At 36.7% G+C, this 72,089-nt stretch overlaps 1 protein-coding gene across 1 annotated transcript; it reads right to left on the bottom strand.

The window, feature by feature from the left end:
• Positions 1–17,128: 17,128 nt before the first annotated feature.
• LOC105061369 (probable arabinosyltransferase ARAD1) lies at positions 17,129–39,300 on the bottom strand. Its single transcript, XM_010945391.4, has 2 exons — positions 37,999–39,300; positions 17,129–17,913 (listed from the first exon to the last, which is right to left on the bottom strand). The coding sequence occupies exons 1-2, from the start codon at positions 38,950–38,952 to the stop codon at positions 17,395–17,397; spliced, it is 1,473 nt and encodes a 490-aa protein (XP_010943693.3). The 5' UTR covers positions 38,953–39,300; the 3' UTR covers positions 17,129–17,394.
• Between the last annotated feature and the right edge of the window lie 32,789 nt (positions 39,301–72,089).

Below are 72,089 nucleotides of genomic sequence, written 5' to 3'. Positions count from 1 at the left end.
CTTTAAAATATACTTTACATAATAAGAACGAAGCTCTTCTAATTTTTCTCAAGTTGGTTGAAGACTTGAATGAGCTCTTGAGAGGTTGGTGAACTTGAAATAAAAGCTTCTTGAACTTTTAAGAGGGCTCTTGCTTAGGGTTAAAATGAATGCTTGAAGAACCTTTTCAAAATCTTTTTTATTCCCTTTTTTAAGTATCTTTTATAACTTTAAATGATGGTGGAGAGTAATCTGGTTGAAATAGAGCCGTTGGAGCACATTAAATGAGCATTAAATACAGCCAAAACGAGCTGAAAACTAGTTGTTGCGGAGTTTTTTCATCGCAGGGGTCGACTCATAAGGTTGACTCATGCTCATGAGTCGACTCATGGGGTCGACTTCTATGGCACAGAACAGAAAATGATTATTCTATAATTTTGGCCTACACAGCAGTATAGGTCGACTCACGCTCAGGGGTCGACTCATGGGGTCGACTCACAGAGTGTGCCAGCCAAAGAATTCAGTGTGCCGTCCAGCTTTTTTTATCATGAGTCGACTCATGGGGTCGACTCAAATATATAAACATAATTTTTTTTAAAATATATATTCAAAAATATTAAAGTTACCTCCAATAGATTACAAATCTTCTGTTCTTGCTCTTGAGGCTTCCGAAGCAGAATTTGATAAAATTATGATTTTGCCCTTAAAATATAATAAATCTTTTTTTAAGCCAAAATTATTAGTAACCCCCTCAAATACTTTGTAATCATCAAAATCAATTCAAGGAGCAACACTTGAGGACCTTGAGGGATGTATTCTGAAACTGACAGGCAGAGTTCTAGATTTGCAGAAGCAAGTATTAGCCTTAGCCCATCTCCAGCCGCATGAGGATATCACAGAGGTCTCCAAACTGTCTGCAGAGGTGGCTAGACTTCGAGGAGTTTTAGAGAATGGATTTGATTTTTTGAGGAGAGAGATCAAGGGCTCCAGTGAGACTATCTCTACTCAGATTGGTGCTTTGATGCAGTCCATGACGAGAGCTTTGAAACAATTGGACACTATCAGACTTTCTCTCTTAGCACAGTCCATAGCTTCCCAAGCTCCAGGATCTTCTCGCCCTTCTGCTCGTGTCGGTACTTCTACCCGTGGCTGAGGCAGACATGATCGAGGATGTGCCCGTGGCCTTGATCTTGAGACTCCATATCGTATCTCTGACTCTTCAGATTCTGATCCCTCTAGCCATGATATCTATTAGATCTAGCATAGTTAGTCTTTTATATCTAGGTTTTAGCTTATGGCCTTTGTAATTGTTGACAGATTGACTCATGGATAGTTGTATTTTTATCCATGATTTTTGTACGGCCTATGTACTTTGACTTGACTCGTATGTATTGTGACACTTATGTCATATTTTGGATATATACATATATATGCTTTTAACTTCTATGAATATCTTTGGATTGATTTTTACGAATGGCATTAATTAAAATATCTTAATATGATATAAAAAATACCTTATATATGTGTTATGAAATATTATGAATGGCAATATCTTCTATATGAGCAAATTAAAATATCCTTTATGATTGCTACAGTGAGAGGGAGTCTCTTTCATTTTTTTTTTTAAAAAGTGAGAGTATTAATCTTAATTGATGTTATCAAAAAGGGAGAGTAGATGAACAAAATTGAGCAATAAGCAAACTTGTCTAAAATCGAGCAATAAGTAAAAGCAATAAGCAAACTTGTCTAAAATTGAGCAATAAGTAAAATTGTCAAAGCAAATTTGTCAAAAAATATATAATCTTATAAGCTATCTTAACACTAATCTTCAAACTACTCATGATGTATTTTATTCAAATAATTGGCTATGATGTTTAAGTGATACATCTTCATAAATTTAAAATTTTTGATTAATATTTTATATATATTATATTTTATTTTTGCTCAAGTATTTTGTCATCATCAAAAAGAGAGAGATTGTTACTCCATGAATTGATTTTGATGATTACAACACATTTGAAGGGGTTACTAATGATTTTGGCTTGAAAAAAGATTTATTGTATTTCAGGGGCAAAATCATAATTTTATTAAGTTCTGATTCGAAAGTCTTAAGAGCAAAAATAGAAGATTTATAATTTATTGAAGGTAATTTCATACTTTTTGGATGGATATGTTGAGAGAAATTCGAGTTTAAAGAATTGGATCGACCCTATGAGTCGACTCCTGTCAAAAAGGGCTGAACGGCTTGCTATTTTTGACTGGCACACCCAAAGGAGTCGACCCCATGAGTCGAACTCTATTACTGTGCAGGCCAAAGATACAGAATAGTGATTTTCTATTCTGTGCCACAGAGGTCGATCCCTGTGCAGAGGTCGACCCCATGAGTCGACCCCCTGTGATGAAAACTTTCGTAATGATTAGTTTTCAGCTCTTTTTGACAGTATTTAATGCTCTTTTAATGATCTTCAATGGCTCTATTTCAGTCCAGATTTCTCTCTACCATCTATTGAAGCTATAAAGGCACTTAAAAGAGGAAAAAAGAAGCAAGATTGAAAAGATTCAAATATTCATTTCAGCCCTAAGCAAAAAGATCTCTTCAAGAAAAAGAAGCCTTCAATTCAAGTTCACCAACCCCTCTAGAGCTCATTCAAGTCTTCAACCACCTTGAGAAAAATCAGAAAAGCTTTCTTCTAATTGTGTAAAGTGCATTTAAAGTTTTATTTGCTCATTAAATGAGCTAAATTTATATTTTCGTGTGATTAACTCACATACTCTATTTTGTCTTGATCTTTAGTTTTGGAATGGTTTCAAAACTTGAAAAAGTTGGTCCGAACCTTGAATCGGATTGTATTGGGTTGGTTTGTACCTGAAAAATAAGTGTTCTAGCTTGGGATAGCTAGAGTCGGAGGTACCGATGTTGTATTCTTGTTGAATACGGTTTAGTAAATTTGAATTCCCAAATAGGAGCTTGGGGAGTGGATGTAGGTGCAAGGTTGGCACCGAACCATTATAAATCTTGTTTATTTGTGTTGTGCTTACTTGCTCTCTTTCTAAATTTTTTTATCTACTTGCATTCTTGCATCTAATTTCTACACTTTACTTAATCACTCTTTACATATATCCTGCTCATTGTTATTTAATCCTCATAGTTCTAAATTAAAGTTAAAATTTTAAAAACTTAATTCACCCCCCCCTCTCTTGGGTTGCATAGCTGGGCAACAAGTATTGTAATGAAGTCCTTAGGACTATATTTAATCGCCAAAAGAGGATTTATCACTTAGTCCTTAAAATGCATTCACGATCGAATGATATGTTGTTAATAGGATGATAGTAATATCAAGTATAGGTCATTGTGTGTCATATAAGTTGGTTATCCTCTTAATCAAAGAATGTCGAGATATTGATATGGCATGCAGGTAAAATGTAGGTATACATTCGCATCGAACGTGATCATTTATCGAGTACTCTACTATCAAGAGTAGCTCGTGAAGGGTATGGGTATAAGTGTCCCTCAGATCTGAGATCACCACGATGACTTGTAAGTAACTCACTGTACTTTAGTACTAGACCATCTGAATTTCTAATTCAATGATGGAAAGTTATTGGGTACAGTCAAGTACTTATCAAGTCAGTACGTAAGTCAAGATAAAATTGATCCCTCTGAATTAGTAGGAGATATACATCAGTGTATTTCAATTTAGTAAAACTTTGGCCAAAGTAATCCATGTGATGGATTTGAAAGGTTGAAATATAATGTGGTCGACTATATTAGGATTGACAGTCAAACCCTAGGTCATCTTGAGCATTAGGGTCAAAAGGATGAATTATACGATAACCATACGTCAGTAGGTTCTAGAATGTTGCTTTGCAATCTTTCGACCTATCCGAACATCGGATCCTATTACTAAATAGTTACATCAATTGGTATAGAAAGTTGTTCCTATACTACCGACTTAAGGTTGAACCTATGAGGTCATACACATTAGAAGATTAGGTTAGATCTGATGGCTGAAGAGTCCAATTGAATTGTGACTCTAGTGAAGAGTCTCACTGAAACTGGAACTCTGGAGGAGAGTCCCACTAGATTGGGACTCTACTATTAATAAAAAATTAATTAGTAATTAAATTATAAATTACTCAATTTGATTAAGAAAAGAGCTTTGGATCAAGTCTAATTGAATTAGATTCAGTTTGACTTAGATTGGGTTTGATTTGATCAAGCCTGATTGTAAAGAAAATTTGATCCTAATTTGATTAGGACTTGGGCTCAACTAATTTCTAATTGGGTCAGAAATTTATTAAAATGATTGGGCTCTTAATTATATTAGGTTTATTTCTATTATTGAGTTTGAACCAGATTTGATTTGATTTAAAATTAATTTAAAAATGAAGAGTCCCAGTCGGCAGGGACTGTATCCTTATCTCTTACGCCACCCTAAACCCATGCACCTGTTCTCAATGCCAAATTGGATTTGGCTTGAGATTTTTGGTATGATAAGAGTGGGCCCAGGTGGGTGGCAAAGCATGATGAGTCATGATCTTATCTCTTGCCTAATTCAAATATGATCTGAATTAGAGATAAGGAGATAAGAAGGAAAGGAGTTTTTCAAACATGGAAACAAGGGTGGCACCTATTGATTTTTTTCTTAATTTTTATGAAGAGTTTTTGGGTGTGAGAGACTCCTAATTTCCTCCACATGCCAAACACTCACTTCTGAAAATTTTGGGATGCCAAAAGTGGTTTTGGCATGGAGATATGGGCGCCCCTCCTCTTAACCCAAACCCTAATCCCTTGTTTATATAAAGGGGGCTTTAATAGTGGATGCCCCATCTTGAATCCTTTGCTGGTCTTATTTTTCTCCAGAACTCTCCCTTTTCCTCTCTTCCTCCTCTAAGTCTTCTTCTCTTTTGGAGCATCCAAGAGCTTTGAAGAAGAAGCGAGAAATCAGCCTTGAAGATCCTTGCAGGCTAGCACTTCGAAGGAGCCTAATCTGCGTCGGTCTTCGTATGGATATTTTGTAGAGGCCAGATGACTTCGTGCATCTACGAGCAACCAGAAGAGACTCTCGTATGTGAGTTATTTGTGGAGATCAGCAACCCACAATCTGTTAACAAGTTTTGAACTTGTTAGAGTAGTTTTGGTAGATCTAAGAGTTAGATCTAGATTGCAACATCGATTAGATTGATGTAGTTTTTAATTTCAGCTCTTAAAGTTCATATTAAATCATATTATAAATCTGATATGATAGTCTAGATTAGATCTTATATATGTAAAATAAATTAAATTATTTAATCTAATAGTTTCGCTCACACTGATCAATGTGATTAAATTATAAATCTGATATGATAGTCTAGATTAGTGTGATTGATCTAGGTGCCAGTTCGATCAGCATGATCCTAATTCGATTCCATAACTTGGTGAAGTTAGTGAGAGGAATGCAGTTTGCTGATTGTTCTCTTTTCTTTTTTTTAATTCATAAATTAAATCTTCTAAATTATTAGATCCTTAAAATAAGATAGTTATGGTGATAACTAAATCATAGTCTCCCATTAAGTTGGGTGATATGGATCCATTAGTATGATGATCATTGGAGGCCCAAAGACCTGGTGCTCATCTGCTATTGAAATTATCATTCATAATATGATGACTTAGTTGAGTCTCTCTAGCTAGTAGTCAAGTTAGTTGGTCAAAGTCAGGCCTGATCATTTGATAGTTAGATTTATAAGTATGATTATGTTAATGGTTGGACCTAACTAAGGCTTGTAGAGAAGATCAAAGTCAACTAAAAAGTTATCTGGGGCTGAATCAATTACTAAAAATTATTTGGTAAAATAATTGATTAATAAACCTGCTCATGGATGCACATGGGTGAGTCGGCTAAAGTCGGGCTTATGTGCAGTCCGTGTGGATTCTAGTATCCACTAAGAAATTAAAGTAATTTTTTGAGTTGGAGATAAAGGCTACCAATTCATATAAGATAATGGAAGAACTTTTAGACTAAAGTCCATATCTTTAGGATTAATTAATTCATATACTGATTAGATTTTAATTTTTTCTTTATATAGATATGGCCTCAAACTTGTCGCTCTGATTATTATTAGACAATGAGAAGTTGACGGGATTCAATTTTGACAACTGATATCGAAAACTTAAAATTATCCTGGAGCATAAGTGGATTTTGTATATGATTACAGATCTGGTATCTAAGGAGCCTGCTCCCAACACCCGTGGCACAGTTCGAGATACTTATTTGAAGTGGCTCAATGACCACACCACAGTTCATTATATAATGTGGCTTCAATGAATGACAAATTCAGTTGAAAGTTCGAAGAGGCTCAGTCAAAGGACATGCTTAAGGTGTTAAAAGAGTCCTTTGATACTCTCGATGATGTTGAGTGACACAAGACTAGTTGCATCATTTTCAATGCTCGAATGAGAGAGGAAGTGTCAGTCATCGATCATGAATTGAACATGATCAAGCAGATCAAACGATTGAGCAAGCTCAGCTTCCCCTTGCACGAACAACTGGGGAAGAATGCAATCTTGAATTTTCTATCCAAATCTTACCCATCGTTTCTCAGTCATTTTAGAAGGATGAAGCCTATAGTCAACTATAACGGTCTATTGAGATTGCTACAGACTTTTGAGAAGAATCACCAGCTCCATAAAAAAATGATGAATATAGTAGGAGGATCTTCTTTGAGTGGGCATCATCCCTTTAAGGAAAGAAAGAAGAAGAAAAATAAGAAGGTGCAAAGTACTGAGAGTCAGACCCAGAAGTTCAAGTTCAAGGCCGATCAGAGTCTGACAGAGTGCTTCTATTGCAAAAAGCAGGATCATTGGAAGAGGAACAGTCCTCAATATTTAGCTTCTCTTGATCTGAACAAGTCAAAGAAGAAGAAGCAATCGATTGCTGGATAAGGTACTTATATGATAACACCTTGTAGCTTCTCAATTTTTGATACAATGACCTAGGTATTGGATACTGATAGTCCTATTAATATTTGTAATTCGTTGTAGGATTTTTAGGTCAGTAGGAGATTTGGAGATGGCGAGAGATTTTTGAATGTTGGAGATGGAAGATCAGTTTTAGTTTTAGCTTTAGGAATTATCAAGCTGGTATTCGAGTCTCATTTTAGTATTCTAAATGAATGTCATTACTGTCCCAATTTTTTTTTGAATGTTATTTTTGTAGGCCTTTTGGTCAAATCAAATTATGAAATATCAATAAAGAAAAGTTTTTATGATATCATTTTGAATGGTGTTACGATATTGCGTGGATAGTTGAACAATGAGATTTATATTGTATCACAGCCTAATGTAATGTACACCTCTAATAAACATCCTAGGATAGTCGATGTCATGGATGCCTACCTTTGGCATTGTAAGCTAGGTCATATCAATAAGAACAAGATGAACAGATTAGCTCAAGAAAGAATTCTTGATAACAATGATTATGAATCATTGCCTACCTGTGAGTTTTGCTTATTTGAAAAGATGTTCAAGTCACCTTTTACTAGAAAAGATGAACGAGCCAGTGATATTCTGGGTCTGATACATAATGATGTATGTGGATCCATAAGAACTAGTACCAGAGGAGGATGTCACTATTTCATTATATTCATAAATGACCTATCTAGGTATGGGTACGTCTACTTGATAAAACATAAGTCTGAATCGTTTGAAATATTCAAACGATTCCGTAATGAGGTAAAGAAATAAACTGAAAAGAATATTAAAACTCTTCGATCAGATCGATGAGATGAATATCTTTCTCATAAACTTTTGATATATCTTGAGAAAAATGAGATTCTCTCTTAATGGACACCTCCTGGAATGCCACAATATAATGGTATGTCGGAAAGAAAAAATCAAATCCTATTGGACATGGTTCAATCCATGATGGGCTTTTCTAGTCTGTTGATATCCTTTTGGGGATATGCACTCCAGTCGGCTTATTATGTACTTAATAGGATTTCTAGTAAATTTGTAAGTAAAACACCATATAAGATATGGACAGGATGTAAGTCAAGACTTTCTCACCTTAGGATTTGGGGGTATCCGACTTATATCAAATGTTTGAAAATAGACAAACTTGGAGCCAGATCTGATAAATATAATTTTATAGGGTATCTCAAAGAAGCTATGGGATATTATTTCTACCTTGCTGATGAACAAAAGGTGTTTGTCAGCCTTAAGGTAGTCTTTTTAGAAAAAAAAATTTTTGGAGAAGGAATTAATGCCTCTAAGGTTGAACTTGAAGAAGTTCAATAGATAGAATTGACACAGTTTAGTGAACCCACAGAATTGGATTTGATAATGTCAAACTCAGAACCTGTTGTAGAGACATCATTAAGGAGATCTAATAGAGTATCGCGTCAACTGAATAGATACTATGATTTTTTAGTCCGAGACAGAGATCTTGTTGAACTCGATGAGAACAATAAGAATTTGATCATCTATATGGATGCAATGCAGAGGTCCGACTCTAATAAATGGCTTGAAGTTTTGAAATTCGAAATAGAATCCATGAAGTTCAATGATGTATGGATATTAGTTGATCCACTTGAAACCTAGGGTGTAAGTGGATCTTTAAAAGGAAGAGGGACGCAGACAGAAAGGTGGAGACCTATAGAGTCCATTTGGTTGCCAAGGGTTATTGTCAGCATTATGGTATTGACTATGATGAGATATTTTTTCTTATGAAAATGCTCAAATCTATTCGGATTATGCTTGTGATAGCGGCACATATAGACTATAAAATCTAACAAATGGATGTGAAAACAGTTTTTCTAAATGGAGAGCTGAAAGAAGAGATATATATGATATAGCCTGAAAGTTTCACGTCCACAGATGAGTCCAAAGTATGCAAGCTTCAGAGATCCATTTATGAGTTGAAGCAGGCATCAAGGAGTTGGAATATGTATTTTGATAAGGTTATCAGAACGTATAGCTTTGTTAGGAACGAGAAGAATCCTGCATTTACAAATGGATAAATGACTCTGTGGTTGTATTCCTCATTCTGTATATGGATGATATTCTTTTAATCAGGAATGACATCCCTACATTACAAGGAATAAAAGTCTGATTATCATCTCAATTCTCTATGAAAGATTTGGGAGAAGTATCCTACATCCTTGGGATGAAGATCTATAGAGATAGATCAAAAAGATTGCTTAGATTATTTTAGTCCACATATATAAACACAGCGCTGAAGCGGTTCAGCATGAAAAATTTCAAGAAAGGCTATCTCCCGGTAGGCCATGAAATTTTTCTTTTGAAGAAGGATTGTTCGACAACTTCTCAAGAGAGAGAGCGTATGAGTAGAGTTCTATATGCTTCAACAGTGAGATCTATAATGTACACCATGACATATACAAGATTAGATATGGCATACTCACTAAGGGTAGTGAGTACCCTTAGTGAGTAGACACCAGTCTGATCCAAAAGAGACATACTGAAAGGTTGTAAAGATCATCCTTATGTATTTGAGAAATACTAAAGATCAGTAACTTATTTATGGTGAGACTGATCTGAAACTAATGAGATTCACCGACTCTAGCTTTTAGTCAAACCATGATGATAGCAAGAGTATGTCGGATTATATTTTTATCCTGAACGGTAGAGCAATCTGCTGAAAAAATTTCAAGCAGCACACCGTGGTTGACTCTGTTTGTGAGGTGGAATATATCACGACATTCGATGCTGTGAAGAAAGGTGTATGGTTGCGAAAGTTCATCGGCCAGTTCGGAGTGGCACCTTCCATCGATGGCCCTATCCTATGATACTACGATAGCACTGGAGCCATTGCTCAAGCCAAGGAGCCAAAGTCCCATCAGCGTACCAAATATATTTTGCACCACTACCACCTTATTCGGAAGATCATGGATCGAGGTGACATTGACCTTTAGAAGATCAACGAAAAGAAAAATCTGACCGACCCATTTACTAAAGCTCTCAAAATCAAAAAGTTCGATAATCACAAGTCGAATATGGATATACGATACTATACCGATTAACTTTAGTCCAAGTGGAAGTTGTTGAAAAATATATCTCAAAGTCAATCGTCAGTCTGTTGATGATTGTGCTCATAAATTATAAATTATATATAAATTTTTATTAATAAAAATTATTTGATATTTTTATCATAATTTATCCATCTTATTTTGAACTCCTGTATTGTGATGAAATCTTTAGGACTATATTTAATTAACAAAGGAAGATTGATCGCTTAGTCCTTAAAATGTGTTCACGATTGAATGATATGCTATTAATAGAATGATAGCAATATCAAGTATAGATCATTGTGTGCCATATAAGTTGCTTGTCCCCTTAACCAAGGAGTATGAAGACATTCGCACCGAACGTGACCATTTGCTGAGCACTTTGCTGTCAAGAGTAGCTCGTGAAGGGTATAGATAAAGTGTCCCTTAGACCTGAGATTACTATGGTGACTTATAAGTAACTCACTATACTTTAGTATCGGACCATCTGAATTTTTAATTCAGTGACGAAAGGTTATTGGGTGCTGTCAAGTACTTATCAAGTCGGTGCGTGAGCCAAGATAGAATTGATCCCTCTGAATTAGTAGGAGATATACTTTAGTGTATTTTAATTTAGTAAAATCTTGATCAGGATAATCTATGTGATGGATTTGAAAGGTTGAAATACAATGTGGTTAACTATATTAGGGTTGATGGTCAAACCCTAGGTCACCTTGAGCATTAGGATCAAAGGGATGAATATACGGTAACCATACACCAATAGGTTCTAGAATATTACTTTGCAATCTTTCGACCTATCCGAACATTGATTTCTATTGTTAGATGGTTACATCGACTAGTATAGGAAGTTATTCCTATGCTACCTGCTTAGATTTGAACCTATAGGGTCACACACATTAGAAGATTAGGTCAGATCTGATGGCTGAAGAGTCCAATTGGATTGTGACTCTAGTGAAGAGTCCTGCTGGAACCGAGACTCTGAAAGAGAGTCTCACTAGACTGAGACTCTACTATTAATGGAGAATTAATTAGTAATTAGATTACTAATTGAATTTGATTGAGCAAAGAGCTTTGGATCAAGTCTAATTGAATTGATTTAGTTTGACTTAGATTGGGTTTGATTTGATCTAGCCTGATTGCAAGAGAAATTTGATCTTGATTTGATCAGGACTTGGGCTTAGCTAATTTCTAATTGGATCAAGAATTTATTGAGTTGATTGAGTGCCTAATTAGATTAGATTCATTTCTATTATTGGATTCAAACTAAATTTGATTTGGTTTAGAATTAATTTGAAAATGAAGAGTCTCAGTCGGCAGGGACTCTACCCTTATCTCTTGCGCCACCCTAGACCCATGCACCTATTCTCAATGCCAAATTGGATTTGGCTTGAGATTTTTGGCATGATGAGAGTGGGCCCAATAAGGATGGGAAACAAAGCATGATGAGTCATGGTCTTATCTCCTGCCTAATTCGAATGTGATCTGAATTAGAGATAAGGAGATAAGAAGAAAAGAAATTTTTCAAACATGGAAAAAAGGGTGGCACCTATTGATTTTTTTCTTAATTTTTATGAAGAGTTTTTGGGTGTGAGAGACTCCTGATTTCCTTCTCATGCCAAATACTCACTTCTAAAAATTTTGGGATGCCAAAAATGGTTTTGGCGTGGAGATATGGGCACCCCTCCTCTTGACCCAAACCCTAATCCCTTATCTATATAAAAGGGGCTCCAATAGTGGATGCTCCATCTTGAATCCTTTGCTGGTCTTATTTTTCTCTAGAGCTCTCCCTCTTCTTCTCTTCCTCCTCTAAGTCTTCTTCTCTTTTGGAGCATCCAAGAGCTTTGAAAAAGAAGGGAGAAATCAGCCTTAAAGATCCTTGCAAGCTAGTACTTCCAAGGAGTCTGATCTGTGCCAATCTTCGTGTGGACGTTCTGTAGAGGCCGGATGACTTCGTGCAGCTGCGAGCAACTAGAAGAGACTCTCTCCTATGCAAGTTATTTGTGGAGATCAGTAACCCACAATCTGGTAACAAGTTTTGAACTTGTTAGAGTAGTTTTGGTAGATCTAAGAGCTAGATCTAGATTGCAGCATCGATTAGATCGATGCAATTTTTAATTTCGGATCTTAAAGTATATGTTAAATCATATTATAGATCTTGGCATGGTAGTCTAGATTATATTTTATGCATATAAAATATATTAAATTGTTTAATCTAATAGTTTCGCTACATAAAATTTTAAAAATATATGCATAGCATTGCCGTATCTTTCCTTCACCAATCCTCATTTTTTTCTACCAAAAAAAAAAAGAGTCATTTCTTCTCTATTTTCCATACCTCAATTCCAAACACATTTATATAAGACCTTTCTATTTATACACATGAGGTCATGCTATACAACACCACAGAGGCTCCAGCTATTAGGTTGCATTATTTAAGATGGCTTATTTGAAACTTTCATCATATTACATCTCTAATTGGGACTTGTTCAAAAGCATCAAGTCTATGGATGAGGCTATGAGGCACATTTGCACAGGTATTGCACAAAGTGGTTATTGAAGCATATGCTTTACAAATTATGTTTTGCCTTGTCTTATGATTTAATCATTTCCAACTAGCCTTAATTCCAAATTGGCTACGGTTGGCTACATGAACCATTTTCCACCATTCTACTTGGTTTCAAGACATTTTCTGAGAGATGTGGAAATGTCAAGTCCTTCCTTACTACTTCATATTATGTGATTTTCAGTTTACCTCCATCTCTTTTTACTTTTATATGTATCAAATCACTCCATACCCGTCCATCCCTCAGCCTACATTGTACATGTCCAAACCATCTAATTTGTCCTTGTCTCAATCTATCCTTAATTAGTATTACATCCACCCTTTTATGAATGGTTTCATTTTTTATTCGGTTTTTTCTTGTATCACCACATATCCATTTCGACATTCTTATATTGGTCACAGTTATCTTGTGCACAGGTTTTTTTCTAATTGCCCAGTATGGTTGTCCTATGAGATTTTTTCTTCAATTTGCTAGATATTCTATGATCATATAATATCCCAGTTATGTTTCTCCATTTATCCAACCTATTTTAATCATACGAATAACATCCTCTTCTCCCCTTATTTATGAATAATTAAACATTAAATATAAAAAATGATCACTTTTAGATACTTCATGATCCTCAGTTTCACACCACATTCATTTTTATTTCCAATTTTATTAAAATCTCATTCCTTGAATTACATGTTGGTCCTACTTAACCAAAAATGTTTGGATTCTAATGCACTCTTCCATAATTCTAACTCACAATCAATCCCATTGTTAGTTTCATCCACTAAGATTGTATTATCCATACATAAGATGCTCAAAGGAATATTGTCCATATATCTAGTAAGTACATCCATAACTAATAAAAAAGACAAGAATTTAGAGCACATCCTTAATCAAGGTTTTACATTCGGGCAAAATGGGGACGTCCCGATTATCCCATCTTATTTCTGTGAGAAAATGAGATCGAGATGGGGTCGGGACTCCAAAACCTATCCATGTAGGACAAGAAGAAGAAAAAGGAAAGAAAGAATGGAAGGTGGAAAAAAGAAAAGTAAAAGGAAAGAAGAAGAAGAAAAATGAAAGAAAGAAAGTAAGGGAGAAGAAAAAGAAAGATAGAAAAGAAGGAAGAAAAGAAAGAGAGAAGAAGAAAAAGGAAAAAAAAAAGAGAGGGATGACAAAAAGAAAAGAAAGGAAGGTAGAAGAAAAGAAAGAAAACAAAGAAAAAACAAGAAAGATAAGAGAAAAGCTATGGAGAGAGATGGATGATATCTACTGGGATGCATGATCAGGATGGCTATGGGATAAGATGGGACAACGAGACATCCTATTCCATGGAGATACTAGGATACCTTTATCGCACATGATTTAAAACCTTATCCTTAATATAAAACTAAACTTACTATGATTAAAACTAATACTACTACCAATAGTTCTCATACTGGTAACCGCTCTATTGTACATGTCTTTAATTACACTAATATATCTAATAGAAACTCTATTATTTTCTAGCACCCATCATATGGCTTCTCAAGGACAAGGTTCACTGAACCATCTTGAACCAGATAATTTGGAGCATGCTGAACCATACTGACGGCCTACTGGTGTGGCACGGATGTTCGAATCAGAATATCAAGGAAAATAGAGAAAGGAGAAGGAAAGAGAGGAAGAAAGAGTAGGAAAGGAGAGGAAAAGGCCGTCGAGGGTCGACGATGGCCCATCGAGGTCGCTAAGGCCTCTAGGACTCCTTTGAGAGAGGAGATTAGAGAGAGAGATTAGAACCATCTTTAAGAACCATCTTTAAAATCCTTTGACCATCTTTTCTACAAGAAAGATTAGAAGACCCTTCCTCTAGCGCCAATCTAGTACTGCAAGGCTCAAAAATTCGAGAATGGAGCAGATTAAAAGAAATCGAGCTAGAAGTAGGCTGTAGTCCGATCTAAAGTGCCTTCAAGAAAACCTGCAAGACAAGTCAAGAAATCGAATGGAGATCCTCTGGTTCTTGACCCTCCAATGCTTAAATTAGTTCGAACCTCGAAAATAGGAGGTGAAAAAGAATAGTAGAGCACAAGAAGAGGATGAAACTAGAGGACACTAAGCAAGAACTAAAGTTCTTATTCAAGAACTAATAAAGTTCTCTATCGACAGAGTCTCTTCTAGTTTTTGAAATTGTGAACTTACCTCTAGAGGATCTCTAGCCCTCTATTTATAGAGGAGCTAATGAGGTCATTACAGAGTTTGTTAGGCCGTTAGAGGAGTTTGTTAGATGGTTAGAGCCATCTGTATGTGGGCTGGGATACAGCTATATGAATTAGCTAGGACTGAAATCATATTTAGTTGTATTTGTCAACTGTATGTGAGATCGTGGCCAGCTGTATGTGACTCATTTGTAGAGATCGCAGAGATGACTGTCACTAATAATGTAATAGTTGAGCTCGGCAGAAGATCGATATGAGCTGAAGGAGATTGGTCATTATCTCCTGACTCCCGATCTCAGATACATAGAATATCGAGGTATTTTTATTAAGGTCGGTAGAGGACCGACCTAAGTATCTGCTTTTCAACAAGTAAATGTATTATAGATTGGTGCTTTGAGATTGATAATTTTTTGATCTCATATGATGATGCTACATGGCTTGGAGTTGGTTTAGTGCACCACCAACACTTTTTTTAAACTGATACTTATATTAGTCATGGAGATTGTGAAAATTAAGAAATACAGTCTTGATGTGTTTAAAAATTAGGAATCACCTACCATTGTGCTCACCACAACTACCAGCAGCTACCTTCACTTGCTGTTGACCTTCATCACCATCGCCAACCTCTGCCACCATGACTTATCTCCATCAGTAGCCACCCACCGCCGGCCATTGCCAAATACCTGTTGTCATCGGTCATGATCATTTGTAGAACGGCATGCTACTTCAAATAGATTGACTATGCCGACTTGGGATCCCAAGCAATTATTAAAAAAATAAGATGGGTAAGAAATGTGAAGAAAAATTTAAAGAGAGAAAAAAAAAAATTGAGAGAGAAAATAAAGTCTAATATATATATTATAAAGTAGAAATTGAGAGAGTTTCTTAGCATTTGAGATTGTCCACGTAATCTATGCAATGCGTCCTCCTACCTAACAATCCTTCAAGCATTAAATTTAAGCTTGGATTAATAAAAAACTATATTAAATTTTATTTATATGAATTAAATTATGTTATTAATGTATGATATTATTGTATTTTTATAATTAAAGTCTATTTTATAGATAGTTGAGAATGCGAAATGACAATAAAAATTTGAATAAATATTATTTTATTATTTATATATAATTTTTTTTCAATATGATAGATCTAAAACCCATGTGCAATGTAGGGCTCAAAACTAGTTTAATTATAAAATAAAAGCCAAAGCATCTCTCCACTACAAGGATACCACAAAGATGCCTCCCATTCTCCTTCACTCTCCCTCTCCACACCCCCCCCCCCCCCCCCTTCTCTCTCTCATGCCACACTAAAAAGGACGCCTCTCATTCGGAAGAAAAATCACCTCCCTCACACTTGTTAGACAGAACTCTCGCAGCTAGTTTGGCTCCCACCCAAATTCAGAAATCAACTGAAGACCAAAATACACAAAAAGACAAATATTGTTTGTTGAATCCTAAGTTTCAGTTTAAGTTAATATTGACCAAAAATACAAGCAAAGAAACTCTATAATCATGAGAAATTTGTAATAACCTCAACACCATTACATGCTGTCACTAATTGCCGCCTGCCATCACAATTGCCCTTATCGCTCACCATCACTGCTAACGACCACCGTCTGCTGTTGGACACCATCACCACCATCTCCTCCGCCTTCACCTTATTCGTTGCCAAACAATTTTATGATTTCAAAGCAAAAAAGCTAATTATGATTTTAAAAATTGAAAAACTGAAATTTGATGACCATGCCAAAGGCTATCTCAATTTTTAGCATTTTTTCCTCCTAAAGTTTTAACCTTCTGGTGGATCCTGTACGATAACATGATCAATCTTCTATATTTTGCACCTTTAAAAAAAAAAAAAAATCTGACTTCTCTTTGATTTGTTCCCTTGATTTCTCTTATATATATATGTTTGGTATGGACAAGATAATCATCTGTATGTGTCACAAAATTAATAGACAAGCATGTTTCTCATAAGTTTACCATGTCACCAATGGTTATTACTATTATTATACGTGTGTTCGTTCTTGCCCCAGCTGTGATATGTCACACTTGATGACAGATTAGGATTTAATGGGCATTCCTTTTATTGTGGGCATGCTGGTAACCAATGCTCTGAGAAACATCACGGAAAGAGGAATTTGAATGAAACTTTTGGAGCAGAAACTTGGTCACCATACCCCTGCCTCTTGTTGCCTTGATATCAATGTATATAAATTGTGACAAACAGATGAATGATCGACAGCATTACGTCTGCTAGGGTGAGCAACAGCCATGATTCAACTTCTGGAAAATAATAAGCACTTGCTCGCTTTTCTCTCGTTTGAAGTAAAAGCCAACAGGCTGATGCCATACGAGGCACACTATCTATGGGCCGCAACTTACAAAAAAGTGAACAACAATTCAAAGACATGTTGAGTTGGGGAACAAAAACAATGTCAATTACAATAATCACTGCCACAGTTGATGGACTTTGTACTGTTGGTCTCAATAGCAACCTAGAGGCAAGAATCAAGAATAAAAGGTATTTGAATGCTGGTCTTCTAATGTAAGATGGACCAGAGATCATCCATTCTCAAAGTATTCTGTCAGCGTTGAGCAACAAGTCGAAACTCCAATTACAGTCGACCATTTCTCAGTATAAGATGCTTCAGAATGTCACTCTGATTTCCCAATGTTAAGCCGAGAGAATCGTCCCAATCTGTGCATCTTCAATCGCATTGCAGGTACCTTTCTGGTCACTGCCTGCCAAATCATTTGGACAGCATCATCTTTCTGAGATGGGAACTGAAATTCAAAGTAGCCCTCCACTTCCTTCAGTTTTTTCCACATTCGGGTCCATTCCTGCCGGCTTATGCTTCTGATCAGTTTCAACAGGAAGCCCTTTTTGACTGCATCAGAACCCCTTGCAAATACACAGAATTCGGAATAGTCAATGATGTCTTCAAATGGAAGTTCAATCTCGTCACTAATGATGACAGGAACACAGTGGCTGGCTATGGCATCAAATAAGCGATTTGAAGATGGAGTGTCGCCTGCAATGTTGAGGCAGTATTTGGATGAATGCATTCCTTGGCTAGCTTCATTGATCCCATCACCCTTTATACTCCCAAATGCGAAATGCACATCCTTCTCATCTCTAAGGAGATAAAATAACTCTTGTCGAATGAAGCCGCCCTGTGAAGAGAGCCAATTCAATAGCTTATAAAAAATGTCATAAGATCATTATAGTCATCCGTGGAACAAAATTAAAGGGAATGCAAGATAAACATTTTTCAGAAATTAGTCCACAATTAGTGTGTAAGAACCTTTACAACCTCTATATGACTAAAGAATCTCAGATATATGAAACACAGAAATAAAGGTTGTCATTATTTTAACATTGAAATGTCAAAAGTGCATAAAAAATGGTTCAAAGTTTGCATTGTTTAATGTACAAATAAAAAATATATGGGTTTGGGTAGAAAAATATAACAATAGAATAATAGCAATATATTCCTTTTATCTATAAAGGAGTAACGTAAATAAATCATATTGCTTGGAGATTAAGCATGATATATATACAATAACCCCACCAAGTTTTTGTTTATATTTTTTCTGTCTTTTCTATATCTTCCTTCACCTTCTGTTTCTGTAGGGGGATAATCCACAATCACCACAATGATTTTCTCAGCTAACAACAATAAAGATACGGTGTAGTTGGAATAGGGTTAATATAAATTCCTAACAGTTTTATTGGAAGGACTTTAAAACTTTATTGCATTGGTTAAAGATGAAAACTCATTATAAGTACTTTCAAACTTTACTGCATTAGTTAAAGATGAGAACTCAGCAATTCTTGACAATGGACTGCTATTTCTTGATGATTTAAAAGTGTGATAGCAATTAAAATAATGAGTTTTGTAAAGAAGTTTTTTATTTGAAAAAAGAACCCATCTTAGAGTGGTTGAAAGCATGAATAATTGACATTCTAAATGATAGATGAACTGCTTTAAGCAACTCTAGTGTATTAGGGACTGATTTAAATCTTCAGGCACATGTGATGCACATAATGCAGGGAAGAGAGGTGCTTAGCTCCTCAGCATCCCAATACTTGAACCATCTCTCCTCTCTTCATCTTCGCTGTTCCTCAGTGATGTTGTTATAGCCCAAGCCCAAATTAAAAGAACCAAGCCCAAAAAAAAAAAAAAAAAAAAAAAGGAAGAATAGGGGATCGGGAAGAAGACTCCCGGTAGGAGTCTTCTTCTCCGATCAAACCTCGGAATCGGGAGTCCTAGGACCTCTCGGAGTCCTAGGGCTCTCTATAAAAGGACCTTTCCCTTCCTTAGAAGCCGATCATCGGCCCGCTACCCCTCTCTTTCTCCCTGATTTTCCGATTTGGAGCCGCGGACACCCGTTTTGTTCTCGCCGTGATTGCTCACCGACGAGGTCACCGGAGGCCGAAGTGAGTTCCCCTTCTCTTCCTCTCTTCTTTCCCCTTCTTCCCGTGCCTTTGTGCGCGACTGCCGGCGACGGGTGTCGCCGATTTTTGGTCAGAAAAGAGACCTCTGTTTTGGCCTCTTTTCCCTTGGATTTTCCGGCACCGGCGATCACAATCGACCGCCGGCCATGCCTCTCCGTAACCGGGGGAGTGGCCCCCCTCTACCGCCGGCCTCCGCCGTGGCGGCCGCGGCCTGAATGGCCTGGCAAAGGAGGGGACCCGCCGGTCCCCTGTTCCGGCCTGGAAGGAGCCCGAGAAGAAAAATAGAAGAAAAAGAAGAAAAAGAAGAAAAAGAGAAAAGAGAAAAGAAAAGAAAAGAAAAGAAAAGAAAAAGAAGAAAAAGAGAAAAGAAAAGAAAAGAAAAAAATAAATAAATAAATAAAATATATATATATAAATAAATAAATAATAAAATAAAAAAAATGAGAGAGTTCCTCTCTCTTCTTTCAGTCTGAACCCTTACTTTCTCTCTTTAGAATTGAACTTTCTCTCTCTACTTTGTCTCTCTAGAATTTTTTCTCTCTAGATTGTTTCTCTCTCTTGATAGATTTCTCTCTCTAAAGTTATTCCCCTAGAATTAGCGTAGTGTAAGGCTTCATTTTGATGATTTTGATCGAGTTTAGGGAAGAATCTGATTTTAAGTGAGGTTTTGATTTTAGATTTGTTTAGATTTAATTTTAAATTAAAATTAATGTAAAAATATAATTTTGGATAATAGGTACTGAAAAATCTCCTAGAAGTTAGTCGATCTATTCATCCAGTGCTCTGTGAAAGGTAAGTAATGAATCATCTTCTCGAGATATTTCATATTTATTCTGAAAATAAATAATTATTCTCTGAAATTATGTTTTGAAAGAAAAGTGTTTTTGAAATATTATGGTACGTCGATTATGCACATGTTCAGTGAAAAATTATGATATATTATGATACAAAAGTGTTTTGATACAGACCGGATTTATGCTCTTAGCCTAACTATGTTTCAGTGGGCCCCGCCAATGGGGATTATACATTGATACTCAGTGGATCCTGCCAGTGGGGGTTGTGCGCTGGTGTTTGTGGACCCTGCCAGTGGGGGTTGTGCGCTGGTATTCTGTGAACCTCGCCAATGGGGGTTAAACGTTGGTCATAGTCGAGGCTGTTGAGTTACGAGTGTTTTGAATCAAATCAAATTTATGATTATATTATATGTGAATATTTGAAATATTGGATTTGTATTAAATCAGCATGAAATATATTTTTATATTTATTTACAATATTATTCTTGAAAATTATATAATATCTGAAATATCTAGTTGAGATATTTGTTACTTACTGGGCTGTATAGCTCATTACCTTTCTTTCTATTTTTCAGATTCAGATAATTAATTTCGAGCGTGGGAAGAAATATTGGGACAGAACTTTTAGAGGCGAGATTTAGTATTGTCAACTTCATTGAACTTATATCTATTGTTTTATTGTTAGTAAAATTTTATTGGATATAAGATATTTATTTTAATTACTTGAATTAAAGTTGAATAATAATTATTTGGATTTATTCCGCTGTGATGCATTGATATCGTGATGAGATGCCTTGCATGCTTATGGAGAGAGTTCTTCATAAGTATGCGGCGGTTGCCGCGACCTCCTACTCGCGATCTCGGGCCGGAGACGTGACAGATGTCATGGCTGGTGACAACTAATTGACCGCTCATTCTGGCATGACCAGCATGCTGGCTAAGTTTCATATTCACAGCTAGAGAAAAGCCAATATATGCATAGACTGAAAGATTGAAAGATTTGAATCTTTCTCAATATGATTATACCATAAGGAATTAAATTCCTTTTGTTTGGCAGTACAAATGGATTTATAAAGCAAATATTACAGATAGCTATCTGCTTTCTCGAGTCTAATGAATTGTTATGGAGAAATAAAACTTTTTATTATGTTGAAATATTTTTTTCTTTATGTGTAATTGTCATGCTTTTCAAAAAGCTTTTTAGTTTTATTATATTGAATTTTTTTGAAGTATTTTTTTAGTATGATAATCAAGTATTTTTTCAACTGTATGGTGTCCATATATTGCAATTTTTTACAGAAATGGCTATAAGAGTGTTTCTTTTATTCGTATTAACAGCTACTTTAGGAACAATGCTTTTATATGGTGCTAACGATCTAATAATTATCTTTATAGCTCCATAATGACTTTTTTTTTTTTTGAGGGTAATAATGCTATGAACCAAAAAAAGTTATAAAAATAAAAGAAAGATACCATGCAAGAGAAAGAGGAGAGTAGAAAGAAAAGTAGAGAAGAACAAGAAGCAGGGAGACTGAACAAAGTATTCAGCACTCAAAGCAGAAACCAAATTATTACTCCATTAAAACAATTTTCTTTAGTTTAATCCATCCTCCTTGCATCTTTACTTGACAGTCCCAGTTGAACATATGTTTCTTTGAAGATCTGAGAGTATCCATGACAGTCTTGGTATTGCCTTTAAAAATTCTCTCATTCCTTTCCAACAAGATGGCCCAGGTGACAAGAACAGAGATCAGAATCCATCCTTTTACATCCTTTCTGGGAATCATTTGCATCATCCAGGTTCCCAAAAGGTCAATTAAAGAAGCAGGAATTCCTCTGAGCTTGTCAGCTCATGCAAGAAGTGTTGCCATAAGGAGGAAGCATAACCACAGAAAAAGCTCCAGAATGTTTCAACTTATATTCCTACCTATTACATGGATAGACCAAGAGAGATGTACAGACTAATGAGACTACTATGAAGCATTTTGGTGCATGGTTTCTCTTGACTAAGTGATTTATTTCGGGGAGATTGAGCTTCATCGATAATGACTATCAAAGCTTAAAGAACGAAATTAAAATTCTAAATCAAACCCTAATTTGCAGGTTTCTGGCCTAAACGGATCTCTGGCTGCTTTACCGGCTAGTCCACAGTGAGATCAACGTAAAGACATCAATTTTTCATAGTTTAAGAGCCTTTGAGAAACAATGGAGTAATAAAAAAAGTCTCTTAAATTCTAGGAAAGGAGAAAAGTTCTCTTTGTTTAGTTTTTTCTTTAGAATGTATCTCTCTCCCTTACAGTTTTTTCTTTTAAATGGGGTTGGGCGGTTACTAAAAGCCATTGCATCATTGGTGGATCGGTCTCATATACCAACATCTCCTGCTCGCACATGATAGGCTTGACTCATCTCCATCCATATTTCTCATTCATTCATATTAGGCAAATAGACCGTGTGACCAGCAAATATTCAAGAGCTTATTTGTCATGCACTTGTTAGGGATATATAACAGCTCATTGCTAAGAGATCAATGTACTTGTCATATCCCAGACTAATTTTGTTACATAAATCGTAACATCATCGATCCCTCTATTAACAATAGCATTAGGAGCATATTTGACCTCTTTCACCCTCATGTATTCACAATTATGTCCCCCCATGGATGATATAACTGGTCGATCGGTGAATACAGATATGGATGTAGAACAAAAATATAGTCTTTCTTTCCTACTTGAGTCTTTCCATTTCAATTTGGTTGCTTTTTTTGGGCATGCCCCACTGAACCGAATCACATAGCCATTGGGGACATACAAAAGTAGCAAATAAATAAAATTTCAAAAAATACTCAAAATCCTTAAGCGTAACAATAGAGATTATCAAACCTCAAAGATCTCATACAATGAGGAAGCAGGGATCCATTTTCTCACTTCCCTTATTAGTCGCATAGCACACGTGGTATGAATTATGTGCTATGATGTTTATTCTTTTTCTAGAGTGTATGTCATTTTCTAAAAGAAACATCATACAAACTTAAGTTCAGACACACCTCGATGTCTAACATAAATTTTCTAAGTCAGTATACTCTTATACTACTATTTAGAAATTCATATCTGGCTTCTAAATAGACTAGACTGGATGGTGGAGACATCCATCTCGATCAAATATATAATAATGATCTCATCGATCTCATCTTGATTCTCTTATCAGGGTGACATAAGTTTTAAGCTCAAATTCAATATCTCTTAGGATTTTCATGCTTAAAACGTCTCATGTTTACATGCTTCTTGGCACCAGAGGCGATTGTTCGTGGAAGAAGGCCAATCTCTATCTGTCTGACATACTTGACTTTATATGCATTAAATAAACTTTGCACATAATACTTATGTGTGTGTAATTATCAATGGGCATTAAAAATAATGAACAAGATGATCATTTAATGATATGAATATTATACTTAATACAAGTATATTTTCAAAGATAGATAATAAATACTTGTTTACAAGTTTCACATCATAGTCTACATTGCCCCAATAATTTCACATATTTCATGTACACATCTCAACTATTGGCTTGGTGAGTGGCTCCACCAGCATTTTGTGTGGAAATATACCGTATAGCCTACTTCCTTTTATACTATAATATCTCTCACAAGATTGTATATGGTATCAATATGTTTGGTTCTACAATGATATTTGAGATCTTTTGTATAAGCTATTATTTTCTGACTATCACAGTATGCTATCACTGGTCCCTTATTATCACTTAGCATTCCTGAATGCAATAGGAATCTTCTTAACCAAACAGCTTCTTGCACTGTTGTTGAACATGCCACAAATTCGACTTCCATTGTGGACAAGGCTATACAAGTTTGTTCCTTGCTACATGATATGACACCCTTATTTAACAAGAACACATACCTAGATGTCGATTTGCATTCATCTATATCTTCTCCCCAATCAGCATTACTATAACCTCGCAAACACAAATCGGATCCCTGATAACAAAGGGAATAGTCTACAGTGCCTTTTAAATATTTCAAAATCTTTTTGACAGCTTTTCAATGTCCTTATCTAGGATTTGATTGATACCGACTGGCCAAGCCCACGACATAACAAATATCTAGCCTTGTATACATCATAACATACATTAAACTTCCAACCACAATTAAGTGTGATACTTCGGACATTGTTTCCTTTTCTTGTGGAGTCTTAGGATACATTTCAAGGCTCAAACACTCGCCTTTTACTATAAGAGTGTCAATAGGATTACAATCTTTCATATTAAAATATTCAAAAATCTTCCTAACATATGACTCTTGTGAAAGAGTAAGTTTTTGAACAATCTCGATGTATTTTAACACCAAGAATGTAACCCACCTCACCCATATTTTTCATCTCAAAGTTTGACAATGACCACTCCTTTATAGCAAGGACAAAATCTTTGTCATTTCCAACCAACAAGATACCATCAACATATAATGACATTATTATAAACTTCTCCATAGACCATTTGACATATATACAGTGGTTCTCATCAATCATTTTAAAATCATACGAGATTACTACTTGATGGAGTCTTAAATACCACTATCTAGATAATTATTTTAGGCCATATATCAAATATTGCAATTTGCATACTTCACTCTCTTGATCTTTAACAATGAAACCCACTGGCTGATCCATGTAGATCTCTTCATCTAGTTCCCTATTTAAGAATAATTTCATAAAGTGCATTTGATGTAGTTCCAAATCTATTTAGGCGAATTGAGGCAAATCTTACAACTGGACAAAAAATTTCTTCAAAGTCTATACCCTCCTGTTGGGTATAAGCTTTCGCTACAAGGCAAGCCTTATACCTTTCAGTGGTTCAATCAACCTTGCGCTTGATCTTGAGAACTCATTTGTTCTCAATTGCCTTGCACCCGGGTGGAAGGTCTACAACTTTTCAAACTTGCTTTGCCTCATAGACTTTATTTCTTCTTCCATTGCTTTCTTTCATTGTTTCTATGAAGGGCAAGATAGAACCTCATGAATTGCTTTAGATTTATCCCTATCTTGTGGAGTGATTAATAAAGTTTCTCTTTCAATTTCAAAATGATAGCAGATATGCTCTTAAGATTGCTTCTCCGCAATTCAAATTCTTACGAAACAAATTCACTTATTCTACCACACCCACTTAATTCTTGAGGTTGAGACATCTCTTTTTATATCTCAGTTTGTCGAAGATCGACATTATCTAATTCCTCCATTTCATATAAAGAAGTATTTCTATCAATCTCAACCTTGCTCGAGAAATCATTTTCAAGAAAAGTGGCATCCCATGATTCAGTTTCGATCACGCTTTCGTTTGCCTATTTATCTAGGAATACATAACCTTTTGAGTATTTTGAGTATCTGATAAAGACATATTTCTTTCCTCTTAGATCCAACTTTCCATATTGATTAGAAAGATCGTGAACGTAGGCAACAGACCCCCAGGATTTTAAATGACTTAGGTCAGATTTTTTCTATCCATCCATAGTTCATAAGGTGTGGAAAGGATTGATTTCAAGGGTATACAATTTAGTATATAGACAGCAGTCACCAATGCATCTCCCCAATAGGAGATTTGGTAGGTTTATTTGTATCATCATAGATCTAACCATTTCCGAAAGAGTTCTATTCATTCTCTTGATAACTCTATTTTACTGAGAGATGCTAGGAATAGTCAATTGCCTCATAATTCCTTTATCATTACATAACTCCTTAAATTATCTGGATAGATATTTATGCCTTCGATCAGTTCTTAAGGTCTTTATTTTCTTTTTTAACTGATTCTCTACTTCATTCATATATAGTCTAAAACACTCTAGTGCTTCAGACTTTGAGAAATCAGATTGACATAACTATAACGTATGAAATTATCTATAAATGTAATGAAATACAAAGCTCCTCATCTTGTTCTTACACTCATTGGACCATAGATGTCAAAGTGTATCAATTGTAATGAAAATTCGGCTCTAATTGCTTTACCAAATAGTTTTCTAACTGCTTTTTCAGCTAAATAATGCTCACAAATGGACATTTTCACTTTGGAGAGTGACCCCAATAGGTCTGTTCTTGCTAATTTATTCATTCGATCTTGCCCAATGAGGCCTAATCTAGTACGCCAAACATTCATATCCACGTTACTATTGTTAGTAGAGGCATGTAATGAAAAACAACCATTGTCAAAATTATACATATAGTGTTCAATATCCATGACAATAAAATCATTCATTACATAACCAGAACTATAATAAATAGTATCATTAAACAAGTCCACACCATTAGACTTAAAGTTCAAACTGAAACCTAAACTCAGAAGAACAATTATAGCGACCAAGTTTCGTTGAATCTCGAGGGCACATAGGATATCATGTAGGAGCAAAGATTGGCCACCACATAAATCCAATTTTCTAAGTGCCAATTCATTTGACCTCATCTTTAGCAGTGTTTCCTATATAAATCTATCTTGCCCCAGTTGGATTTGGCAATACTCCACAAATGCTCCTCAGTTGCTAGCTACATGGTCTATGGCTCTTGAGTCTACAATCCACAAAAGATAAGATTCAATAAATAATATTGAGCTAGAAACATATATTTCACATCGAGAAGTAAGATTAGGTGTTACCTTCTTTTAAATGGAGCACTCACGAGCCAAATGACCTAATATGCCACAATTGTAACACTTCATCTTAGTCTTTTCTTTCTTTCTCTCAAACCGCTTACCCTTCTTCTTGCAGTTTGTCATATTCTTCTTAGGTGTAGGTCCACCTTCCTTTCCCTTCCCTTTCTTGTTCCAATACCTTTTACGTTTAGAGCTTGAAGCCCTTTGGGAGCTAGACTCGGCCATAAAGGCCTACCCAGGAGGCCTTGCCGCTACAAGGCACTCATCTTCGAGTTTCACATGGTGGGCAACATCAGTGAAGATCTTGATACTTTCATTATGGGTCAAATTAACCTTTATATGCTCCCAGTTATCATGAAGGAAACGGATCACAGCTTGCACTTGTTGCTTATCAGAGAGAAAATGGCCAGCTGACTTCAACTCAGTAATCATATTTAATATCTCCCTTGAGTGTTGCTGAATTGTATGATTCAAGTGCTTCTTGTAAATCTCAAACTTAGATTGTTGGTTGTCTCAATTTGATCACTGATGTCTGTCCAAACTTTTCTTTTAAGGCATTCCACATGGAATAAGCAGTCAAATAATGCTTATATAGCTAGAATGCCTCGAGTTGTGGAATCCACATTTTTCCAAGCTCATTATGCCTCTTGGTTTCTCCTACTTTGAGCAAAATTATCCTCACCAAGGTTTGTCATTTCATGGTGTATAGCCTCTAAGGCTTCTTGTTCCTCAAGCACATATTGGATTCATGCCAAATATTATAATTGTCACCATTCAGCTTTTTATCTTTATTCAGGTCAGCAATAATGCTTTTCGATATCATTAAAACTTTAGTACCAAGAGACATACATGTATAATGTCAATTATCCAAACACAATACACATTTGATTTTGCCAATAATGTAGAATAAATCTATGATAATTTAACAGAAGGCATAGAGTCGAAAGTTTAACATATTCCCCATTGTCGATATCCTAATGTTCAATTATCATAAACTTGGTCCCATTATAGCGACGTTACAAGTATTCAAGTCATTTAGAACTCCCACTTGAAATAAGCATACACCAAAATTAATAATAAATAAGATATGTTCAAATTTAAGGTTGCATGTCCAATAAAAAATAGATGAATTTTATACATGAAAAACAACATCCATCTATTTACATATCAAATGTGCATTACAACAATAAATGAAATATTTACAAATAAATACATTTCTAGGGATAAACTCATCAATTTCTCTAAGGATATGTCTAGGTGCTACCTTTGGTAGGCATGAAGTGCCTAAGTCAACATGCCCATGATAGCAAAAATTAGGGCTTAATGACAAAACTGTAGATCCAATGATGTTCCTTATCATATATTCTTCCACAAAAGCTTTTACTAACTAAGAATATGTTTTATATGGTCTAGGTAATCCCCAAAAATAATCTAACAGATGTTGCCAAAGGTGAAGTAGAGTAGCTCATAATGCTGAGAATCTTTGTTTCTCATTCATAATATATCCCGCAAATATAATGTTTTATATTTTTTCATTGACTGTCTTGACATGCTCAATCATGTTAACATTGGATTCCATCCTATATTCATTCAATTATCTCACTATTTTTCTAACTCATCCACTGCTCTGATGTTCTTATGGCTATGGGGCATCTACACACAATTATCATTTTTTTATAACAAATAAAAAAAAATAAAAAAAGAAATGATATAGGCACCCAAATATCAAGGTATAAGTCTAGAACAAAGTCTTTGCTATTCTATTTCTATTATATTTAAGTATCTTTATATATATATATAAGAAACATGACAACAGTTCCGCTGAGTGGCCAAAGGTGCTGGTTTTGGGCTTTGATCCTGGAGGGCCTGGGTGGATTTAATCCAATGAAGAGCCTTCCCACCGAGGGCTTTCTTCTTTGATTTGAATTTTTTTTATTAAGTGGGAAAAGCCACTGATTTTTTTAATTAAGTGGGAAGAGGCTCTTCCCACTGTCGGTTTTCTTCCTGAGGCCCACCATCACACACAATGTGTAGCACAATGGCCATCTTCTTCAACCTCAAAAAACCCCCAATGTTTTTCAGATTTTATTCATTTTAGTCCTTGATTTTCAATCTTTAATATCTCCCTCTATCAATATCCAAAAATTTTGAATTATATATGGATTTAAAGCTGTTGACATCCACTTTCCAACCATATAAATTTTGAAATATGAAACTGAACCATTTTTTAATTATATCCTTTTAAAGCTATAGTTTCAAAAATTTGAAATCTCAATTTCTCTCAAATGGCTTGTCCGATTACTACGAAATTTTGCAGGCATAAACCACACATTATAGACTGTTTTCACATGAAAATTCATGTCCTAATTCATAGTGTATATAGTAAGATATAGATTTTTCCATCCATAATGCAAAATTGTGTGCAAACAACCACTTAATCACAAAAATTATTCAATAATCAGTTATTAACACACTAAATCATGCCAGAAAATCGCCTAAATTGCTTTGATACCAATGAAGAACAAAATTAAAATTCTTAATCAAACCATAACTTGCACGTTTCTAGTTCAAATGGATCTCTGGCTACTTTATTGGCTAGTCCGTAGTGTGATCAATGTGAAGACACCAATTTTTCATAGTCTTAGAGCCTCTGATAAACAATGGGGTAATGGAGAGAGTCTCTTGAATTCTAGAAAAGGAGAGAGTTCTCTTTGTTCTTTTTTTCTTTAGAATGTATCTATCTCTCTCTTGTAGTTCTGTTTATGGGTAGATCAAGTCCCATATACCAACAAAGCTTGCTCCAAAACTAATGTAAATCTAAAGCCATTCTCATAATTTCCACCGGATGTTAGCTTAGGCCTTTTTACCCTTCTCCATAATCTTTCTACATAGATGCAAGAATCTCTTCTCATAAGCATGTCCTTGATCTGCATTAGACATGTTAGTTTCTTCTCAACTAATTTACATCACTGTGCCCTTAACCAATGCACTCTTCTACACTTCCTTTTTTGACATTCATATTCCTTATTCTATCCAAGTTTTCACCACACATCAGTATTAATATTCCCAGCAACCAAACTCATCATATGAAGTATGATTTGTTATCGAATAATATGCTATTTCACTCCCCTACTACAACTATCTTGTTGACTGCCTAGGAGCAAGCCATGTAGGCTATATTATTAATTATAGCTTGGTATGATGCTTATTCTTTTTTGATGTTAAGTTAGAAAAAATATATTTCTAATAAAGATTTACACCTACCGCAACTTAAAATTCTTGGAAAATCAATACCTACTTCTACATAACCTCAGTTTTCTGATCTAGCCTCCATTACTATCTTAATACACTAAACCATCAATATCAGACTAGTAATGCCATAAGTATTGTGTTCATGGAATGCTGTACCGTGTCGAACCGGCCTGTACACCCCATACCGAGCCAGACCGATGGAGAACTGGCACGGTTCGATCGGTTCAAATGGTATATCGGTGGAGGGAGCGAAAGTGAGAAAGACAGAGAGGAGAGGGAGGGAGGCGGGAGCCGCTGGAGGTCGGCGGTGGCCCACTGCGGCCATCGGAGGGCCGCAAAAGCATCCACGGCTCATCGGTTCGTCCGATAAGGCTTTGAAACGAGTGAGAAAGAGAGAAAGAGAAGGAGAGAGATCACCAGAGATGGGAGTGAGTGGCATCGTGATCGCAGATGTGGACTTCACCGAGGTCGAAAGAGGGGGGTGGCGGAAGCGGCGTGGGCAGCGTTGCGATCGCGGAACAAGGATTGTCGCCCCTATTCATGCGACCTCTTTTTTTAAAAATGAAGATCAACAGTGGAGCCGGCAAACCATTTGCCGGCTTCACTGTTTAAAAGATTTTTTAAAAAAATTAAAATCAGTGAAGCCGACAAATCATTTGCCGGCTTCACCTAAGTTTTGGTTTTTAAAAAAAAATCAGGAAACAGGGACGTCGCCCTTGTTTCACACCCACGGCACCGCGCGTGTGGACTGCGCCGTCCGACGGCTAGACGACCAGTCGGAGGCCGTCCGACGGCTCCGCCCCCTCCTTCCCCTCCCTTCTTTTCTTTCTTCCTCCCTCTCTCTCTATTTCTCTCTCTTTCTCTCTCTTTCTCTCTTTTTCTTCTCCCGATTCGGATCCGGTGCCTTCGTCAATTCGCTATCAGTTTGGTACGATATGGAGCGATATCGAATTGTACCGTCGGTTGGCCGAAACAGTCGTCGGTATCGAGACGGAGAACCTTGATTGTGTTGCTATCATTTATAAAATCTGCACTCCGGGATCACTATCTTCAACATTTACACCAGCCATTATGTAGAATCTCTCAAGGGGCTCTAAGCCATGCACATAATCCATCCTCATGGTCTAAAGTCATGGCAATGGGGATTGCAAAATATTAGTTTCAACCAACATGAGATCCTAGAGTACGGAAGTTAATCCAAACTTTGATGCAATTTTTACCATCAATGGACATAAATAGACCATACAAGTGGACAAGTGTGTTTATGGATATCATTCTTTACATATAAAACCTTTTGACGGTTCCCTAACTCAAAATAGAGAAGGCTCACCAATAAGAAACCAAAAGGAGTTGCTCCCCAAGCTCTCTATGTCCTTCAACTTGTCTAGCAATACAAACTTATTACCTCTAGGAAAGGGTTTATTGGCCTTAAGTTTGGGCAATAAATTCTTTTCCAACTCAAAAAGTTGATAGGCTTGTAAAGTTAGCATTGCTAAGATGACATGGTACTAGTCAACGAGGGAGAAGGAAGAAATATTCCATTAACCTGCTCAACATGAATCAATTTAAAGAAAAATGAGTGTATTTGTACTAAAAGCATAAAATTTATAGAATAGGAAAGTATACAAAAATAGGGTCTAAATTTTCTTTTCTCCTTAATGAATAATAAAATTGAGTTATAAAATCTCTATTTATACTAGTGAGGTCTACCCTTACACATTCGGGTTAGATTTCTCTAATTAAAAGAGGTTATAGCTTTCTCAAAATAGATATGACTAACAAAAACATCATGAAAAAAGCTAAAATCTCATAAGATATAGATCTCAACTTCTATATCAATTTTATGTTTAGTCTCTTCACTGAATTCTTTCTCTACTAGGAGATATGTTCGGTCAAAATCTTTCTAAATCAAAAAGTTTTTGACCTACTAAATTTAAGGCTCAAAGAATATAATTTGGCCTCGATCACTTGATGCATGCACCCTTATAGGATGGCTCTACATCATAGAACTCAAAAAATTATCAAATTTCAAAAAAGAGAGCACCTTAATTGGATTGTCCTATAGGTGAGTTAGAGCCTCTAGAATTTGGTTCATGATTTAGCTTCCTAATGTAGCAAATCATACTCTAGGACCCTGTGCAAACCTCCTTAAGTTAGAACATCCAACATTCCAATGTATTACCTGAAGATTGCATAATCGTTGATGGAGATCTAGAGTGAGATATCTTGTGAAATTTGGTAGCGTAGTCTTCAACAAATTGATTCTACTTCTACTATAGGAATTATCACATGATCTACTAATTTTCCTGATGACTGATTGAATGGAATTGCTTATTAATTATGCTCTTGAATTTGCATTATGTCAAATTAGAGATATATTGTTTCTCATGTGCGAAATCCATCAGGTAAGAGCATGATTGGAATGCTTAAGATGGCTAAAAGCGAGATTTTGAACATAGTGTATCTATATATAGTGATATAGGTCTCTAAATGATCTGGTTAGTTATCTAGTTTCTCTACATCAACAACTTCATCATGTAAAGGGATCTTGATTCAAGCTTCAACTTTGAAGAAAGAGATTTTGAGTCCCTGCAAGTTGCTTATTCTCCTAGCTGGATGGTAGATTCTCATCTCCGAATGTTCGAGATAGCTTCATGCGCTAGAGGAGTTGGGGGTACTTGAGTTAAAGGCATCATGAGTTGAGATGCGAGATCAGTGAGTTGGATAATCTTCTTCTCTAGTTGTCAAATGTCCCTTCATCTCATCATCCATCAAGGTCAAAGAAGTAACTATACTCATTTTTATCCTTTGATGGACTTCAAGCACTAATAGCTTATCTCCTATCTGCTTATATTGCTTCACAACCTGAATCATAAACTAAGACTCCTAAAGTACTGAAGTTTTGATACCAACCTCATCCGATTGGGTGAAGAAAAAAATTCTTCAACTAGCTCAACTCAAATCACTTTAAAGAAAATTTAAAAAATAGAAAACTTGGAGAAGAGTATGGTTTATGTCCCTTTTCTTTTCTTAATGAATAATAAAATTGAATTATAATGCTTCCTTTTATGCTAATGAGGTCCATCCTTACACAATTCTATTCAGATTTCTCTTACAATTAAAAGATATCACAACTTTTCCGAAATAGATATGACTAGTAAAAATTATCGTGAAAAAGCTAAAATCTTATCGGAGATAGATCTCAAATTCTACATCAATTTTGTCTTCAACAGTTCATCTAATTCTTACCAGATTAGGAGATATACATGGTCAAAATCTTTCTTGAAAAGAAAATTTTTGCACTAACCAGCTCATTTCAGGGCTTAGATGATGGAATTCTTCCCAAATTAGATCAGGTATGATATTTAGACTTTAATTAAAAGTAAATTGCTTCTGTGTTCCAATACCTGCTTTACTTCTCTTATCCATGCTAGTGGTCAAAACCTTGATTCCATTCTTATATCTTAGCTGTACCAAGTTACCTTTCTAGCAAGGCTCATTGGTGGGATTCCCTAGCATGTCAGCTGATGAAGAAACTTGTGGCATATAATCACATCATACATAATAAATTAAGCTAACTTGCTTAGTGAGACTAAGGGAAGTTGAAGATAATCTTTACTCAACTCTAATCACATGGTACATATAATCATGAGCCTTTCAACCTAAACATGAATCAATAAGTGGCCAAAGAGAAGAAAACAGAAAAAAGAGAAACCATGTCCATGAGAAATTTCCAAACGCAAAACCACTGCAGGAGCATACAAGCCACAAAGCAGCAAGGCACACAAAACATAGAAACAACAAAGTTCAAGGGTACCTAGCTATATCACCTAGTTATCTAGAGCAGCAGAATAGTCAAGTAACATAGTAATCCTAAAATAATAACAACTGTCTTTCTAGATTTGGCCAATCACAATTGAGCATGAAGAGCCAAACAGCTGCAGTCACCAAAATGCTACATTCACAATTGGTAAAGTTAGAAGATTGAAGAACCAATGGGCCAAAAGCACAAGAGAGCACCAGTTTTAAGTATTTTGCAATTTATTGCACCTTATACTCTCCGAACTCCCAAACTGTTATATCCTAGAAAAACAGCCTATACAGTATACACATTTCTGCTATATGGTCCATCCTAAGGGTGGCAATCAGGTCGGGTCAAATATGGGTCGAGTCAAAAAACTCTGAACCCGAACCCGACCTGTTTAAATAAACAGGTTAGACTTTAAAACCCCGACCTGACCCATTTACAACTCATTTATAACCCCTTAAAAAAATTAAACTCAAGACCCGTTTATAAAAAAAATTAAAAAAAAAACCTGTTTCGTGACTTCCGTCTCTACGACCAACCGTCTCCACCTTCGCCCTCGCCGCATCTCCGTCCGACCGTCTCTCCAGCCTCCATCCTCGCTGTACTCTTGCCGCCTCTAGCTCCGTCCGACCGACCACCTTCACCAAGCTAGAGGTTCTAGACCGTCGGACTGGACCTCCGTCATACTGATCTCCACCGCCGACAAACCGAAAGGAAGCTAGAAGCAGTGAAACACCACTGTGAGGAGGAGAAACAGGTGGAGGGCCATCATCGCCACTGAAGGCTTCGAGCAATGGAGCGCGCGCCGATGGGCCGCTGGCTGAAGATCACTACCGGATTCTCCCCTATCAGCTGCTCGATCCACTTTTCTAGTGGCTCCACCCCGTCGATCAACAAAGCCGCCCCTCTCCTCTTCCCCTCCACCCCTGTTGCCGCTGTTTTCCCCCAAAAGATCGATGAGATCTGAGACCATGAGAGCAAAAGAGAGAAGAAAAAGGGAAGCGATCGAGAGGCAAGAGCAAGTTCGATCGAAAGAAAGAGTGAGAGGGGAGGAGCGAGGTGGATTCCATGTGGGAGAGGGAGGTAACAGAGGGAGTGGGTGAGGCACTGAGGCAGTGACGGATCATAGAAGGGGTGAAAGGCTCTGCCGCCCTAGGGCTTTTTAGGAGAAGGAGAAGAGGAAATGCCAAAAAGGATGAAGCGTAGGGGCGTGGCCGCGTGGAGCCTGTTTAATAAATGGGCCTGGCTTGTATCCTCATGGCCCAAACCCATGGCTCTGGCCAGTATCCTCATGGCCCAAACCCAATAGCCTATTTATAAATGGGTTAGATAGGTTGGGTAGGTTGAAAACTTTAAACCCAAATCTGATCCATTTAATAAATAGGTTAAACAGGTCGACTCATTTACGATCCGAACCCATTTAATCCAAACACAAACCTGCTTATGGCAGGTCGAACACTGGTCGGATTGACGGATCGGATCATATTTTGCCACCCCTCATCCATCCACATTAAACCAGTCTATTAATTAACAAATAGACACAGACTTCATGTGCAAGTTAGAACCCAAAGATAGGGCATTATTAATGAAGTTTGTAAATATCAGGGCCAATTCTCCCTTCAAAGAAATTATTTCATCCCTAAAGAATTTTTGTTGCCTTTAAAAAATAGCACTAAAATCGTTACTTCATCTAAGGCACCACTAGAAGTAGGAGAGAAAATTATGGCATCTCATGGAAAACATTCCACTCTAGATTGACAATTCTAGGGGTCAATCTATGTCAGAATAGAAATAAGTTCAGCTTAAAAATTTGAGTATTTCTCTTTGATAAGAGCATCAGCATCCCTCATACTGTTAACTTCATTCTCTGAATAACATCCACAAAACTCATCCATGAGAAGGGACAACTTCTAACGTGATAAACAAAAGCAAAATTGCAGTAATTGCTTTCGTATTGGAACACAAACAAAGTTTTGTAACAGACGAAATATTTCACATATTTCACTGAGACATTGTGCCGATATATACACCACTATGAAGGAAACATATCTAAAAGTAGGACATGAGAGAAAGGGTTGTGTATGAAAAGATTTATAAATGGGAACAGAAGCAGAGATATGCTCATTTAATTGGACATGAATGTGCTTAAATGTTGTGCAATACTGTTAGCTACTACAAGTTATCTACAGATCTCTGAATTTTTCAGATGGGCCATTGATATATTATAGGCCAATGTGGTTGGATAAAGGTATCAAGAGTGTTGCAGAAATGTGTGAGCACCCTTTTCCCATTTTTGAAAAAGAAAGAAGAAAGGAAATTGTTAATATTCTGGTATACAAACTCAGCTATCATATAACAATGAAGGCAGTATAAATTTCATGCGGCTTACTGACAAAGTTATCAAGAAGGTCAACTCAAACAACTCAAATCTTTTTCTTTTGCAAGTGTAAACTTCAGCATAATTTGTCTTACTGTCAAGAGTCCATATTATGCATCAATTAGCATCAAGAATCAGTAATTTTCCACATAAACAGTCATTTGCACAATGATCTATTGTAGTAATGGAAGTGGGTCAGAATAATTAACCAATTACCACAATACGGAATAAGATTTGCCATACCATATCGAACTAGGCTGTACGAAGCATACCATACCAATTCAGTACCGATATGTAGTATGGTGGATATACCAACACTCGGTACACCGAACCAGCCCCATACTGACATAATAACAGGTTGGCAGTACCAATACAAGGCCCGGAACTGAGACCGCGAACCTTGGTAGAGAAGAAAGCAGTAGACAATAGCAATGATGAGCATTTTAGTGTTGATTGCAGCAAAAAACCCAAAATGGTATAACAAGGTTTGTGGGTAACTATCCATCCTAGAAAGGTTACTTACCAGTCCAAGTACAAATAATTGGTGCATAGAAATCTAAACAATGTAGAGGAGAAGATAATTAGAGTAGGGTATTTTGTAGAGAAAATAATCGACCATACTCATTAATACTATAGATCAATAAACTAATAACAGAAATACAATTGCCAAGAGGACGTATACAGACTTGCACCATTACCTATTTCTGTGTATTATTATAAGCAGACAGATTCATTTTAAAAAAAAAAAAAATCTAATAGTCAATAGAAAACAACAGAATTTTCCTGAACAAATTTTCTCCTTTAATCATCTCATGCACAAGATCAGTGCCAACTTCTTTGAATGGTTTCAATTCCATTGGGGAATGTCTTAGGAGTTACTGGTATATGAGCTAGACCAGATAGGGGTTGAATTGACATGAGCTGGAATCAGCTGAGAGTGTGTCTGCCTATTTGCATGGATGATCACTAATTGAAACTGAGCTGAGGTCTAACAATATTCCAATAATTGTAGATGCAACAAAAGCAACAGAGTTTAATAAGACTTGCTGGAATATAATGTTGGTTTTTTGACTCATGTAGCAGTCAGAAGTTTGTGAGACCATTTTGTGTTTCCAGACATAAGATGATGACAATCAAAGCATAATGATGTGACATCTGTGTTGTTACAGCAAGATACACGAGAAAGGTTGAAGAAGAAGAAACAGATCAGTCAACATCATTGTGTCTCAACTTCAGGGTAACTCTGTACTAAATTTGACAGAAGTAACAAGTCATAACTTTATCTCATACGAAAGCAAGAACAGTAACATGGGTTCGGAGAATGAACAATTGATACTATAGTCCAATAGCTTCTTCCATCATGTGGTTTTGGATGCCCACTCCAGCAATGAAGGGTAAAGAACTCCATAAGGTATACGGTTTGTACACACATGAGTAACCATTCATTTCATCTGTGCTCTGAATTCAGCCTTTCACAAGAAGTGCATCACAGGAAATTTTTCGTGAGCTTTCTTTAAATTTTTGATGTGAAGCATGCATTTAATTCTTTGTTCACAAGAGCTTTCGTGCTCTTCAAAATTATTTCATTTTTGTTCAAATTAAATAAACTAGCTGCTAGGATGCTAAACAAGGAACTGAAACATTTCTTCTTGAATATGCTGGATGAGCTTGGGATACCCTATTGCTAATTAGACTAATATAAGAAGAACACACTCCATTAGGAAATGTTAAATCTTTGTCAGATGAAATCAGACATAATTATCCTAGCACCAGAAGTTGATTCGGCATAACTGAAAGAATACACAATCAATTGAGCAGAGCAAATGAATAATATATTACCATATCTCAAAATCAAAGTGTAAGCTAAAGAACTATCATAAGTCTCATGAAGAAAATCGCACAAAATGGTTGGGTATTCTCTTACATCTTTTCTGTAGATGGCTCCCCGGAAAAACAGCAAAGTTGGACGGTCATCAAAGCCAGATGAGTCATTCACAAAACTGTTGATCACATGTCTGTAAGGAGCAATAATATCTTTTTCAACATTAGCTACATTTGGAGGATACCTTCCAAAATCCGACAGGATGAACATGCACGGCCACAATTTCATCCTAACATCTAGCAAGCTATTAGGATGGTGAGCCAGAATTATGTGGTCTCTCCCCCCGGACCTCTTCCATTCATCCTGAGCTGTCAAGAACTTCACCAACCTGTCCTGCAACAACTTGTCCCTACTAACTTTCGCCGGGGGAACAATCTTAGAATGGCGATTGAAACTCAAAGATGAGAAGAATGGCACGAACACAACATCGGCGTCGCGAGAATCCAAAACTCTCACAGCAGTACAAGGGCTAAGCCTGTCGGCGAATCTTGAAGACAGAAGATCCAATGTCAGCCAGTACTCTATGCTGTGCTGCAGATTCAGCCCACCAGGATATTCAGGAATGCTGGTGGCAATATCAGGCCAGACACTGTCGCCCTCAGGCTTCCAATCCAATAGCCCAAAGTGGAATTCAGGAGGTAAATCATACATGAAAACCTTCAACATTGCTCTGCTAGGATCACATTTCCGAAGCTGAAGATCTTGTTGCTCTTTTTCTTCTTGAGGCTGGGAGGAATTAATTTCTTGGTTTGAAGAGCCATCATAATTTTGACCTATAGGAATGGTGTTCTTGCGCTGCATGAAATGGGGGCGATCGGTGGAAGCCAGAAGGAAGAACCAGGAGACGAGGAATAGGAGCGGGGCAATTGTGAACAAGAACAAGACGGGTTTCCGACAGGTAAAGCCAAGGGATTTTGGGTTCTTATCGGCCATCTTAGGATCAATCCCATGAGAAAATATTCCGAATTTGGCTAGGAGGTACCGTATAACAATCATTGAAAGCAAGATAAATCAATCAACAAATACCGTTATTAAATCATCTCTAGAGAGTTTCCAATCAAAGAAAGATTCAACTGCAATACCCATCCAACAAAACTGTGGTTGTGGATTTTTGTCGAAAAAAAGGTTGGAGATCGGAGAGGAGAATTAATACCGTCAGGCAAATAATGAATTCTAGCTTCAGAGACTCTTCTGCACACTCGCTCTTTGTTCGTTACGGGATTTGTCAACATCCGGGAGGTTCGGGTCTAAACTGCAGAACCGGGCTCGGTAGCATGGCATCAATATTTCTCGGATAACTAGAAAAAGGTTGAGGCTACCATGGCAGAATATTTTAGAATTAGAATAATCTATTTACAACGCAAATGGTGACCTTGATTTGAAATTTATACCACGCTCCTTTTTTTTTTCTTTTCTTTTTTTTTTTTTTTTTTTTTTTTTGTAAGAAAGGAAAACTTTATTCGTTCATGAAACCTGTACAAAATTGCTAAGAAACAGGCTAACAGATGAACAAAAGAAGGTGCCTATTTTCATAGCTACAAACCATTGTAAGAAAGACCAAAACTTGATAGAAAAGGATGCTACAAAAGGAAGATATACAAAAAGAGCAGAGTATAATACAGTAACACTGCTAAAGACCCAAAATTTTATAGTTGCCAAGTGAATCAAAAAGGAAGATTGGGAAAAGAACACCTGTAAAGAAAGTATATACAGAAAAATAAATTATAATCCCAAACTCCATTAGTGTATAATCTGCTATAAGTATTATGAAAATTGTAAGTATGCTGAAATTGCCGCAGAGACGCAACAACAAAGAAAAAGGAGGTTGTAGATGTGTGGTTGTTGCAGTAAAAAGATATCACGAGAGAAATAATGTTGAACAATATCATGCAGGAGAAGTATACAACATAATAGCAAATAATAGTCATCTACCCAAACACCAATTATACTACAGCAAGTCTTTATAGACGGTGAACGTGTACAATAGGCAATCTCTTCAATTGAAATGAAGTTGTGAAATAATATGTGGCAAGTCCACGTATACATCATCAAAAGTGAACCTCCTGAAATGAGATAAGGAGAAGAACTTTGAAACCTGTAATTAACTGATGAAGACCATGCCCTAAGTATATAATGCTCGATCATAAATGTAATCTAATTACTTATCCCCATATGTATGTAACCATAGCTATGATAAAATTACTTGGATAGCCCATAGAAAGCAAAAACCATAATGCAGAAATGGAATAAGCAAACCATCATAAGAGATATACAATCATTGGCCAATGAAACCTGCAACAAAATTCAAAAAAAGTTAGTGGTAAAATTTTCTATTTGTATGTTTTTTTATTTTTTTATTTTTTTTTTCTTTTCTCTCTTTTCTTTTTTTCCTTTTCATCTGTCTTTTTTTCTTTTCTCCTTGTTGTCTTTGCAATGCTCTATGGTATGAAACATTAGAAAGACCGTTGAAATAGCGACGAGCAGGAACATTGACATAGTATATGGTACTGTATAGTTCTTGTAATGCGTCCAACTGTTGAAGGAGACTAATTAACAATAAGAAAGATATGTTGGGAAATGTGTCCCAAAAAGCCAATCGTCAAGCTGTTGACGGTAGAGCAACCAAGTATTGTAATTGATTTGTTAATAAATAAAATATATTTGGTATTTTCATCATAAGCTTTCATCTTCTAATGAACTCCGTTGTTATGATGAAGTCCTTAGGACTATTTAGATTCGATAAAGAGAGGATTTATCGATTAGTCCTTAAAACTGTTCACGACCAAATGATAGGCTGTTAATAAGGACAACAGCTTCTATCGAGCATAGGTCGCTGTAGGCCATATGGGTTGGTTGTCCTCTTAACCAAGGAGTGTGGAGACACTGGTATGGCATATAGGTGAGATGTAAGGGTACATCATCATTGAACGTGACCAACTCCAGAGTATTCTGCTGTCGAGAATGTCTCTGATGGGATATAGGTATAAGTGTCCCTTAGACCTGAGATCGCCTCAGTGACTTGCAAGCAACTCACTGTGTTTTGGTACTGGACTAACTGAATTTCTAATTCAGGGACGGAAGGCTTCTGGGTACAGTCAAGTACTTGCGAAGTCAGAGTGTGATCGAGATGAAATTGACCACTCCAAGAGTTGGAGAAGAATGAGTCGCTGTATTTCAATTTAGCAAAACCTTGGCCAGGGTAATCCATCAGATGGATTTGATATTTTGAAATACAATGTGGACAACCTGATCAGAGTTGACAGTTAAACTCTGGGGTGTCCTATGATCATTTTGGTCAAGGGGATGAATTATATGAAAACTATATCCGCATGGGTTCTAAGGATGTTGTTCTACACATTCGACCTATCCGATCGTCGGGTACCATTGCTAGATGGTCACTTTGATTGGTATAAAAATTTGTTCCTATGCTACCGACTTAGGTTCGGACCTATGAGGTCACACACATTAGAGTTCATGATCCGATCAGATGGTTGATCAATGATTAAGAATCGTTCTAGGGTTAAATGATCAATACGATTGACATTTAACCCAGTGCAAGTGTTGCAGGAGGATCTATTAGCAATTCGATTGCTGATTGGCTTAATTTGATTAAGCCAATGGGCTGAGATTAAGTCTAATTAAATATAATTTAATTAGATTTAGTTTGGACTTGATTGGATCAAGTCCAATTGGTTTATTGGATAAGCCAAGTGCAAGAAAAAACTAGTCCTAGTTCAACTAGGACTTGGGTCAATCTAATTTCTAATTTGATTAGAAAATTAAATCAGATTTAAATCTAATTTAATCTGATTAAATTAGGTTCTTAATTGGGTTAAAACCTATTTTAATTGGATTGATCTAATTTTAATTTGATTTGGTTTGGAAAACCAAATTAAAACAAGTCATAAGACAGAATCCTAGTAAGACTAGGATTCCACCTTGCGCCACATAATCCTTCTCCATGCCCTCTCTCTTATTCAACGCCAATCTTCACTTATTTTGTATGACAAAAGCCCTCTCCCAGATCTCTCCCACGTTCACAAAAGGTCTCCTCTCTTCTTTCTTACATGGAAGGTGGTTTGGATCAAATCTAAAAGGAATAAGTTTGGATTTCGAATTCTATGAGATAGAGTTTTAGAAATCCAAAACTCTTTCAATTTTGCATCGAATTTATCCAATTTTTTTTTAGAATTTTTGTGGCTTTTAGGATATACATTGTGCATCCTTTTCTGGTGATCCATGCATGAAAATATGAAGGAGGTGCTCAAGAGTTGGGCGTCCCTTAACTTGCCATGTTTGGATAAGCCTTGACTAGGTGTTTGACCTAGACAAAGACTCTATCATATCTCTCTATATAAGATGAGTTTCTTTATGAAATTTTAGGGGAAGTCAGAGATTTGAGAGACCTTTGTGCCATCCAAAAATCAGAGAGAAATACCTTTGGGTCGTGGAGATATAAAAGACATAAGTTTGGGTGTCTAGAGAGAAAAACGTGAAGAAGAAGAGGGTCTTCTTCTAGGATTTTTGTTTTCATATCTTTCCTCCCTCCATCTTGAGTTTCCTGAGAGCGTCTCAGATCTGAAACTCCTCCTTCTACTTTTCATCTTAGAAGAGTCCAAATCAAGAAGAAGGAGGCACCTGATCAACTATCAAAGAAGGATCAGCGCAGTACTAGCATACTGTGCTGATTTCCTGAAGCAGGACTTCTGATCGAGATTCATGGGCTCGTGTGGACGACTCCTAGAGGCCGGACACGTGTGCGGCTTGTAACATCATCCTCAAACCCAGATCAACAAGGTTAGAACGTCTAACTTGCAAGGTAATAGATCTGATCTATTGTTTAATACATACATTAGATGTAGTATAGAAACATGTTGATATGATCAACATGTAGTTCATGCTATATTTATATATTTTAATTTCTGATTTAATGCTATGTAATAATCATGTAATAGGATCTTAGATCTAAAAATTTTTTGATTTTAAAAAATAAATTTTGATTTATTTTAGTCTTCCGCTGTATGATCTTGAAAAAGTTTCAAGATCTAACCCTGAAACCCTAGATAAGGTTCCTACAATTGGTATCAGAGCCTAGGTTCTTTATTAAATGATTATTTATACATGCTTAGATTATTTTTTAGATTAGATCTAATTTATAATCTGATTATTAAATCTGAAATTAAAATTTTAGATCAATCACAAACTGCAAGGTTGTCCTGCTGTAAGGTTTACCCCTTACAGTGCAAAGGTTGTCCTAGTTTGTGTAGATCTATCTTTAATCATAAATTTATTAGATATGATCTAGATTAAATTTATGATTTATTAAATTTAAAAGATATTTAAATCTGAAATAAAATCTCTTTGTTAATAATTTTTGTGTAAAGAAATTGTTTAAAGTTGAAATTGTTTCAATTACATGAACCTGTTTAGATTAGATCTAAAGTAGTTTCATGTTTATTTCACTTGCATCTTGATTATGAATTAAACATGCAATATGGTCGGTAGAATCATATTGTAAAATTATTTTACAAATATGAAAATTATTTTTTGAAAAGCCAAACCCAACCCTCAGCCCAAAACTTAATTAAGAATTAAGAAGTTGTTTGAATAGGTTCTAGGATTATGAATTGAAGAACCTAAGACACAAACCATAACACATTGGATTAATGGGTTAGCAGGAATTAGGTCCATTAATTGGGTTAGACCTATGGTTAGATTGAAGATGGACTTAATTAGAAAATTGACTAAATCTAATCAATTGTTGTCTTAGATTAGGTCAAGAATTCTCTAGATCAATTATAATAGTTGTAGTTGGTCAAGTCCATGTCTTTAACGAGAACAAATGAACTTGATTCTTGGCTAAGCGGTCTAGCACGAACTGTTAGGTTGATCTAATCAAAACTAATTAAACCAGTTGGTGTCTAAGGTAAACCAGACCGGTGGTTTTTAATTGGGAGCCCGCTTACCTGGCCATTTCTGATGGTGTCTAAGGCAAGCTTTGGCAGATCCTTCCACTGATCGAACTTACCTGGCCTCTTGGTGAAATTATGTTTTGATCGGATCACTTGACTATTCGAGCTGACCCATGTCAGCTAGGTAAATCAGTGTGACTGATTTAGGTGCTCCTAGACCAGCCCTGGTCTCCTTTAAGCTGACTTGGTGAAGCCAGTGGGAGGATCATGATAAGCTGGTTCATCTGACTTCATCCTCTATATTATTTAAATCCTCTAAAATTATTAGGTCCTTAAAATGATAAAGTTATGGAGATAACTGAATCATAGCCTCCCATTAAGGTGTTTGATAATGAATCCATTAACTCAATAATCATTGCAGACCCAAAGGCCTGGTGCTTGTTGACTAATGGAATTATCACTCATCATATGACGACTTGGAAGTGTCTCTCTAATGGTGGTTAGGTGAGCCAACCAAAGTTGGGCTTAATCATTCGTTGGTTAGATACACCATGTATGATCATGTTAATGGTTGGACCTAACTGGATCCTTACAGTGGAGGCCAAAGCCTACTGATTAGGTTTTTGGGGCAAAATTAAAATTACTAGAAATTGTTTAGAGAAATAATTGGTTATGAACCTACCCCTAGATGTACATGGGTTGGCCAACCAAAGTTGGGCTTGTGTGCAGTCTAAGTGGATTCTAGTACCCGCTAAGGAATTAGGGTAATTCCTCGAATTGGAGGTAGAGGCTACCAATTCGAATAAAATAGTGAAAGAAACCTTTTGATTAAAGTCCAAATCTTTAGGTTTAATGAATCAATTACTAATTAGGTTATGGTTCTCTTTTGTGCAGATATGGCCACTTCCCTATCGCTCCAATCATTGTTGGACAATGATAAGTTGGTGGGATCCAATTTCGGTAGCTGGTACCGAAAGTTGAAGATAGTCCTGGAGCATGAACGGATCCTATATGTGATAATGAATCCTGCACCTGAGGAGCCAGCTGTCAATGCACGTGGAACAGTCAGAGACACTTACCAGAAGTGGCTCAGTGACCGGATCACGGTGCGCTGTATCATGCTGGCTGCTATGAGCGACGAGTTCAGTCGCAGATTCGAGACGGCTCAGCCAAAGGACATGCTTCAAGTGTTGGAGGATGCCTTTGGCACACCCGATGACGTGGAGAGACACAAGACTAGTTGTGCCATCTTCAACGCCAAAATGCGGGATGGTGCCTCTGTCACTGATCATGTATTGTACATGATCGAGCTGATGAAATGATTGAGCAAGCTCGGCTTTTCCTTGCATGAGCAGTTTGGGAAAGATGCAATACTGAACTCGCTGCCCAAGTCTTATCTCCCATTCCTCACTCATTATAGAATGACAAAGTCTGAAGTAAACTACCATGGATTACTGGGGTTACTTCAGAACTTTGAAAAAGATCACCAACTCCATAAGAAGTCGGTGAACTTAGTGAGAGGTTCGTCTTCTGATTCTCGACCCTTTAAAAAAGGGAAGAAGAACAAGAAGAAGAAAGTGAAGAAGGTGCAAGTTCAGGCTGGGACATCTGTGCAGTGTCAGACCAAAAAGATCAAACCCGATAAGAGTCAAGCTGAATGCTTCTTTTGCAAGAAGCGGGGGCACTGGAAGAGGAACTATCCCCAGTACATTGCCTCCCTAGACCCGAACAGGCAGAGAAAGCAGCAAGTTGTTGCTGGGCAAGGTATTTATATGATAACTCCTTGCAATTTCTCTATTTATGATATAACTGACTGGGTATTGGATACTGGTAGCCCTTACCATATTTGCAATTCGTTGCAGGGGTTGCAGGTCAGTAGGAGATTCGAGCAAGGCGAGAGATTCCTGAACGTTGGAGATGGAAGACCTGTTCCAGTTCTAGCATTAGGAATCTTGAAACTTGTATTTGAATCCCATATCGTTGTTCTTAATGATTGTCATTTCTGTCCCAGTTTCTTTTTAAATGTCATTTCTGTAGGCCTTATGGCCAAAAATGATTATGAAATTTCAATAAAGAAACAAATTTGTAATATCATTGAGAATGGTGTTACTATTTTTTGAGGACATTTGAACAATGGTGTGTATATGTTATCACAACCTATTAATGTAGTCTATTCAACTGGCAAGCACCCTAGATTAGATAGTGTGTCAGATATCTACTTATGGCACTGTAGGCTAGGTCATATAAACAAGAACAGAATAAACAGGTTGACTCAAGAGGGAATCCTCGAAGTTAGTGATTGTGAATCACTTCCAACCTGTGAGTCCTGTCTTCTTGGTAAAATGACCAAGTCATCTTTTACTGAAAAAGATGAGAGAGCTACTGAGCTCTTGGGCCTAGTACATACTGATGTATGTGAGCCCATGAGCACCAGTGCTAGAGGTGGATATTTCTACTTTATAACTTTCACGGATGACATATCCCGATATGGATATGTCTATCTGATGAAACATAAGTCGGATTCATTTGAAATGTTCAAACGATTCCGAAGTGAAGTAGAAAAACAAACTGGGAAGAGTATTAAAACTCTTCGATCTGATCGAGGAGGAGAATACCTTTCTAGTGAATTTCTCACATATCTAGGAGAGAATGGGATTCTCTCCCAATGGACTCCTCCAGGAATACCACAGCATAATGGTGTGTCTGAAAGGAGGAATCGGACTCTGTTAGACATGGTCCGATCCATGATGGGTTTTGCTAGCTTGTCGATATCCTTCTGGGGATATGCACTCGAATCGGCCTGTTATCTGTTAAATAGGGTTCCAAGTAAGTCTGTAATTAAGACTCCATATGAGATATGGACGGGACGTAAGCCAGCACTTTCACACCTTAGGGTCTGGGGGTGCCCAGCCTATGTCAAACGATTAGTCACAAACAAACTTAGACCTAGGTTTGACAAATGCTCATTCATAGGGTACCCCAAAGAGACAAAAGGATATTTTTTCTACCATGCTGATGAACAAAAGGTGTTCGTCAGCCTTAAGGCAATCTTTTTAGAAAAGGAGTTCCTTGGTGAAGGAACCATTGCCTCTAAGATTGAACTTGATGAAGTTCAACAGGTAGAAGGACCGACACCAATAGCTGAACCTGAGTCTGATATGATTAGATCATATCCGGAGCCCAATGTACCTGCACCATTAAGGCGATCTGGTAGAGTACCGCGTCAACCGGATAGATACTACGGTTTCTTGGTCCGGGACGGTGATCCCATCGAACTTGATGAGAATAATGAGGATCCGATCACCTATATGGATGCAATACAGAGACCTGATTTTGAGAAATGGCTTGAAGCCATGAAATCTGAAATGGAGTCCATGAAGGTCAACGATGTATGGACATTGGTTGACCCACCTGAAGGGGTTAAACCCATTGGGTGTAAATGGGTCTTCAAAAGGAAGATGGGCGCAGACAGAAAGGTGGAGACCTATAAAGCCCGTCTGGTAGCCAAGGGGTATCGTCAACGTTATGGTATTGACTATGACGAGACATTTTTCCCTGTGGCAATGCTCAAATCTATTCGGATAATGCTTACAATAGCTGCCCATCTAGATTATGAGATCTGGCAGATGGATGTAAAGACAGCTTTCCTGAATGGAGAGCTGACCGAAGAGGTGTATATGATACAACCTGAGGGGTTTACATCCACAGATGAGTCCAAGATGTGCAAGCTTCAGAGATCCATGTATGGATTGAAGCAAGCTTCTCGGAGTTGGAACATGCGTTTTGATAAGGTGATCAAAACGTATGGCTTCATTAAGAATGGAGAAGAGCCCTGCATCTATAAATGGGCAAATGGTCCAGTTGTGGTATTTCTTATCTTGTACGTGGATGACATTCTCTTAATCGGGAATGACATCCCTGCACTACAGGGAATAAAAGTTTGGTTGTCATCACAGTTCTCCATGAAGGACTTGGGTGAAGCATCCTACATCCTAGGGATGAAGATCTATAGGGATAGATCTAAAAGGATGCTTGGATTATCCCAGTCCATGTACATAGACACTGTGCTGAAGAGGTTCAGCATGGAGAATTCCAATAAGGGCTATCTACCGATAGGCCAAGGAATTTCTCTCTCTAAGAAGGATTGTCCGACAACTCCTGAAGAGAGAGAGCGTATGAGTAGAGTCCCATATGCTTCAGCCGTGGGATCTATCATGTACGCCATGACATGTACAAGATCAGATGTGGCATACTCACTAGGAGTAGTGAGTAGATACCAATCTGATCCTGGAGAAAACCACTGGAAAGTGGTTAAAGCCATCCTTAAGTATTTGAGAAATACTAAGGACCAATGGTTGGTTTATGGCGAGTCAGATCTGAAACTTGTGGGGTTCACAGACTTCAGCTTCCAATCTAACCATGATGACAGCAGGAGTGTGTCGGGTTATATCTTTACTCTGAATGGTGGAGCCATCTGCTGGAAGAGTTCCAAGCAGCATATTATGGCAGACTCTGTTTGTGAAGCGGAGTACATCGCAACATCAGATGCCGCGAAGGAAGCTGTGTGGCTGAGGAAATTCATCAATGAGCTCGGAGTAGCACCCTCCCTCGATGGTTCGGTCCTGCTCTACTGCGACAGCACTGGTGCCATAGCTCAGGCGAAGGAACCCAAAGCACATCAGCGGACGAAGCACATCTTGCGCCGCTTCCACCTGGTCCGGAAGATCGTGGATCGAGGTGACGTCGACCTACAGAAGATTGACGGAAAGGAGAACCTAGCCGACCCCTTCACTAAAGCCCTGGCAATAAAGGAGTTCGATAACCACAAGTCGAAGATGGGTATTAGATACTGTGCCGAGTGGCTTTAGGACAAGTGGGAGTTGTTGAAAAATGTATCCCAAAAAGCCAATCGTCAAGCTGTTGACGGTTGAGCAACCAAGTATTGTAATTGATTTGTTAATAAATAAAATATATTTGACATTTTCATCATAAGCTTTCATCTTCTAATGAACTCCGTTGTTATGATGAAGTCCTTAGGACTATTTAGATTCGATAAAGAGAGGATTTATCGATTAGTCCTTAAAACTGTTCACGACCAAATGATAGGCTGTTAATAAGGACAACAGCTTCTATCGAGCATAGGTCGCTGTAGGCCATATGGGTTGATTGTCCTCTTAATCAAGGAGTGTGGAGACACTGGTATGGCATACAGGTGAGATATAAGGGTACATCATCATTGAACGTGACCAACTCCAGAGTATTCTGCTGTCGAGAATGTCTCTGATGGGATATAGGTATAAGTGTCCCTTAGACCTGAGATCGCCTCAGTGACTTGCAAGCAACTCACTGTGCTTTGATACTGGACTAACTGAATTTTTAATTCAGGGACGGAAGGCTTCTGGGCACAGTCAAGTACTTGCGAAGTCAGAGTGTGATCGAGATGGGATTGACCACTCCAAGAGTTGGAGAAGAATGAGTCGCTGTATTTTAATTTAGCAAAATCTTGGCCAGAGTAATCCATCAGATGGATTTGATATTTTGAAATACAATGTGGACAATCTGATCAGAGTTGACAGTTAAACTCTGGGGTGTCCTATGATCATTTTGGTCAAGGGGATGAATTATATGAAAACTATATCCGCATGGGTTCTAAGGATGTTGTTCTACACATTCGACCTATCCGATCGTCGGGTACCATTGCTAGATGGTCACTTCGATTGGTATAAAAATTTATTCCTATGCTACCGGCTTAGGTTCGGACCTATGAGGTCACACACATTAGAGTTCATGATCCGATCAGATGGTTGATCAACGATTAAGAATCGTTCTAGGGTTAAATGATCAATACGATTGACATTTAACCCAGTGCAAGTGTTGCAGGAGGATCTATTAGCAATTCGATTGCTGATTGGCTTAATTTGATTAAATCAATGGGCTGAGATTAAGTCTAATTAAATATAATTTAATTAGATTTAGTTTGGACTTGATTGGATCAAGTCCAATTGGTTTATTGGATAAGCCAAGTGCAAGAAAAAACTAGTCCTAGTTCAACTAGGACTTGGGTCAATCTAATTTCTAATTTGATTAGAAAATTAAATCAGATTTAAATCTAATTTAATCTGATTAAATTAGGTTCTTAATTGGGTTAAGATCTATTTTAATTGGGTTGATCTAATTTTAATTTGATTTGGTTTGAGAAACCAAATTAAAACAAGTCACAAGACAGAATCCTAGTAAGACTAAGATTCCACCTTGTGCCACATAATCCTTCTCCACGCCCTCTCTCTTATTCAATGCCAATCTCCACTTATTTTGTGTGACAAAAGCCCTCTCCCAGATCTCTCCTACGTTCACAAAAGGTCTCCTCTCTTCTTTCTTACATGGAAGGTGGTTTGGATCAAATCTAAAAGGAATAAGTTTGGATTTCGAATTCTATGAGATAGAGTTTTAGAAATCCAAAACTCTTTCAATTTTGCACCGAATTTATCCAATTTTTTTTTAAAATTTTTATGGATTTTAGGATATAAATTGTGCATCCTTTTCTGGTGATCCATGCATGAAAATATGAAGGAGGTGCTCAAGAGTTGGGCGTCCCTTAACTTGCCATGTTTGGATAAGCTTTGACTAGGTGTTTGACCTAGACAAAGAATCTATCATATCTCTCTATATAAGATGAGTTTCTTCATGAAATTTTAGGAGAAGTCAGATATTTGAGAGACCTTTGTTCCATCCAAAAATAAAAGAGAAATACCTTTGGGTCGTGGAGATATAAAAGATGCAAGTTTGGGTGTCTAGAGAGAAAAATGTGAAGAAGAAGAGGGTCTTCTTCTAGGGTTTTTGTTTTCATATCTTTCCTCCCTCCATCTTGAGTTTCCTGAGAGCATCTCAGATCTGAAACTCCTCCTTCTACTTTTCATCTTTGGAAGAGTCCAAATCAAGAAGAAGGAGGCACCTGATCAACCATCAAAGAAGGATCAGTGCAGTACTAGCATACTGTGCTGATTTCCTGAAGCAGGACTTCTGATCGAGATTCGTGGGCTCGTGTGGATGACTCCTAGAGGCCGGACGCATGTGTGGCTTGCAACATCATCCTCAAGCCCAGATCAACAAGGTTAGAACGTCTAACTTGCAAGGTAATAGATCTGATCTATTGTTTAATACATACATTAGATGTAGTATAGAAACATGTTGATATGATCAACATGTAGTTCATGCTATATTTATATATTTTAATTTTTGATTTAATGCTATGTAATAATCATGTAATAGGATCTTAGATCTAGGGATTTTTTGATTTTAGAAAATAAATTTTGATTTATTTTAGTCTTCCACTGTATGATCTTGAAAAAGTTTCAAAATCTGACCCTGAAACCCTAGATAAGGTTCCTACAAGATATGCCTGAATTGATGCCATGGTAAGTGCCAAGCATCCCATGTATTGAATGTGCCTTGATGGAAGTTTGTAGAAGTATACATATGTCCTTATGCAGTGTGAATAAAGCATGAAGCATGAAGTATAAGGTGGTTGAAGGATGACCTTGAAGGATCAGATTGCACATCAGATTGGTCAAAGTCGATGGTAGTGGAATTCAAAATTTTTCCAACCCAACATGTGATATGTAGATCCAAATCAAATTATAATATGATAAATCAGCATATAAATCAAGAGGATGATCACATCACCTTGTGTGGGTAAACAATCTCCACAATCCGATGATCGTGATTTTGTTAAGGTTCGCTATCGAGCCACGCACTTATCCAGCCTCTATAGGTATCCACTCAGACCTGTCCTGGGATATTTTCTCTGCGATCTGATCCTCCTACTCCAAGGTAGATCTGAGGATTCTTTGATCAGCTATGAAATTGATCTCCAAGGCTGTCGGATCAACTCTTGATGCAGCCTTTTCTTCCTTTGCTTGGACATTGCCTGAACTCCTTCAAGCGCACTTCGAGGATTGGCCCAACAGCTTTGGGCATGGAGTGTAGAAGCAACCTAACACTTTAGGTGTGTGGAATTGGAGAATTGATGGAGATGGGAGAGAAGCAGAGTTTCAGAAAAGGGACTTCAATTCAATTACCAAACCATTTGGCATTGGGTCTAATTTATAGACCCAATGAGGTAACCACCCAACCAACTTGAGGTGGCTCCCATTTGAAATCAAATTTCAAATGGGGCATCCCACTGTCTCCCTCCCTTCTTATCCACATGGGGTGATGCCCCCTTCTTTCTTTTCTTTTCTTCATGCAACATTCGCATGAGAAAACCAAAGTAGGCATGGAAGGATAATCCCATTTAAATTTTAAGTGGATCTCATTCTTTACAACTTCATTAAAATTTGAACCATTCAAACTTAAACTTGAATTCAAATGGGACTAACTACTTTGTTTAAATTTGAACTCTTCAAATTCAAACAAGAATTCAAATGGAATTAATTCTCTTAATTACTTATCCTTATCCAATAGGAGGGGCATGCGCCCTCTCTTTGTGCATGGAAAATCATGAACAAAGAGTGGAGCATGCACTCCTCTCTTCTCCCATTCCTCGTGCACCCCATTTGACTTTCAAATGGGTATATGTCCTTTAAAATTTGAATCTAATTCAAATTTAATTGAAGAAGATTAAATGCAACCACCTCTTGGTGCCAAATTAAAAGCCCAATTAGATTACACTGAATCCTATCTAATAGGAAATCCAATTCAGGAGAAACCTGGGTCTAATTATATATTTGAAGGGAAAACTGGCTTTTTCCTTGTAGGATCTTCCAGATCTAATGAGATCTGGAGCGAAATATTTTTAAAAAAATTATCCTACTTTATTTTAGATCTAAGATCTATTAGATCTGATTCTTATTATCTGATATTTAATCTAAAATTATATCTAAAACTTGAAGATTAGAGGAATACCTCTAGGGTAACTAGATTACCCTGTAGATGATCGCAGCAATGCCCGAGGTTCTAAAATAGCCATGCAGTCACCTGGCCTCTACCGATATCCACTTGAGTAGGATCTAGATCGTCTTCTCTTCATAAATCTTTGCTCCAAAAATCAGATCTAGATCTGATCTGCAAGATCTTCAAAAGATCTTCTGAAGCTGGAGCAGCAGCTTCTCGACAAATCCCTGTAGCCTTCTGATCAGGGAGCCACCACATCTTGGACAAGCACCAGATGGATGCCCAACCTCTTGGACGTGAAGAGGAGAGGGAGAGGAGCAGAGGGGGCATGGAGAAGTGGAGGGGTTTCATATTTTTTCTGGTTATTGAGTAGATTTTCTCAACCCTAGGCGCAGACAGGGTTTAAATAGATCCTACTGCGCCATACAATGCCACATCATTCGACCAATCAAAAAATTTTAATTAATTCTGAAAAAATTTTGATTGGTGGAGTGATATCATCTGATCATATTAGATAAGAATCCCACCAAACCCTCCTACTGTTGGCACCAACACTGGATAAGCACAGTGAGATTGGCGCCCAACAGTTTGAGTCGATCAAGGCATAGAGTCCTCATCTCATGGGACTCTATCCTTATCCACTTGGGGTGCACGCCATATCTGATTATGGCACCCACTTTGAGGATAAAATTAGAAGGTGGACACTCCACAAAAATTCTCCAATGACCTTTTGCCAAGTGGCTTTCAGTCCAAGGTCCATGGGTCAATGTTTGATCAATGTCCTAAAACGAAAATGACAGGTGACAAGAATTGGCAGGTGTTGTCTTAAATTCATCTCATAAATTAAGACAAGATTTTTTTGAACTGGACTAACTCCAGTCAGACTGAGAGAAACCTTCTCAAGGTTCTCTAGGTGAGTCAAATCATATTTGGCTCAGTCGAGATAGAAAAGATTACACGAAGAGAAAGTTAAGCTCAATCGTGTGCTAGCATGATTTTCTTGAATCTAATTGGATCTAATCCAAATCAATCGAATTGGGCTAGCTCAATTGATGACATCCAGACCCTAACTCTTGTTTGTGTGACCCAGTTAGGTTCATTTTCGTATGGTGATGAGACATGTCGTGATCTTATCATCGACATCATCGAAACTCCTTTCGATGGACCAGAATTTTTCTGATTCAGACAATTAGAATGATCGATCATCAAGATCATTCTAATTGCTTTCAAAATCCATTAGTGACACCTAGCAGTATATGGTGGTAACCCATCAAAAATGAAGATGAACCTCTCGGTGCAGCTACCTGTGTGATTGAGTTCTTCTATCATGAGTTCCGACTGAATTAGGGTTAAGGTGAACTCGTCAAATCCAACATCAGTCATATGAATCAATCGATCGATCCAAGTCTGATATGAAATCTTAATAAAAAACTTTTTTCCATTATTTCACTCTACCATGGCCATGGGCTTAAGGACTCAATCTTTCGATCATCATAGGACTACTCCTCTTATCTACCGAGGTTGATAGATTCCATCTTGGTATGATCTGGTTCCTACAATGAATATGCTATAGCCAACATACACCTCAGAATTTTGAATGGCTAGGAGATCGAGTTATGGTGTAGTCAAACTATAACACACTCAAGGTGAACTATCGATGCACCTCAGGTCAAAAAACTAGACACACAGTTGCAGCATCGAGCTAGTCATCGATGAGAAGGTAGACTTCTTATGACTGCTCGAGGTGGTCATGCTCAGTACTCTCATTCTCAATGAATACCTATACTCTTACTCCGATGTCTCCACACCGTAGACTCAAGACACATCTATCCTAAGGAAGCGATCGTACACCAATCTTCTGGATCGATCACCATCCTCATGATGATCCTATGGTCAGGAGCTGTTTATGAGTTAGTTATGTAAATTCATGCTTTAAATTTTCAACTCTTGAAAATATGAATTAACATTCTTACTAACTCAAAGGATGTATCACAGACATAATATATACAATGTGATAGTAGAATAATCTTTTTATTTATTTATAATCAAAATTATAAATTTGTCCTTACATTTGTACAGGAATGTGTCAGCCAATCTAGCATCTAGGGCACACATCTAACAAACTCCCACTTGACCTAATGCCAATTGGCTACATATCTAAGTCCCATCTCAAGGTGGGCTTCGATCTTCTGCTGGCCTAATAGCTTTGTCAGTGAATCTGCCACATTGTTTGTGGAGTCGACTCTCTTAACCTCGACATAATCTTTTTCGAGGTAATCACGGATCAAATGAAATCACCGCTCGATATGCTTGGACTTCTGGTGAGATCTTGGCTCCTTAGCTAGGGCTATGGCGCCATTATTATCGCAGTAAAGAGGGATGGCATTCGATGACATCACTCTAAGCTCTGCGGCAAACTTTTTGTACCAGAATGCCTCCTTCGCAGCTTCCGATGCAGCAATATATTCTGCCTCCATGGTGGAATTAGCAATCACCATCTGCTTGAAACTTTTCCAGCTAACTGCACCACCATTGCAAATGAATAGACTCCCAGATGTCGACTTTCAATCATCTATATCAGACATAAAGTCTGAGCCTATAAATCCCTGAACCTGGAGTTCTCCATTTCCAAAGACTAAAAATATATCCTTAGTCCTTCTCAAGTACTTAAGGATACATTTCACAGAAGTCCAGTGCTCTTCGCCTGGATTCGACTGATATTTGCTTATGACACTCATAGCATGGGCTATATCAGGTTGTGTACATAGCATAACATACATGAGGCTCCCTATTGTTGAAGCATAAGGGATCTTGCTCATGCATTCAATCTCCTCCGGTGTGCTAGGACACATCTTCTTAGAGAGATGAATGCCATGTCTAAAAGGTACTAAATCTCTTTTGGAGTTTTTCATGCTAAACTTTTTTAGCACCTCCTCTATGTACATCTTCTGTGAAAGTCCCAACACCTATTTGGTCTATCTCTATAGACCTTAATACCCAGTATAAAGGATGCTTCTCCTAGATCTTTCATAGAGAACTCCTTAGACAACCATATTTTGACTGAGGTCAATATAGAAATATCATTTTCAATTAGGAGGATGTCATCAATGTACAGTACGAGGAAGATAACTGCACTCCCACTTACCTTCTTCAATACACATGGTTCCTCCTCATTCTTGATGAAATCAAATATTTTGATCACATCATTGAAACGAGTATTCTAGCTCCTAGATGCTTGCTTAAGTCCATAAATGGACCTTTGCAGCTTGCAGACCTTGTGATCGTCATCACTGGATGTAAAACCAAGCGGCTGTTCCATATAGATATCTTCCCCAAGATATCCATTTAAGAATGTCATTTTCACATCCATCTGCCATATTTCATAATCGAAATAGGCTGCAACAGCAAGCAATGTGCAGATGGATTTTAGCATGGCTACGGACGAGAAGGTATCCTGATAGTCAATATTTTCGTGCTGACTATAACCTTTCACTATGAGCCTAGCCTTGAATGTCTCCGCATTCTCATCTGTACCTATCTTTCTCTTGAAGATCTATTTACACCTAATAGGTACAATACCTTCAAGTGGATCTACCAAGGTCCAGACTTGGTTTGAGTGCATCGAGTCAATTTCTGATCTCATTGCCTCTAACCATTTCTCAGAGTCGATATCTGATATCGCCTCATCATAGGTCTTGGGGTCATCACCATGAGCTCCATTTCCCGTGAGGAACATTTTCTCTACATTCTCTTGTATGGTACCTAAGTATGTTTCAGGAGGACGAAAAATCCTAGTCGATCTACGAGGTGGAAGAGGTTGTGTTAGGACTGGTTCTAATTGATTGAGTTCCTCAGATTCTTTAGCTCGTTGCTCTTGGGAGACATTCTCCTTGAGCTTAATTATTCTTTCGATGCCACTATCTTGAATAAACTATTTTTCAAGAAAAATAGCATGTCGATTCATAATCACATTGTGATCTTTCGGAATATAGAAATAGTATCCTAATGACTCTTTAGGATATCCTATGAATCGAGCTCTAAAAGATCTGAACTCTAACTTGTCCGCCTACTGTCTCTTGACATAAGCCGGACAACCCCAAATTCTGAGATGACTTAGACTTGGTTTCTTACCATGCCATATCTCATACGGTATGGTAGGAATAGTTTTAGAGAGAATCCTATTCAATACATATATTACTATCATGAGACAATGTCTCCAAAGAAACTCAGAGAGGTCCGTGAAGCTCATCATGGAACGGACCATATCTAATAGGATCCAATTTCTCCATTCTAAAATCCCGTTGAGTTGTGGTGTTCCAGGTGGAGTCCATTGAGAGACTATGCCATTGTCCTTAAGATAGTCTAGAAACTCCTGACTAAGATATTCACCTCCTCGATCTGATCGAAGAACCTTAATGGGCTTTCCTGTTTATTTTTCTATCTCATGTCTGAATTCTTTGAACTTTTCAAAAGCTTCAGACTTGTGTTTCATTAGAAACATATATCCATACCTAAACATATCATCGGTAAAAGTAATGAAGTAGACATAGTTGCCTCTAGCCGGCATATCAAATGGGCCGCACACATGTATATACTAAGGCAAGTAGGTCTGTGGCCCTTTCCCCATGTCTCACAAAAGGAAGCTTGGTCATTTTGCCTTGAAGGCATGATTCACAAACTGGATATGACTCAAAAGTCAACGGACTCAATAGCCCAGATTTCTTCAATTTCTTAACCATGTCTTTCGCTATATGACCTAGCCTTAGGTGCCACAGATACCTATCATTTAGACTATCTCTAGACCTTTTAATTCCTATGGCATTCATATTTTGCTCGATACGAAATACAGATACATCAATATGTAGCTGATAGAGACCATTAATAAAAAAATTATTTATAATTTTATTATTTTCATAAAATATATTACAATGGTTCTTATGAAAGCTAATCACATAGTCTTCTTGTGCTAAACTTGAAACAGAAATCAAATTTCTGCTTGCTGCAGGCACATAATAACAGTCTCTAAGAACTAAATCTAATCCTAACGATAATATCAGAGGGTAGGTTTCCACGGCCACAGCAGCAACTCTTGCTCCATTTCCAATGTGTAGGATCATATCCCCATCCCTCAGCCTCCTGCTCTCCTCAAGATCCTGCATAGAAGTGCACAAATGAGCACTAGAACCAGAGTCAAGTACCTAACTGGATGCAGAGGAAACCATAAGATTAGATTCTATAACGAGCATATCTCCAAAAGGATCATCCTTCTTGTTCTTCAGGATGGTCAGGTACTGAGGATAGTTTCGTTTTCAATGGCCGTCTGAATTGCAGTGGAAATATTTTTTCTTTTCAGCAGCCTTCTTCTTCGGTTCCGTCTTCTTCCTTTTCCCATCCAACTTCTGCTTCTTCGCAGACTTTTTCTTCTTTCCAAAAGATTTTCTCTTGGAAGAAGTCCGCTCCACAGTAAGGACTGAGCCTTTTGAACTCTTCAAAGAAAGCTTAGTCATAACCAACATATTCATTAACTCAGCCAAGGTACACTGCATCTTATGTATATGGAAGTTCATGATGAACTGACCATATGCATCGGACAAGAACTGAAGGATCACATCAATCTAAAAATTTTTATCTAAGATGATATCGAGCTTTTCAAGCTCCTCAAGATCCTTGATCATTGTCAAACAATGATCTTGGACTGATTGCCCATCATGCATTTTAGCCTTAAAAAGTCTTTGACAGACTTGATACTTGGCTGCACGACTTTGTTCACCAAACAACTCTTGTAGGTGAGCCAACATTTGGTGGGTAGTCATAATGTTCTCATGCTGGCGTTGCAAGTCATCAAACATGGCACCCAACATGTAGTACCTAGTTTTGTTATCGTCATCCATCTATTTTTTCAGAGACGCTCTCTGTTCAACAGTCGGACGTGCTGGTATGGCAGGTGAGTCCTGGTCCAAGACATAAGTCAGTTTTTCAAAACTCAGAATAATTCTGTAGTTTCTCAACCAGTCCTTGAAATTAGGTCCAGTCAATCTATGGGTGTCTAGTATTTTGGTCAGGGGATTGGATGCAGACATGTTTCCTGTAAAGAGTCAAAAGTTTCTAGTTAGATTTTGTAATCAGACTTAACCAATTTATTTAGAGATTTTATTTTTAAATAAATTAGGCTCCCACTATTTTCTCAGATCCTTACACTTCCTAGGTAGAGATGTGAAAATCTTCGTGATTAGTGATTTCTAGTGGATGGTGCGGTCTCACCGACTGGCTCACCATCTCACCTAACAGTTATGGTGATGGGTCAACCGATGAGTGGATAACTCTTGTCCAATAATTCTCTAATCATGGTGCACCCAAAACTTGGTCGCTAATTCATGAAGCTCTCCGTGCCCGGAATATTGCACCAATCTTAGTTAAGTTAGACCCACCATTTGCACGAATTAGATTCCTGATTGGGTCTCTCACCATATTTGAAATATTGAGCACAACCCATCCTCTAATCCGTAGCATCCAATGCCTAATAGATATGGTTGCATCTTTTCTGTGCCACTGAGCCACTGTAACCAGCCGAGAACAATCAACTGTTGGGAATAGTGTCCCAAAGCCAATCGTCAGCCTGTTGACGGTTGTGCTCATTTTTGTATTTGTACATAAATTATGAATTAATAAAAATTATTTTGATATTTTTCATCACAAAATATTTCATCTTTTAATGAACTCCTATGTTGTGGTGAAGTCCTTAGGACTATTTAGACTCGACAAAAGAAGATTTATCGTTTAGTCCTTAAATCTGTTCACAACCAAATGATACGTTGTTACCAAGGATGATAACGTTTATCAAGCATAGGTCATTGTGTGCCATATAGATTGGTTATCCTCTTAACCAATGAGTGTGGAGACACTGGTATGGCATACAGGTGAGATGTAAGGGTACATCTGCACTGAACGTGACCGACTCTGGAGCTATTTCTACTGTCAAGATTTGCTCTGATGAAATATGGGTATAAATATCCCTCCGACCTGAGACCGCCACGGTGACTTGCAAGCAACTCACTGCACTTAGGCACTGGACTACCTGAATTTTTAATTCAGTGATGGAAGGCTACTTGGTGTAGTCAAGTACTTGACTTGTCGGTACGTGTGTCAAGATGGGATTGACCACTCCAGTTTAGGAGCTGTGTATAGTCATGTTTCAATTTAACAAAATCTTGGCCAGGGTAGTCCTTGTGAGGAGTCACAGGACTGTTTGAGTTGAGCACGATTCGGATGATTTGATCAGGGTTGACAGTTCAACCCTGAGTCATCCTAAACACAAGGGTCAAAAGAATGAATTATATAGTAACCATATTCATGTAGGTTCTGAGTGTTGCGATTGCGACTCTTCGACCTATCCAGACGTCGGGTACCATTGCTAGATGGTCACTTCGATTAGTACAGAAATTGGTTCCTGTGCTACCGACTTAGGTTCGAACCTGTGGGGTCACACACATTAGAGATTTCTATCTGATCTGATAGCTGATGTAGAATCCTACATGTTTGAGACTCAGTGATCGAGAATCAGGATTCTCTGATCATGAGTTCCACACATTATAGGTACCGGGGTCAAGAGTCCCACTGGTTGGGACTTTTCGATCAGGGTTACATATCGATGAATTCTGATGCCCGATTATCCATCTGATTTGCACAAAGTATTTATGAGAGATTTTATTAGTATTTTAATCACTAATTAACTCAATTTGATTGAGTAATTATTTTTTGATCAAGTCCAATTGAATTGGATTCAGTTGGGTTTGACCCGATTAGGTTAAGAGTTGACCTAATCGTCGAGATGGTTTGGTCCCTGATTTGATCAAGGGTTGGGCTTAGTCAATTTTTGATTTGATTAAAATTTTATTAAGCCTAATTAAGCCTAATTAAGTTAGATTTAAATTAGTCTAATTGGACCTAACTTATTTGGTTCAATTAGGTTGGTTTAAATAATGAAACCACCTTGACCCAATCTCCATGCGCCACCTCACTTCCATTGCACCCATTTGAATTCATGAGAAGGAACTTCTCATAAATTTTTTTCTCATTCCAAGCCCTCTCCACGCCCCACTTTAATGTGTCAATTGAATGGATAAGGATGATTGGTTGGCCATTCAAATTCAAAATAAAGTTTAAATTTGAATGGGCAATCAATCTTTGCGCCTTATCCCTTTTTTAATGCCCCATTTATTACATGAGAAAAATATTTCTCATGAAATCACTCCATGCATAATTTAAGCCATGCCTCATGCCTTTAGTGGATAAGGGATGAGTTGGTATCTATTTGAATTTAAATTTGATTTGAATTCAAATGTGTAATTACTCATCTTTATCCTTTCTTTTGGATAAGATGTTTGACGTTATTATAAAAGGAGGAGAAGAGTGGGGCGTGTAGGAAGAAAATTTTTTGGAAAAAAATTTTGGGGTATGAGGAAGTCTTGTGCATGAGAAGAAAGTCCATATCCTTCCAAGAGAAAAAGAAAGAAAAGAAAGAAAAGTGGGTACAAGATTTTCGGTGAGTTCCCTAGAGTTTTAGCCTGGGGTTCAGGAAGTGAGAAAGTGAGCTACGAATATCGTGAGCCCACAAAATCTTAGGAAGATCTTCAACATCCTCTCAAGCACATCTATTGATGATCCAGAGTGTCTGAAGAATCGACAGACATCGATCGAAAGAGTTTGATCAGCATCGACCGTCAAAAGGGCTCTACAATGAGCTCGCACTCGTGAGGAGTCGATCAGATCGAAAACTTCATGTGGACGATCCGCAGAGGCCAGACACACTGTGTGGCTACATCGCGATGATCAGACTCTCTCAACGGTGATCAGATTGCGACGATCTACTACCCGCACAAAGGTATTGTATTCTGAACACATTACAGTAAAGTGTTTACTGTTCAAATTTGAATTTCAAATTTAAATGAATGTATGCTATATATCATATTTAAATCCTAGTGTAGGATAAATTTATGTTAATTAATTAGATTAATTAATATTTTTTTGCTGTAAAATCATAATTTTAAAAAAATTTTAAAATTACCATTTTACCCCTGCACTGAATTTTTCTACAAATGGTATCAGAGCTAGGTTCTTAGATATGATATATATATTTGCATGTGTAGATTAAGTTGTAATCTAAAAGTTTAAATTTGAAATTTAAAATTTGAAATTTGAAATTTGAATTTTGAAAGTTGTTCGAAATTCAAAATTTAAAAATTTAAAATTCAAAATTTAAAATTTGAAATTTGAAATTCAAAATTTTGAAATTCAAAATTCAAAATTTGAAATTTGGTTAAAATTTAAAATTTAAAATTTAAAATTCAAAATTTTGAAATTTGAAATTTGAAATTTGTTTGAAATTTAAAATTCAAAATTTAAAATTTGAAATTTGAAATTTAAATTTTGAAATTGTTATATTTAGATATACTTGATCCAAGTAGCAAGTAATCAAATTGGGTTGGTTGCCATGGCCATCCGGTCATAGGAGAAAACTATGGTTTAAAGGCCCTCTCCTCCTATTCAATGGGGTCTCCTATGGCGGTAGGGGGGGTGCCACTGCAATTATATCCCATGCAGATGAAGCAGCGAAAGGAATTAATTGTAAAGGTTCAATTATGAAATTTATCATGAATGTGTTAGATTAGATCTAAAGAAATATTCATGATTTATTTTGATTGAGTTATTTTCTGTTATGTAATTAGCAATAGGATTGCTATTTATGAAATGTGCTGATCTATTTATGAAATGAGTCAACATATTTGGTGAACAGAAAATAAAACCTTTCAAATTTAAAAATTATTTTTGAAATGCCAAACCTTGACCCATCAGCCCAAATACTTAATTAAAAGAATTAAGTGTTGTCTAGTAGGTCTAAAATTATGAATTAAGACCTAAGACAATTGCATAAACTTTTGGGTCAATGAGTTAGATGGATTAGGTCCATAATTGGGTTAGACCTAAGGTTAGCTTAAAGAAATGGACTAAATTAGAGTAATTGGTCAAATCTAATCAAAAGTTGAATTAGATTAGGTCAAGGATACTCTAGACTCAACTTCAATAGTTGTAGTTGAATGGGTCCATGTCTTTAACTAGACCAAGATGGACTTAATTCATGGCTACGCGGTGGAACCCTATTTACTAAGTTGATCAAATTAAAACTAATGAACCAGTTGGTGTCTAAGGTAAGTTTGGCAGTTTGACCAGTGGTTTTTAAGCGGGAGCTACTCGCAGTGATTCGATCTCTCATCTCTGACGAGTTAATGGCTTATCCCCACCACTGATCTCACTTACCTGGCCAACCTGGTGAATTAGATTTTGATTAGATCACTTGGTGATTAGGGCTCACCCATGTCATTAGGTAAATCAGTTTGACTGATTTAGGTGCTCCTAATGCCAGCTTTAATTAAATCTTTTTTTAATCTGACTTGGTGAAGTCAGTGGGAGGATTGAAATTGGCTGGATATTTTCTTCTCATCTATCCTTTAATAAAATCCTCAAAAATTATTAGGTCCCTAAAAATGATTAAGTTATATTGATAACTAAGTCATAGCCTCCCATTAAGTGAGTGATAATGAGTCCATTAGTTTAATAATCATTGGAGGCCCAAAGGTCTGGTGCTTATTGACTAATAGAATTATCATTCATAATATGATAATTTGGTTTGAGTCTTTCTGATGGTGATCAGGTTGGTCGGCCAAAGTCGGGCCTGATCATTTATTGGTCCGATTCACCAAATCAAATCATGTTAATGGTTGGACCTAACCAGATCTTTTCAGTGGAGGCCAAAGCCTACTGATTAGGTTCTGGGGCAAAATCAATTACTAGAAGTTGTTTAGAGAAATAACTGGTTATGAACCTACCCATAGATGCACATGGGTTGACCAACCAAAGTTGGGCTCGTGTGTAGTCTGTGTGGATTCTAGTACCCACTAAGGAATTAAAGTAATTCTTCGAATTGGAAGTTGAGGCTACCAGTTCGTAAAAATACTGGGAGAAACTTTAGACTAAAGTCTAAGTCTTTAGTATTTATAATTTATGTACTAATAGAGGTCTGATTTTTCTTTATAATTAATGTATCCCTCCACTCTCAGCTTAGATTCTTCTTCAAAGATTAAGAACAAATCCTTAGTCCTTCTCAAGTACTTAAGGATGTTCTTCACAGCATCTAGTGCTCTTCACTCGGATTCGACTGATATTTGCTCATAACACTTATGGTAAAGGCTATATCAAGTCAAATATATAGTATGACATACATGAGACTCCCTATAGTTGAAGCATAAGGGATCTTGCTCATACATTGGATCTCCTCAGGTGTGTCAGGGCACATCTTCTTAGAAAGATAAATTTCATGCCTAAAGGGGTAAAAGTTTTCTCTTGAAGTTTTTTATGCTGAACCTCTTTAGTACGTCTCTATGTATATTTTCTATAAAAAGTCTAGCATCTTTTTAGATCTATCTCTATAGACCTTTATTCCAAGAATGTAGGATGCTTCTTCTAGATTTTTTATGGAGAATTTTTTTGACAACTATACCTTGATCGAGGTCAGTATGGGAATGTCATTCTCAATTAGGAAGATGTCATCTATGTATAATACGAGAAATGTGACAATACTCCCATTGATCTTTTTATACACATATAGCTCCTCCTCATTCTTGATGAAATCAAATGATTTGATCATATCATTAAAGTAAGTGCTCAACTCTGAGATGCTTGCTTAAGTCCATATATGGGCTTTTGCAACTTGCAGACTTTGTGATCACTATCACTGGAGGTGAAACCCATAGACTGCTCCATATAGATATCTTTCTCAAGATATTCATTTAAAAAAATAATTTTTACATCCATCTGTCAGAATTTATAATCATAATAAGCTATAATAGCGAACAGTGTTTGGATAGATTTTAGCATAGCTACAGGTAAAAAGATTTTCTGATAGTCAATACCTTCATGTTGACTATAACCTTTCACCATCAGTCTTACCTTATAGGTCTTTACCTTACCATCAGAACTAATTTTTTTTTATATATCTATTTACACCTTATAGGTACTATACCTTCGGAGTGGATCTACTAAAGTTCAGACTTGGTTGGAATGTATGGAGTCAATTTTTGACTTCATTACTTCCTTCCATTTTTTGGAGTCAATATTTAACATTGCTTCATTATAGATTTTAGGATCATTTCTATGGTCCCTATCTCCCATTAGGAACACTACCTCAACATCCTCTATAAGTATACCTAAGTACCTTTCAGGAGAATGAAAGATCCTACTAGATTTATGAGGTGGAGGAGGTACTACATCTACTGGCTCACTATAAATGAATTTTGACTCTAGGACTCGCTGCTCTTTAGAAACTTTCTCTTTGAGCTCAATTTTTCTCCCATTACCTCCATCTTGGATAAACTATTTTTTCAAGAAGACATCATGACGGCTAATAATTATATTGTGAACCTCTGGGAAGTAAAAGTAATATCCCATGGATTTCTTAGGATACTTTATGAAACGAGCCCTAATGGACCTATCCTCTAATTTATCCACCTGTTGTCTCTTGATATAGTCTGGATATCTTCAAATCTTGAGGTAATCAAGTTTTAATTTTTTATCATACCATATCTCATACAGTGTGGTAGGAACGGATTTAGAAAAAATCTTATTTAAAAGATAGATGGCAGAAAGTAACGTATGTCTCCAAAAAAATAATGGAAGATTGATGAAGCTCATCATGGACCGGACTATATCCAATAGGATCCTATTTCTCTTTTCAGATATCTTGTTGAGCTGAGGTATTCCAAGAGGCATCCATTGTGAGACTGTACCATTATCTTTGAGATAGTTGAAAAATTTTCTACTGAGGTATTTACCTCCTCAATCTGATCGAAGAACCTTTATAAATTTTTCTGTTTGCTTCTCCACTTCACATTTGAACTCCTTAAACTTTTCAAAAGTCTCAGATTTGTGTTGCATTAAGTACACATACTCATACCATAAATAGTCATTGGTAAATATGATAAAGTAGAGATAACCACCCCTAACTTGTATATCAAATGGACCATACACATCAGTGTGTACCAGGACTAATATTTTAGTGGTCCTTTCCTCATGTCCTACAAAGGATAGCTTGATCATCTTTCCTTGAAGACATGACTGACAAATTGAATATGATTCAAAAGTCAATGGCCCGAGAAGGCCATCTTTCTCTAATTTGTTAATTCTATCCTCTCCTATATGGCCTAGCCTAAGATGCCATAGATATTTATGGTTTAGCTCATCTTTTAGTCTTTTAGACCCTATGGTACTTACTACTTGCTCATTAACATTTACACATGCATTAACATGCAAATGGCAGAGACCGTCAATCATAAAGGTATGTATAGTAATTTTATTTCCAAAATAAATTGAATATTGGTCTTTATTAAAATTAAATATGTAATCATCTTATGCTAGCAAAGATACAAAAATCAAATTTCTACTAGTTACAAGTACATTAAAATAGTATCTTAAAACTAAACTATATTCTGATGGTAATTGTAGAGGATAGGTGCCCATGGCCACAACGGTAACTTTTGCCCCATTACTGACTCGAAGGGTGACTTCACCTTCCCTCAGTCCTCTATTTTTCTTTAGATCCTGCATTAAAGTACACAAATGAGCACTAAAATCAGAATCTAAAATCCAACTGGAAGAAGAAAAAATTATAAGATTAGTTTCTATAATGAGCAAGTCAACATACCTTCAAAAGGTGTGTCCTTTTTCTTGTTCTTCAGGCTTGTCAGGTATGTATGATAATTCCTTCTCTAATGGCCTTCGACATTGCAATGGAAATATTTTTCTTTATCGTCAGCCTTTTTCAGAGCTTTCTTCTTTGGCCTGCTCTCAGTCTTATGCTTCTTTACAGGCTTCTTCTTCTTCTTCTTCTTCTAAATAGACTCTCTCTTAAAAGACGAAGCCTGCTCCACAGCAAGATCGGTATCCTTTGAACTCTTTAAGATTCCTTTAGCTATCACCAACATCTTAAGTAATTCGGATAGGGTGCTACCAATCTTATTGATATGATAGTTTATAATAAATTGGCCATATGAATTAGGAAGGGACTACAGGATCAGATCCACCTGCAAATCTCTATGCATGGTCATTCCAAGCTTTGAAGCTCCTCGATGTCCTTGATTATTATCAAATAATGATCGTGGACTGACTACCCATCATGCATCTTTACTTTGAAGAGTCTCCTATAGACCTCAAAGCAAGCCGTGTGACTTTGCGCACTATACAACTCTTGCAGGTGAGTCAGCATGTCTTAGGCAGTCTTCATGTCCTTATGCTGGTGCTGTAGTTCATTGGACATAGACGCCAAGATATAGCATCTTACTTGATTATCATCATCCATCCACTTCTCAAGTGTAGCTCATTGATCAATGCATGGATGAGCTGGCAACATAAAAATTTTTTGATCGAGAATACAGGTCAGCTTCATAAAACTAAAAAACTTTTTTCAAGTTCCTGAGCTAGTTTTTATAGTTCATTTTGATCAACCTGTTGGTCTCTAGGACATGAGCTAGTGGGTTGGAAGATGACATGATTAACTACAGAGAGTAAAGTTTTCTAATTAGATGTTTATACTTAATTTTTATTTATTTTAAAAACTTTAAAAATAAACATAACACTCACTATTTCTATAAGTCTCTCACACTCTTTGGGTGGAGAAATGGAAACCCTCACACGATAGGTATTTCAAGTGGGTACCGCGGTCCCACTGATCAATGCACACCACATTTAACAGTTATTGATGATGCACAAACTAATGAGTGGACAACTCTTTGTCCATCACTTCTCTAAGCAAGTTGCAGCAACATCAGTCTTTAAGTCCTATGACCTCACCTAATAGTTATTGGTCATATTTCTTAGTTAAGTCAGACCTACCATTCACAAGCAGGTGTAAAACCATCATTGAGTCCCTCACCTCACAGTTATTGAGCCTAACCCTATCTCTACTCTAGACCATCTAATACTAATAAAGTGGTTGCACCTTTTTGATGCAACTGAACCACTGTGACCCACCACGAACAATCAACGCTAGGAAGATGCCCACATATTTATAATGGTGGAAGATCGTTAGACTTAATATGTTAAGAAGATTTATTTAGATCTTTTTTAGCCATTTACATTTCATGCAAATTTTTAGCTGATTAGGACATGGGCATAGCTCAAATCACCAGGCATCCAAAATCAAAACTAATCACAGTTGGCCAAATAAGTGAGAGATTGGTGGGAGGCTCTCCACTGCTAGAGGCAATGGTTCTAATTAAATAACCACCACTCAATTACTTATCTTAGACACCAACTGATCTGACCAATTTTAAATTGGATAAACCTAAGTGATCGAGGCTCAAGCCATTGAGTCAGGACTAGATTATGGGTCAAGATTTTAGAGCACATATAACTTAATCAATTTGATCCTACAACTATTGATTTGATCTCAGACAGACTCAACTTAATCATAATCAACTCTTTGATTTGATTAGATCAATTACCCATCTCGATTGAACCCCACATGTGCCAATCAAGAACCCTATGATTCTAATCAAATTAGAGATCCAAATTGGTCTACCCATGAACCCAATATGCAGAAATATTAGATCTTAACATAAAATTTCACATCTGAAATGGATTTCAAATTTGAACGAAACAACACATAACAACTTCAGATCTGAAATTAATTTTAGATCTGAAAGAAAATAAATTTATTTTAGATCTAAAATAAATTTTTGATTAAAAACAAACATATAATAACATCATATATTATGCAAAAATTTCAGATCTTATAAATTTTAATGTTCTACATCGTTCTAGGATAACCTTTCAGTATAACTGAATTATATCAGGGTAACTTTATATCAGAACGATATCTACTCAATTAATTAAATTTAGATCTGATTTCTACAAATCAGATTTTAGATCAATGTGATTTATATTCATATCAGAACACCATGTGCGGCCCTCCGCATAGAAAGCACCCAGACTTTGGGGTTCTTGCTAGCTCTGACCCCTTAGTCTTGGAGTCTTTCTTCTTCTCGTTCACAACACTCTTTCCCCCTTCTTTAATCATTAGGGTGAGTGATTCCCGGGTATCAGATATGAATCTATCTGATTCATAAGGGAAGAACTTGTATCAGTATCTCAGTTTCAATTCAAACATGGATTTGATTCACACTCCATGTTCTGAGAAATATTTACCATCCGGAAAGAGGAAAAAATGGAGTCTTTATCTAAAGAAATACGTTGAGAGACCCAGAGTCCCCACTTTGTACAAGCTCTGGAATTTGTGCTTTCTTCCCTTGGGGGGGGAGTGAGGGTCTCACGATCTTCTGTCAGTCATTCTTTGAGTGCTTTCTTTTAGTTGAGGGTACCACTATTGGAAATGGGTGGTTTCATGCGTTTAGTTTTAAAATTTTTATTTAGCAGCAGAAACAAACATAGATTAAAATATTTTTAATCTAAGCATGAATTAGATCTGATCTATTAAACCATCTAAAATGATCTATCATATGAATATGGATCATACATCTAAAATTTGATTTTAATAACATAATCAAAGAGGAGATTAGATCTCCATACTTTATCGTAGATCGATCTACACTATAGTCGACGATCGTAGATGTCTGGGTTCTTCGAGTTGTACTAGCATCCGACCTTGACATATATCCACATGAGGCCTTGATCCGCTTCCTAATGGTTGAACAGGATCCTTGTTCATTTTCCTCAGATCCTTTCAGAGAAGAAGAAGAATAGGAGAAACAAGAGGAAGAAGTAGAAGAGGAGAAGAAACTCTCTCTCTTTTCTTTTTCTCTCTTCCTGAAATTCCATGCCTAAGAGGAGACGCCCTCAAGAAACCTCATGCCCAACCAGATTTTTTTTTACATAGAACCAGATCTAAAGCCCCACGGCCCATATTCCTCCTTTTAATTGGCATCCAAAAGGGATAAGGTCCAGCCTAATATAGATAAGTTCAAACCTTTTCTGATAAGGAGTTTGAATTCAAAAGGGAACTTATCTAAATCCTTTTCGCATGGAGAAGGGAGGGCATGGAGAGGTATGGGTGTGGCTTTTCTCATGCAAAAACTAAGGTGTGTGAGATGTTCGGCATGGCTACATGGGGTGGGCACTAGGGAGAGAGAGTCCCAGTCAAACTAGGACTCTCTTGGTGCTTTAATTAATCCCTAACTAATTAAGAATTGGTTGCACCTAAAGAGAGAAAAAAATCCTAGTCTAACTAGGAACCCAATCTCCTCTAATTAGATCTTTATCCAATTAGAAAATTAATTGCATCCAAGTCATAATCAAATCAGAAATTGATCTCTCTTACAATTGGATTATCTCATAATCCAATCAGGCTTGATCTAATCAAATCCAAACCAAGCAAAATTGAATCCAATTTAATTAGACTTGATCTTAACCCCATTGCTCAATTAAATTGAGTCAAATTGCAATCCAAATTCTAATTATTTCTCTTATAACTCACTAACTATGAGTGAATTTCTTTATTACAACTTTTGCATTAGTTTAATCATCAATCATGTTGATAATTAGATTCAATTACGATTTATAATCACAACTCAACCATTTAATTAGTCAAAGACCTCTATGATATGTGACCTCATATGTTCTATTCTGTCTGATAGTGAGATATATCATGATCTTTATCACAATATCATTGAAACTCTTTTCGATAGATTGGAATGATTCCAACTCTATCCATTAAGGATCATCGATCATCAAGAAGATGCTCAATGAGTCTCACAATCCATCGATGACCCCTAGTAGTATATAGTGGCAACCCAGTAAAATAGAACTACTGAACCTCTAGATATAATTATCATGTGATGAGTCCTTCTATCATGAGTCTTGATTAGATGGAAGTCATAGAAAACTCATCAAATCTTAATATTAGTCATATGCAAGATTGGCTAGACTCGAGTTCATTTGTGAATTCTTGTAAAAATTTTTTTTAGTATTCACACTTGCTTCGATCAAAGACTTTCTGAACTCAGTCTTGTAAAGTGTATAGAATTTCTCATTTTCTATCAAGATCAATAGATTCCAAATAGGTGCATTATACTTCTAATAGTGAACCTAAACCTACTATAGCCAATATATATTGCAAAGATCCAAATGGCTAGGAGACCAAGTATGCAGTCAAACTATAGTAGCTTTATTGTGAATAGCCAAGGCACCGTAGATTAAAGAACTACTTACACCACTATAGCATCAAGTAAACCACTGATGAGTGAGTACATATGCAAGTAATTTCTCATGTTGATCATACTCAGTATAAGTTATTCTCTAACAACTATCTACACTTTTGTCCTAGTATCCTAATACTGCAGACTCGAGACTCATCTATCCAAAAGAGAAGCAATTTGTGAATTGATCTAATTAGATCGATCACCATCTTCTGTGATGATTCCTTGATTGGAAGCTTTTAGGAATTAACCATCAATAATATATATCCCAAATTTTTGATATTTTAAGAATATATATCATCATCTGTTAATTTCTTTTATGAATCATGAATACATATAAAATATGATTAAAATAAAAACTATCAATTTTATTAATGAATAAAATTTACAAGTACAATATTATATCTTGAAATTACAATATGCATCAGCCAATAATTGATTTCTAGGGGACACATGTAATAAATGGTATATAGTTCAATTAAAGCACTACTTTCCTAACTATTTCCACAACTGTCAGTACATGATAAGGACCTAGAAACAATGATAGGAAAGATGAAGGTCCTGTTTGGGTTTGTTGTTGATGGTAGAGTTTTTAGAGCTTTTGAAAGTATAGTTTTTGAAAAGTAGAGCTTTTAGAAAAAGCTATTTATTGTCTACTGACTATATTTCTAAAGTACTCTGGAACTTTAAGATATATTTGGCAACCAAATTATAGAAGTACTTTTGGTATAACAAAATGACCATAAAAGACATTACATAATATTATACAGTAGAGTATAATAGAATATAATACATTGTTATATAAATATATTGCATATTATAATATTACTGTAATGTAATATTATTATAATATAGTTAATATAGTATTATATGATATAACATAGCACTATATTATTACATAGTATAATATTATTATGGTATAACATAATGTAATATAATACTATAATATAATGTGATATAATATTATATGGTATTATTACATATTAAAATATTATTATGCATTATAATATTACTATAATGTGATATAATATAGCATATTATTGTAATATAATAAAAAATATTATCATAC

The sequence above is a fragment of the Elaeis guineensis genome, chromosome 1 (genome assembly GCF_000442705.2).
Source record: "Elaeis guineensis isolate ETL-2024a chromosome 1, EG11, whole genome shotgun sequence".
Taxonomy (NCBI): Eukaryota; Viridiplantae; Streptophyta; class Magnoliopsida; order Arecales; family Arecaceae; genus Elaeis; species Elaeis guineensis.
This window is presented reverse-complemented; position numbering and strand designations above follow the sequence as displayed.

Coding starts and splice junctions, on each gene's coding strand:
- LOC105061369 (XM_010945391.4), bottom strand. CDS start 38,952: ATGATTGTTATACGGTACCTCCTAGCCAAATTCGGAATATTTTCTCAT. Junction 17,914..37,998: donor GAGCCATCTACAGAAAAGAT/GTAAGAGAATAC, acceptor CTCTCTTCACAG/GGCGGCTTCATTCGACAAGA.